General features: G+C 36.0%; 1 protein-coding gene across 1 annotated transcript; it reads right to left on the minus strand.

Moving 5' to 3' along the window:
- Positions 1-27,404: 27,404 nt before the first annotated feature.
- On the minus strand, positions 27,405-57,626 carry NUP35 (nucleoporin 35). The gene is made up of 9 exons (XM_045559000.1): positions 57,535-57,626; positions 54,391-54,561; positions 51,897-52,024; positions 49,244-49,304; positions 33,376-33,517; positions 31,350-31,419; positions 30,147-30,275; positions 28,900-29,064; positions 27,405-28,054 (listed from the first exon to the last, which is right to left on the minus strand). Exons 1-9 carry the CDS (start codon positions 57,572-57,574, stop codon positions 27,977-27,979), a joined length of 984 nt encoding a protein of 327 aa, XP_045414956.1. The 5' UTR covers positions 57,575-57,626; the 3' UTR covers positions 27,405-27,976.
- Between the last annotated feature and the right edge of the window lie 14,310 nt (positions 57,627-71,936).

Consider the following 71,936-nt stretch of genomic DNA (forward strand, 5'->3'; position numbering starts at 1 on the left):
TATTAATGGATTCAATTTTTAAATCAAAATTCTTTAAAGTCAATTTTTTACTTAACTTTTTGAAGATTAATATTATTAAATACTTTAGAAAAATAAAACCATTCATAATTCTAACATTCAATGCCCATCTAGTTGTTAATGTGCTGTCATGCTTAAAACATATTATATCTAAACATCAATTTTAAGAATGCATACATACAAATACATATAATACATACATACATATTTAAGAATAAAGTGAATTGTTTACCATTGCAAAATATTGCTCATCAACCATGTGCAACCATTGAGAATACCTTACTAATGCATGAGTACCTCCAAAACCAGACACTGGACACAAAGTGAAACAAGAAAATGACACTAGCAACGGTGGGGATATACTGTGTTCAAGCCATCTGAAAGGAAGGATTTAGTAAGTTAATTTGTTTTTTTCTCTCACTTAAGTGTTTCCTCTACTCACATTCTCCCCATGCTTTGAAGCAGTGACCTTCTCCGACACAAACAACACCAGAACACACAATTTTCACAGCATAAGGATGCAGCTGCATTTTGTTTCAAGGATGTAGGGCAAGAGAGATAGGGAAGTTTTCCCTGGGGCCTGAAAAATGAGTCATGAGAGTACTGTAACAGAATTTCACTGTAGGCACTTTATCTTTCCCCTCCGCCATCAAAGGAGAGTAAGAAAAAGAATCAGAAATGCCCTACTTTGTTGCAACAGTAAACCTGTACCAACTGCAGGCTATTGGATGAAAACTAGATACTCTCATCTGTGCCCAATAACCAATGAGTAACAAGAGCTGTAGGAGCCAGGACCTTCTGGACAGTTGAAGACGGTCACCTTCAGGTAGAGGGCTAAAAGCAGTGTGATTAATATCTGAGTATTATTGGGAGCATTGTATTTGAAAGAGAACAAAGGACATGCAAAATCCTTTAAATGACCTGTTTCCCTTAGTGTCCTAAAATTTCCATCTCGTCGCAATTGTAAAAATCAAAGGAAGGTCTAGCATAAGAAGGAAAATCACCTCTAGTTTTGGCAGACTATTTTCTATTTAAAAATCTTTTTGTTTTATTTTTAAGACCTCTGTCCTATTTGCTTTCATCTTAATTTCTTTTAGTCTCTAGAGATGAGTTAATTTATGTAATTGCAGCATATCTTCCATTGGTTGGCATTCATAAGGGAAAATTCTATAGTTTTGTATGTATTCTGATTTGTGGATATAATCGTGCAGAATTTTTCTAACAGTTAAGACCTACAATTTATCATTTGGGGAAAAAGATATCTTCCAAGAATGTAGTGCACTTCTTTTTTTCTTTTTCTTTTTAATATTCACAGTATTCCATACTTACTTCTATGAAAGACTTAGTTCTCCATTGAACTCATGATAAAACTGATCCCGGAACCTGAAAATGAACATGCTCTTTCATTTGGGAACAAAATTCAATTATAAAGAAACAGAAAATGCAATCTGAGATCAATAGCCTATTACAGTGCCAGCATGAGGGATAATTTCAGCTCAGTTTAATCTACTGAAATATGTGGCTATATACTGTTTATTTGCTTGTGCATTCCTACATGAGAAGTGACATACATTTAGTTTAGTTTTATTGGAATACAAAGAGTATATGTAAAACTGAGTAGTATTCAAAAGTATAATATAAAATTCAAAATCACCAAGCTAACAACCTTAGGCAAAAAAAAAAGTATCTCATTATGATATATAGATTCTCCTTAAAAATACAATTGGAATTTTAATATTCAATAGTCTTATTTTAACAAACATTTTCTTTTTAAGAAATTGGCAAGAATATAGAAATGTACCAGGTCTCTGAGATAAAAATTAAATTTAAAGATGCATATTCCAATTCATAGATTTCTTTATAAGATAGGAAATTTGTATAGATTATGTAATTCACTTCTATAATTTCGTGTATGAGCAAACAGAGGTCCAGCAAGATTGAGTGACTTGCTTAAGGTCAATCAGCTAGTTTGTTGGGATAAGAAGTGTGCTCTCATAACTGGTTGGGTGGGATAGGAAGCCTGCAGATTTGAAATGCCTCCAAGAGAATAGGTTCTGCAACTAGACTCTCCATTTCTCCACTTACTAGCTATGTGATCTTACAAGATTATTTAATCTCTTTGTCTTCAATGCCCACATTTGTAAAATAGGGGTAATTTTATTGCCTGCTCCCTAGGGCTGTTGTGACGATTAAACAAGTTAATAGATGTGAAGCATGATGAACAGTGCCTGGCAGGGCCATGTAAATGGCACCCCCAGAGTGGTGCAGTGTACAGTCTACGTAGCCACTTTGTGTATACATAAAGCCAATGGACTAAATAATATATAATATTCTAGATTGAATCCTGGAGGACAAAAAGGATATTAATGGGAAAATAAGTGATACCCAAATAAATAGTTAATAATAGTGCATCCAAATAAATAGTTAATAATAAGTGACACCCAAATAAATAGTTAACAATAGTGCATCAATGTTGTTTTCTTAGTTTTAAAAAATGTACTGTGGTAATATAAAATCCTAACCTTAGGGGGAACTGGGTAAGAGATATAGGAGGAATCATTCCACAGTGTATATATACAACAAAACATCACATTGTACCCCATAAATATATTCAATTATTATTTGTCATTCAAATAAAAGAAAAACAAGAGAAAAAAGAGAACTCTATCTTTGCAACATTTTTGTAAATCTAAAATTCTTCCAAAATAAAAAGTTTATTTTTAAAAAGCTAAGATATATGTTTATGAAAGTGTTACTTTGACATTTATTTTTAAACATGTGGACTTAATCTGAATTCAGTTCAGTAGAAAATATTAAGGATCACATGTTATTTATCCAGTGAGTTAGGGCTGGACTCATAAAGCAATGTAACAGTCAAGTAGATAATATGGCTTTCAGTAAAACAGTCGATAAAAGATTTATCAATGTTTTAAATATTAATATCAAAATATTTGATTTACACAATAAGATACATTGGTTAAGCACTAAATCCAATTGTATTCTTCTTTAAATGGCTACAAGATGCACAAAGAAGCTTGTGCGCGTTTTCTTAGTTATCTATGGATTTGTTTAAATATTTTACCTATGAAAGTATTGTATATTTGTTGTAAATAATTCAAGTGAAAGAAAGGTCTAATATTTTGTTATTTAACAAATATCTTTCGTTATGCGGCTTCATTTTCTCTTGAACTACATAATGCCAGTTTTACAGTCTTCCCAGGAAATTTCTCTCTCCATTTCAATATTCACTTTGATCAGATGCTAGTTTCCAATCAAATACATTGCATTCAATCTGTAGATTACTTTGGGTAGTATGGACATTTTAATAATATTAATTCTTCCAATCCATGAACATGAGATATATTTCCATTTATTTATGTATTTTTCAATGTCTTTTATCAAAGTTTAATAGTTTTCTGTGTACAGATCTTTTACCTGTTTGGTTAAATTTATTTCTAAGTATTGTTTTGATGCTATTGTAAATGAGATGGTTTTCTTGATTAATTTTTCAGATAGTTTGTTATCAGTATTTAGAAATACCTCCTAAGCCCTGGTCTAGACAGAGTATGGTATCACTAATAAAATGAAGCATAGGACTTCTTTGGAACTATTCACTCTGTCCTATAACAGGACAAGGGACTTAAATTTGCAGTAAATATAAATTAACATAGGAAGAATGAAGACAGCATAGGTTTTTACATGAGGTCTCTCACTTTTTGTTTCATATCCATATAAACCAATAGAATTCTTAAATCTCCTGGAAACTTCTCTCTATAAATTTCTCAGAAAACAATGTTTCTTCACACTGTCCCAAATTAGAGTTCCTTTTAACTCTTAGCCCTGCCCTTGTGTAGCTGTGAACTGAATGCTCTGTCTTCAACAAATTATAGTCAACCTCTACACCTTAATAATTCACACATTAAAGTAGAATCCTATTATAAACAAAATAAATAACTTATATAGAATATTATAAATTCGTAAAAGTTATAGAGAAAAACAAGGCAGGAAAAAAGGATAAGAAATGCCAAATTAAGGATAGAGATTGCAATTTTAAATAGGGTAGTCAGAGAAGGCTTCACTGAGACTGTAATATTTGAGAAATAAACACAAATAAGTTGAGAGTTTGAGTCATACAGGTATTAGGGGAAGAGCTTTCCAGACAGAAGGAAGAACAAATGCAAAAGCCCTGAAATCAGAATGTGCCCAGTGTATTTGAAAAACAGACCAGTGCAGCTAAGCAGAATGAGCATGGAGGAAAGTAGTAGAAGATGAGGTAAAGAGATGGTGTAAGGGGCCATGAAAACTGCAGGAGCTTATGGACCAGGGTAAGGACTTTAGCTTTTACTCCATGAGAGACATGGGATGTCATTGAGGGCTTTTAAGCAGAGGAGCGACGTGACCTCATTTACATTCAAAGTGTCATTCTGGTTGTGTTAAGAATAGATTCTAGGGAGACAACGGTGGAAATAGGGAGTGAAAATGATGGCAGTAGTGGATGTAGTGAGAAAGAGCTGGATTCTAGGATTTGCTGATGGGTTTGATATTGATTGTAAGAGAAAAGGAAGAGTCAAGGGTGACTCCAATGCTCTTTGGCCTGAGCAACCATAGGATGGAGTTACCATCAACTGAGAAAGAGAAGGTTCTGTTTGGACATGTTAAGTTTGAGATATGTATTAGATACCAAAGTTGGGTTGTTGAGTAGGCAATTCACTGTATGGGTTAAAAGTTCAGAAGACAGTTTCAGGCTAGATATAAAAATTGGGGACATGCCAGCACAGGAATAATATTAAAACCATGAGACTGAATGAGGCCACAAAGAGAACAAGTATAGATAGAAAACAGAAGACATTCAAGGGCTGAACTCTTAGGACCTCCAACATTGCAAAGTTGGAAAGATGAAGAAGTGCCAACAAAAGAGACTGACAAGGGGCAGCCAGTGAGGTAAGAGAAAGAAGAACAGTGATCAACTGTACCAAGTGCTGATGCTGGGTCAAGTCAGAAGAGAACAGAGAATTAACCGTTTCATTTAGCAACATGAAAGTCATCAGTTACCTTCACAAAAGCAGTCTCTGTGGAATGGTTCAGAGAAAGCATATTGTAATGAGTTTAAAAAGAACCAGAAGAGAGGTACTAGAGGTATTTGAGAAGTTTTGCCATAAAGAAAGCAGAGACAAGGGACTAAAGAAGGATGAAATCGCATTAAGATTTGTTGTTTTGTTGCTTTCAATGGTCAGAAATAAAACCATGTTTGTTTTATGATGGAATAATCAGAAACAGGGAAAAAAGTGATGACTCAAAAGAGAGGTGAGAATTGTCATAATAGGCAAAAGGAAATAGAATCTGGGCCCCAGTAGAAGAGTTGCCCTTGGATGGAGGATCAGACAACTCCTCTATAGTTACAGAAGTGAAGACAGAGTATATGGTCACAGAAGTTTGTAGGTAAATAGATGGAGTGATAGAAACTTGTGGAAGTTCTCTTCAGATTACTTCAGTGTTTTTAGTGCAAAAGGAAGCCAGCTCAGTTGAGAGTAAGGACTAGGGGAGCAGGAAGAAGTACAGAAGATTCACTAATAGATTCTCAAATTTACACTATTTCTGGAATGTGCAAAGTCTAACTACTTTATTTTCCATAACTCATTTAGTATTCTTCTTACTATTCCACCCCATTTGGAGGGTAGTGAGAGGACAAGGAATTACCTCAAAACTGCCAACTAATAGTGCCAGTTTAGAAAAACCTCAGTAATGTAAAATATTCAATCAAATCAAAGTTTAGCTTCCTATCAGAACTGTTCTTCTCACCCTTCTCTTCCCAAATTGGCATTAGGGATAGTGAAAAGCTTACAGAATTCAAGGAATTACCCCTCCCATGTAGCCTGCCGTTCTTGTGCTGATTGCCACTGTGCAATGGCTGGTGTGACTCTTGGATGTGCCAAACTGTTTGACTGAGAAATACAAGGTCTGTTATCTTTGCTTAGTACTGGCCTGCTCAGAGTCCACCTCCATCCCATACAACCCTCACTGACTCAACCCACAATCAAGCCTTGCTTACTGTGCAGATGCCCTCATGAAGTCTGGAGGTGACTCTCATTGAGTATCTGGCCTCAACCACTACTGCAGCAAACCTCTTTGGGCAAGTTCCCAGCAAGATCTTTTCCAGACTCAGCTGGACTCTGGGAGCCAGGCACGTTGCCTCGGACTTACATTTCCAAACACTTTCATCTACCATTGCTGCACTATTGCCTCCCATGTTGACACAGAGGCACCCAAAGTGGCAGCCTAATATCAATATTCCAAAAGGAAAGTAAAGCAAAACCTACTCTATTTTTGGATTTTTTGCAAATTTATCAGCCCAGAGAAGGGAAGTCAGAAACCTATGTCTGACTACCTATTCCCCACATATTCTGGGACCAAAAAGAACAGGCTTTTTCACTTTGCTTCTGGCAGAGTTCTCCAGAGTAACAAATCCTTCTTTTCTTTTGGGTACTACATGCTCAACTTATTGAGGAAAATATGTGATCTGAGTCCCCTTGGCATGATGCTAAATCACAGAAGCCTTGGGTCAATTTGGAACTAGGGATTACTAAAGATGAAAATATATTAGTTTAATAGTCCTAAGGTATTATCGCTTCCACACCAACAGCTATAAACATAATCAGTGCTTTCAACTTGCTCCGTGTACTTTGGAGTGAAGTTGAAAATACCTAACTTTCCACAATAGTATGGCATTAAAAGGGTGACTTTTTCAAAGCATTATTTCATTCTATGATTGTTTTAGTCATTCATGTTTTGTTGTTATCATTGTCTTTTTACTTTAATTCTGTACTGAGGTAATTTCCCAAAGGGCACAATTTTTAAAAATAAAATCAATCAATAAACATGCTTTACTGCTATCTAAACTATAAACCCAAAATATTATACCAAGTGATTATGTTGAAGTTATTTATGCATTCCCTTTTAAAGGTCACTCCTCTAAATTGAAAGCTTTCTATCAAACTGGCATTGCCTGTGTTTTGCTCATCATTGTTTAACCTATAACAACCTGTTTTCCTCTTGGGAGAACAAAACCTCATTAATTTACATTAATACACACAGGTTTGACAGCTAATGCTGTTAGGCCTTCAATGCTTATTAATACTTATATACCACAACCTTAGTGAGAACTTTTCTTCTTGTCAAATAATGCATTGAAAGCATTATATGAAAATTTAGCTTCACCAAAGAGGCCTGAAAGTTAGCATTATATCTACTGGATGCAAAATGTTTACTTTATTGATTGTTCCTCTTCAAGGTTTAGTAGATTAATTCCTTAATCATATAGACTTGTTTATGATGAAGGAAGTCAATTTATTTGAGCTAAACATTTTTTGTGATTTGAGAACATAGACTTTTTGGGCTAAACTATAAATACATTGTAGATTACATAAAATTGTAAGGTAGTAATAGTCATGTTTTATAATGGACAAACAAGTATTAAATTCTGTAACAGGAGAAACTTAATGATATGGAGTCTATAGCATCCTCAAATTTTATATTTCATTGTAGTTTTATATTAGTAAAACTTTACTATTAATATTCTGTCTTATTTTATTTCATGTTGAATATAGAATGATTTTGGAAGACATTTTCCAATTTAGCCCATTGATGATAAACATATGACAATTAAAATTGTTTATATTTATTAAATTCTCATCTTCTTCCAAGTGCCCTCAGAAACATTAAAAATAACTGGTGGTCCTTGCCTTCAGATACTCACAATTTCTAGTTTTCTGGAACCAGTGATTCCTACCCAGTGAAGCACATCTTTCACTGTCCTGGATTCTATGTAATTTGAGCAGATAGTGAACACCTACTAAATGCAAATACGACTTACTACATGGGGTGATAAAAGGGATAGGTTTTTGGTTTTTTAATTTCCCTTCTGTTCTCTAAGAAACTTATGGTCCAGCTGCAGAGAAGCCAACACATGTTTAACAGTTAAATAATAACTTAATGAATTTCCATTTGAGTGCCTGCACACTCTCTCTCTCTCTCTCTCCCTCTCTCTCTCTCTCTCTCTGTCCTTGAGCTGGGACATCTATCTTCTCCTGCCTTTGACATCATTGCTCCTAGTTCTCAGCCCTTTGGACACCCAGTTATATTTAACAACAACAAATTTTTTTTAAATATTTAAGCTATATTTAAAAGTCACATTGTGGGAAAGCCCCAGTGTATAAACACATAAAAACAGATAAGCCTCAGGGTGTGGTGGCTTAGGCCTGTAAGCCCAGCATTTTGGGAGGCCCAGGTGGGAGGATCACTTGAGCCTGGGAGTTCAAGACCAGGCTGGGAAACATAGCAAGATACTGTCTCAACCAAAAAAAATTTAAAAATTAGCCAGCCATGGTGGCATGCATCTGTAGTCCCAGCTACTCAGGAGGCTGAGGTAGAAGAATTGCTTGAACCCAGGAGTTGGTGGTTTCAGTGAGTGGTGATTGTACCACTGCACTCCAGGCCTGGGTGACACAGCAAGACCCTGTCTCAAAAAGAAAAACAGATATGCTTTGTTGAAGCAGCTGCCTCAGAGGGTCCTGTAAAGCCAACTTGAAAGCTACCACTGAGAGGAACAGAGGCTTTAGAGTTAGACAGATCTAGATTTGTATGAAAGTGTGTTTCTTACTACTTCTGTGACCTAGGGCAAGCCGTTTAATTACCCTAAGTCTCAATGTCCTCTCCTGGCAAATGGGAACAATTATACCTAGGTTGCTTTGTAGAAACTGGAAGTTTTTTAAAAAGAGTCTGACACATAGCTTAAAAGAGTACATAAAGAAGGAGAGCTTGAAGGATGGATGAGAAAAAATAAATAAAACAACATAAGGCAATCTGAATGAGGGAGTGGAGACCAAATTCTGAGAGACCAGAGTGACGGCTTATGAACAGAGAGTGTATATTAGGACCAGTGGGAAATAAATTGAAATACACAAAGTGGACCCATATTATAAACGGTTTTGAATTTTAGGTTGAACTTTATCTTTTCTAGTAGTTCTCAAATGTTAGCATGAATCAGAATCACCTTTGCTGCTTTCTAAAAATGCTGATTCCTGGAACCTATGCGCAGAGATTTGATTCAGTAGATGTGGGATGCCCACAGGAATCTGTGCCGTGAGCAAACATCACAAGTGATTTTCATACTGCAATTCACGCATCATGCATCACATTTTAAAAAGTGAAGAACTATGCTAGGTTTGTTGTGTTTTTTTAGTTATTGAAAAAGTAACATATGGAAAAAAGGAGCCATGAGTTAAGATCAGTCTTCCAGCTATGTCTAGAATGATATGAGCAAATAAAAAAAAATTACAGAGTATTATATTAACCTATTCATAAAATTATCAAGAACTGGAAAAAGGGCTGGGCGCGGTGGCTCACGCCTATAATCCTAGAACTCTGGGAGGCCGAGGCGGGAGAATCGCTCCAGGTCAGGAGTTCAAGACCAACCTGAGCAAGAGCTAGACCCCGTCTCTACTAAAAATAGAAAGAAATTATCTTGACAAATAAAAATATATATAGAAAAAAAATTAGCTGGGCATGGTGGCACATGCCTGTAGTCCCAGCTACTTGGGAAGCTGAGGCAGGAGGATCGCTTAAGCCCAGGAGTTTGAGGTTGCTGTGAGCTAGGCTGATGCCACAGCACTCTAGCCCAGGCAACAGAGCAAGACTCTGTCTCAAAAAAAATAAATAAATAAAATAACTGGAAAAGGGCAGCTGAAGTAGTAATGAAACACCAAAGGTGGATATGAAGCATATTTCTAGACAAGAATGAGAAGGATTCTGATTAATTGAATTTAGAAAATAAAGGCAATAAAAAAATCCTGAAAATAATCCAAAGTTGTCAAACCTAGAAGACTAGGAGAATAGAATGAAAGAAATTGGTGAGAGACACTGATTTGCAAAGGAAAAATGATAGAATCCCATTCCCGACATGTGTTGGGAACGACACATGAGCAACAGTGAGCCCCCTTGGGAGACACAAATGGCCATCATGCGTACTAGAAGTCAGAGCCTTGAGGGGGAAGACAAGGCTAAAAATAAAAGATTTAGACATCAACCACAAAAAGAAAACGTTTAAAGCCCTAAAAATGGATCTTTTCTTCAAGGAGAAACAAAACAGTGAGAAAAGCAGAGGGTCAAATAGAAGGAAAAAATTAGTTAAGGAGACCAAAAGCAATTTAAAGACTGAATGAAACATGTTGTTCAGATTGATTAGTTTTATATGTATTCTCTCTACAACCCAGAGGAAAACATTAAATAAACTCATAAAAAATATTGTGATGGGCTGGTATTTCTCTGACGCACTGTCAGAAACTAGAAGTTACACTTTTATTCATTCATTCAGCACCTACTCTCTACTATACACTCTGTGAGGCACAGTTAAATAAAATAGTACCTGACCTAAAGAAGCTAATTTGAGTCTGCCTATAAAGAAAACTGTGCCACTTTGTTCAATTATGCTTAAATATTTGCTAAGAGCTATTACGAGAAACAAGAGACAAGGCAAGTTCATACTTCTGGCTCCTAGATGTACCTCCTTTGGAAAAGAAAAGCACAACTACCACTCTATTTGGATTATCTGTTCAGTTTGGAACTGGTTCTGAATCATAACAAACAGGGTGAGTTTAATTAAACTATGCCCAGCCATTGAAGACAACTGTGGGTATGGATGCAGTTGTGTGCCTCCAAGGAAAATGCAGAATTAATGGGTATATAACTTAAAGCAACACAAAATCATGATTACAAAGATAAATCCAAAATGGGTCTTATTGGGCTAAAATCAAGGTGTCAGCCGGACTGCATTTATTTGAAATGTATAGGGGAGAATTAGTTTCTTTGCCCTTCCAACTCCTGGAGGCCACCTGCATTCCTTGGTCCATGGCCCTCTCTGTCTTCAAAGCTAGCAATGTAGCATCATTAAATCTCTCTCTGAATCTCACCCCTGACTCTCCTGCTTTCCTCTTTCACTTATTAGGACACTGTGATCACGCTGAGACCACAGTCTCTCCATCTCAAGATCCTTAATTTGATCACATCGGCAAAGTACCTTTTGCTAAGTAAGGTAAGATATACTTATCCACAGGACCCAGGGATTGGGGCATGGATATCTTTGGGGGCCATTTTCTGCCTACCACACTGAGGTTGTATAACTAGCTGCCTATAAACCCTTTTTACAAACATTTTCAGGAAATAGGGTTTTTTCCCAAACGTTTTTAGAGGCTGGCTGCAGATGGAGGGTTCAGTATGTGGAGAGCTAAAGATAGCTAGTTCCTAACACATGATAAAAGTCAAAAAGAGAAAAGTAGCCCTGTTAAAACAGCCAAGAGGAGCCTGTTTGTTGTGGGTTTCATATGTTCGGGTAATTGATGTGTTTATATTCTTCCTACCAACACTGTAACAGTTAAACATCAAGGAAAAGTGCTAGACACACTTTCAACAGCGATGAAATGAGTGGGAATGTTTTTCAGTTGTCAAAATAATTGGGAGGGACACTAGTGGTATTTAATGGGTAGGGGCCAGAGATGCCACATATGCTACAATAAGAGGGCTAGGACTACACAATTAAGTATGAAATGGCAACTGCATGATTTGTGTAGGTGAAAACCTGTTTATAATTACTTAGGCCTTGAACCTAATTCCATTTGACATGTAAATACAAAGTATTTTTTACATTCTTTAATGCAGTGACCATGTATTATATATGGTACCACGTATTCAAGGGAAACATATATACCTTTTATCCAAAACCAAGAGTTGTTCATCATTTGGAAAATGCCGTCATCAATCATGCTTCGTTAACATCTCTGACACATCAATACAATACAATCTGCATTATTATCTATTGTATTCAATGTGCTTCAATGTATAGATGCACAACATCGTTGTCTTCTAGTGTAATTATGCTCATGGATTTACATACTGGAATATGTTTATTTTATTGTTATTCTTTTTTATATTACAACTAACGCATTATATTTATTTTCCTAAATTTGTGCATGTAGGTAGGTTAAATTATCTGTGAATTCCATGTTAAAATAATAAAGGAGGGATAATAAAATATTTGTTATGTAAAGGGAAACTGGGGACCGTCCTCGATTCTCAGGGCTATGACTAGCATTGATCCTCACTTTGGTATTGATTTTATGTGGTCTTTGAAAATTAGAGATGCTACTTACTGCAATCACAAAATAACTATGAAGATTTTGTTTGCGAATTTTATACTTCAAACAATTTAGATGGCTGCCTAGAGCTTTGTTATATACCATGTCTAATGGTCCACAACTTGCCCCTCTACTAGACCTCGGCAACTTTTCTCCAGCACTACTTAGTCTATAGTTGGAGGATAGGAGAACATTAAATGAAAGTACTTTATTACACTAGTATTATAATATAGGATAATAAAATAGATCCCAATTTTCAAAAATAGAGAAAGAAGTATTATGATTCTAGTAATCTAGAAAACTACAACAAGAATTTGGCTTATGTAAAAAGTGCACTTTATCTCCAAAAGATAAACGTTGTGCCCATAAAAAGGTGTTAGATGTGAATGTTAAGCAGTAACATCTAGCTGTAAAAGAAATGATTTACTCTTTTTTTAAAAGTGAATTAATATTTTATATTTCTATCTCCAAATCTGGGGAAATAATCTTGGACCTCCCAAAGAATTCTTGATGTATATATGCAGTGTTTAGAGGGAAGAATATTTCTTTTAAAAGGCAAAATACTGGATAACCCTAGGTAAGAGGAGATGGACACCTCATCTGAATATAAGTAGGCTTCCATGAAGCCTTTTTCTCCTTATCGATCAAAAAATAATAATGCAGAGAGCTTGGAAAATGATATAGATACTTACTGTACTTTTCCTGATAGGTTCAATACAGGGTAAGTTTTACATAGCACATCATATAGAAAGTTGCCTGCAATGACTCTTGACATTTCTCCCTCCTCTCAAAGTGTCACACTTACGACCATTGTTAAACTTTCTTCACCAGTCCCTGGATGTTTTCAGATTATGATCCTTCTTACCAGCCTCTTGAGATAGGAGTTTTGTGCCCTAGAATGATTGCTTTTCTTAAGGGACCCATCCACCAAGAATTTGGCCAAATAAAATTCATCTCAAATTCCCAAATTAAGGTTTATTAATCACACATCCCAGCTGGTTTATACATCTTCTGTTCCCCCTCCTTGGCTCTGTCTCACAAACCATCTTACCCAGATGCCCTGGGTCCTTCTGTACCACATCAGTCTAATAATACCACTTGCACCCTCTCAAATCAGTAGGCAGGCCAGAAGTTTCTAAATCTGAGATGCTCTGTGATATCTGAATCATGATATCAATAGTTATTGCTAGAGTCTATTTGCATGTATCCTTCTGTGCGTGTTTTCTTCAAGTGCTTTCTTTCTATGAACCTAAATCCAATTTCACCACTTCTAAAATCCTTCCAAGATAGACTTTGAGTTCTTCAGGAGCTAGGCACATTGAAACAGGTTAGGAAGCAATCATTTCAACACTCCCTTTTCCAAAATTGTCTTTTGATTCCTTAACTGTGAGACTTTTAATATTCATTTTTAAATTTTCTAAAATATTATTTACTGTGAAACCATTTATACAGTCTTTATTGAAAGAAAAAAATTAAAACCAGTTTGTGACTGAACTCTAATTAAATAGCTTTTTTACCTCTGTTACTCAACAATATGGGATTAATTATAGCATCTGTCCAGCACTGCCCAAAGGCGACTTTGTATTTGGAAGACATGACTGAACCTTGTAACTAGGAATATACACCTTATGGAGGAGTTCTATACAGTCTACATTAAAGAGAACACAGTATTCCCCAATCTTTTGCTCTGATTCAATTTGATCCCAAAGAGTAATCAGATATATATAGATATATAGATGTGGTGACTTGCGTGTGTGTGTGTGTGTGTGTGTGCGTGCGTGCGTGCGTGCGTGCGTGTGTGTGTGTGTGTGTGTGACAGTCTCGCTCTGTTCCCCATGCTAGAGTGCTGTGGTATAAGCCTAGCTCATAGCAAGCTCAAACTCCTGGGCTCAAGCAATCCTCCTGCCTCAGCCTCCCGAGTAGCTGGGACTACAGGCATGTGCCACCATGCCTGGCTAATTTTTTCTATATAGATTTATTTTAGTTGTCTGGCTAATTTCTTTCTATTTTTAGTACAGACGGGGTCTCGCTCTTGCTCAGGCTGGTCTGGAACTCTTGACCTCGAGTGATCCTCATGCCTCAGCCTCCCAGAGTGCTAGGATTATAGGCGTGAGCCACCGCATCCGGCCTGTGGTGACTTTTTTTAAAAGATGGTGTCTTTCTGTATTGTCCAAGCTGGTCTCGAACTCCAGACCTCAAGTGATCCTCTTGCCTCAGCCTCCCAATTAGCTGGGAGCCCCCCATCGCATCCAGCTGTGGTGACCTTTTTCCTTAAAAATTCTGCTTTGCTATGGCAGTTCAATTCCCAAATAGGCCAGCCGATTCTCAGAACTAGTATATGGTCTCATTATTACTAATTTGGTGATATTAGCTTTCCCATAAGACCTAATTTTCTATTCTATACAAAAATTCTCAAAGAGAAAAAAAGGAGATAGACAAAAGGAGTAAACAATCTCACATTTTTATTCTTCAACTGATGTTCCCTTTAAATAATTTTCATCCTGTTGTAGTGTGAATGTTTTTCTGAAGTATTTCAAATGTTTTTTGGAAAGGACCAGAGTACAAATATAGACATACATACTTATACAGCTATTTTACATTCCTTCTGACCCTTTACATTCTAATCCCTATAAAAATATTTTTCTTGTCTTGAAAAAACCGTCTCTTTCACGCAGACTGTGGTTCTCAAAAAAGGGCAAAGAAGTAGGTATTGAGCTTAATAAAACCATAAATAACTATTTTAGGAGCCTCAAATATCATTATCTTCAGCAAGATGCAAAAAGCCTCATAGCTCAATGGTAACATAATTATCATCGTGCCTAGCAAAGAACTGAAGTTAAAACTTCAAGAATGTTTTTAAAGCTATAAGGGCTCACAATCTTTGTACAGTCACAAAAATGCTAACCTAAAACTTCTATAGCTCTAGGCCGGGCGTGGTGGCTCACGCCTGTAATCCTAGCACTCTGGGAGGCCGAGGTGGGTGGATTGCTTGAGGTCAGGAGTTCGAGACCAGCCTGAGCAAGAGTGAAACCCCGTCTCTGCTAAAAATAGAAAGAAATTATCTGGCCAATTAAAATATATAGAGAGAAAAAATTAGCCGGGCATGGTGGCGCATGCCTGTAGTCCCAGCTACTCGGGAGGCTGAGGCAGTAGGATCCCTTAAGCCCAGGAGTTTGAGGTTGCTGTGAGCTAGGCTGACGCCACGGCACTCACTCTAGCCTGGGCAACACAGCAAGACTCTGTCTCAAAAAAAAAAAAAAAAAAAAAAAAAACTTCTATAGCTCTAAAAGCACTGAGGGGAGGTTGCTCTATAACACTTAACAGAATGTACACTTGCTACTTGAACCGATCTGTAAGTACCATCACTTCTCTACTGCTTGCTTGCCACTCTCCACCAGCAAGTAAGTCAAAGTAGCACTTTCGAGTACAGTGATTGGAAATAGAATAAAATATTTAAACATATTAAGATTTATCCAACTCACTTATAAAATTAGTTTTGAAGACTGACCCTCTTTATGAATTAATTTTTTAAAAGTACATAAGCTCTGTAATTTCTCACTAATAAGAGGAAGTCTAATTTAACAATATTAATGGCTTACTTAACATTTATTTCCATAATATTTACTACATGCGATGGACTGTTCTAAGCTTCTTATATACATTAACTTATTTAGGCCTTTCAGCAGTCCTGCATGGTAGACATTAATACCAACATCATATAGCTAATGGGTGGAAGGAAAAGTCAGCCGTCAGAGTCCACACACTTAATCATTAGATTAAACTGTCTTTCATTTGTCTCTATTTGCGAAACACATATTATTTTTGGAAGCACTACTGAATAGGATGCCTAGTTGATAAAAGGTAGGATGAGGGAGAGATGTGCCTTTGGGAGGAAACATGAATTTCAGTCATTACATAATGTGTGATCATTAGAATTTAATTACCTGAAAGTCTTTGTAACTCTTTTTTAGCGTCTATATATGTTTCAATGTAAACATTCTTTGGGTAACTATAATAAATTTAGGCTTGAACCATGTATCAATTATCAATTGCCATATGAATGCTGCATCATAAACTCTCCTAAAACTTAAATTCTTAAAATAACAACCATTTATTATTTCTCATGAATCTGTCAGTCAGCTGGGCAGTGCTTCTGGTCTCAGCTAGCCTAGCTCATGCTTCTGTAGTCAGCTGTGGGCAAGCAGGCAGCTCTGCTGATCTGGGCAAGGCTTGGGTTGATTGAAAATACCTGGAATGACTCAGCTTTGTTCTATCTACTCTCTCAGCCTCCGTTAGACTCCTTCCTAGAGTCTTATGGTGATGGTAAGCTGTCATGAGAGAAAAGAAATGTGCAAGTCTTCATGAGGCCTAGACTTGGGACTTTTACACTGCAATTTTCATCAATTCTATTGGCCAAAGCAATTCATAATGTTTCCCTACCCCAGATACAAGGGGTAGGGAAATGGACTCCATTTTGTGATGCAAGAAGCTGCAAAGTCACATTGCAATAGATGTGGATGTAAGATGAATAATTAAGGCCTTTTTGTGATCTCTTTACCATTCACACAGCATTTCATTTTGTATCAGTCTATTAATAAAACATTCTAATAGATGGTCAGTTCCCAATTATTTCCAAATGTACATGGAATATGCAACAAAATAGACCATATTCAAACAAGACCAAATTCAAGGCCATAAAACAAACTTTAACAATTTTAAAACAATAGAAGTCATAAAATGACATTTACAGACCATAACAAGCTAAATAGAAATCTATAATATAAAGGTATATGGAAAGTAAACAATATGTTTCTTAATAATGTGTAGGGCAAAGAGGAAGTCTTGAGGGAAATTTTAAATATTTTAAACTAAATATTAAAAATTAAAAACATTTCAAAATTGTAGAATATAACGAAAGCAGTGCTTAAGGAAAAATTTATAGCATTAAATGCATATATTAGAAAAAAAGATCTAAAACCAATAATTTAAGCTTCTACCTTAAGAAACTAGACAGACTAACATAAGCAAGATGGCAGAGTAGGAAGTCTTGAACCATCCTTCTCCCTACAAACTCACTAATTCAACAATTTTCAGACAAATTCCCTTTGTTAGAAATCTAGAAACTAAATGAAATTAATGCTTCTGCACTCTGGGCTACTGCAAAATCAAACTTATTAAAGCTAGTAGGGGATTTGGGACACCCTCTCACCAGAGACCCTGCCCCTGGCACAATGCCATATAATCAGAAAGAGATGTTCTAAGTCCTGGTTTCTCTTAGTGGAGGGAAAGGGTTCATTGGTGCATCCAGTGCCTCAAGTTTCCCAAGGGGGGTCTCCAGAGGACTGATCTCTGTCCTGCCAATCTTGGAGCCCAGATAGGTTTCCCTTAGCCTTTGCAGCCTAGGAGCAAAGAGATAGCAACTTGGGCTGGCAGACACTGCACCTCCCCCTCCTAGCTCATGCAGAGTGAGCTAACAAAAAAAAAAACACAGCTGTCTGCTTCTTCTTGAAGAGGAAAAGAGTTGGTAGAGGCCCTCAGTAAAATATAACAATTATAAATATAAAGTAGTCTCCACCCCCCCATCTTATTTGCAGGGGATATATTCCAGGATCCCCAGTGGATGCCTGAAATTGCAAATAGTACCAAACCCTATATATACTGTTTTTTCCTATACATACATACTTATGATAAAGTTTAATTTATAAATTAGGAACAATAAGAGATCAACGAGAATAACTAATGATAAAATAGAACAATTATAAAAATATACTATTAATATAATAGAACTTATGTGAATGTGGTCTTTCTCTCAAAATATCTTATTGTACTGTACTACAGGTAACCGAAACCATGGAAAGCAAAACCATTGATAAGAAGGGACCACTGTATATGCACCCAACATTAGAGCCCCTAAATATACATGCAAACATTGACAGAATGAAGGGAGAAATAGATAGCAATACAATAATAGTAGGACACTGCAATATTCCACTTTCAGTGCTGGATAGAAAATCTGGACAGCAGATCAATAAGTAAAGAGAGGACTTGAAAAAATACTACAGACAAAATGGACCTAACAAATATATGCAGAACATTCCACCAAACAACAGAATACACATTCTTCTCAAGTACACATGGATCTTTCTCCAGGATAGATCATATGTTAAGTCACAACACAAGTTTCAACAAAGTTAAGACAATTATACCAACTATTTGTTTCTGACTAAATTGTACAAAACTAGAAATCAATAGCAGAAGGAAAACTGGTAACATCAGGAAATGTGGAAATTAACATATTCTTATACAACCATCACGTCAAAGAAGAAATAAAAAAGGAAATTAGAAGGAAACATCAGGAACATGGTGGAATAGGAGGCTCCTGATTATCCATCTTCCCACAGACACACTGAGTAAACACCTACACACAGATCAATTCTCCCTAAGAGAAAGCCAGAATCCAGTGAAAAGACTCCTACACACCAGATGACTGAGAAAATATTCACATTGAAATGAGTAGGAAAAGCAAAGAGACACTTGAACACTGCAAACTTTCCCTGGAATTGGTTTCTGCACGCATCAAGTACCCCAACTTTCACAGCCTTTACCCAAGGGACAGGCTCCTAAATCACCTTATTCTGTGAGTTAATGGAGCTCTGAACTCCTGACTCTCCTAGACCGCAGAGAACAAAAAGGTGACTTTTCAATTTACACATGTTCAGCAACTATCTCCCCAGGTTCAAAGTGAGCAGTCTGAAAAAGAGTAGAGGCATCAGCCTCAGGCATTGTCCTTAGGCCAGGGCAGAAAGAGTGAGAGAAAAAGTCTGGCTGTCAGCTTCCTCTGTAAGCAAAGAAGAAACCATAGCACACATCTAACACCCCAACCTCTCCAGCTACATCACAAGGGACTGGCTTCTATCCCACCTCTCTCAAGGCAATTGCACAGCTTGACACTCTCTGTTTTCTTGGAGCCACTAAGAACAAAGACAATAAGGTAGGCAAGCACAGTGTTTAGAGGCACCTAGAATCTCTGGCAAGGTTAAGTGGGCAGGAACATCTCCTATATGAGACCAATCTAACAAAATAGGCAGAGGTGGCTCTTTTATCTAATAGGCAAAAACCAACATAGGTAATATGTTCCAAATAAAAGAAAAACATAAATCTTCAGAAGGCAACCCTAATGAAATAGAGATATATGACTTACCTGACAGGGAATTTAAAAGGACAATCATAAAAATGCTCAATGAGGTAAGGTGAGCAATGTAGGAACAAACTGAGAACTTCAACAAAGAGATAGAAAATATTTTAAAAGTAACAAATCATCAAGCTGAAGAATACAATAACTGAACTCAAAAATTCAGTAGAGAGGTTCAACAGCAAGTAGATCAAGAAAAAGAAAGGATTAGTAAATTTGAAGACAGATTATTGAAAATCATTGACTCCAAAGAGCAAAAACAAAAAGGAATGAAAAAGAGCAAAGACAGCCTAGTCAACTTATGGGATGCTATCAAGCAGAGTAATATATGAATTATCAGTGTATTAGAAGGACAAGAGAGAGAAAATGGGACAAAAAAACCTATTCAAAAAAATAGTGGCAGAAAAATTCTCAAGTCTCTGGAAGGAAATAGAAATTCAGATTCATGAAGCTCAATAAATATGTAATAGGATAAATCCAAAGAAATCCACACCAAGACACATTATAATCAAATCATCAACAGAAGTTAAAGAGAGAATATTGAAGGCTATGTGGGAAAAGCAATTTCTCACATACAAGGAGAACCTCACAACTACCAGCGGATTTTTCAACAGAAACCCTGCACCCAGAGGGAATGGAACGATATATTTGAAAAGCTGAAAAAAAAAAAAAAAAACCTGCCATTACTATATCCAGCAATACTGACCTTCAAAAATGAAAGGGAGATAATTTTCTCAGACAAATAAAAGCTGAGGGAATTTATCCCCACTAAATGTCCTTTATAAGAAATGCTAAAATTAGTCCTTTTTAATCTGAAGGGAAAGATAGCTAAGTAGCATCATGAAAATATAAAAGTCAGCTGGGTGTGGCAGCTCACACCTATAATCCTAGCACTTTGGGAGCCTAAGGTGGGGGGATTGCTTGAGCTCAGGAGTTCAAGACCAGCCTGAACAAGAGCGAGACCCTGTCTCTACTAAAAATAGAAAAAATTATCCAGACAACTAGAAATGGAAACAACAAAAAAAATTAGCTGGGTGTTGTGGTGTGCACCTGTAATCCCAGCTACTCAGGAGACTGAGGCAGGAGGATTGCTTGAGCCCAAGACTTTGAGGCTGCTATGAGCAAGGCTGACAGCACAGCACTCAACTCTAGCCCAGGAAACAGAGTGAGATTCTGTCTCAAAAAAAAAAAAAAATACTTTATACATCTAGGCAAAAACAACATATGATTTATAAGGAAAATTAGATTATCATCACATGTTTTAACAGTAACACTATATACCAGAATAAAATGGAGTTATGTACTTAATATACTCAAGGAAAGATAATATTAACCAAGGATTTTACAGCCAGCAACAATTGTACTCAAGCATAAAGAGCAAAAACTTAACCACATGTAATTTAAAAAATAATTCAGTGTTCATGTTTTCATTAACACATCCTGAAGAATGTACTAGATGAGTTTCAACAACCAAAATGAATAGGAAGGTATCCACATAAACATGAGCATTAAATATATAGTAACTGTACAACTAAGAACAGATAAAAGGGAGAGTATAGTTTGTAATGGCCAAATACTCAATGTAGATATAGCACAATTAAAAACGAAGAGAAGGAATGACAACGGGAAGAGCAGAGGCAAAAAAAAAAAAAAATAGTTTTCAACCATTCTCAACAATTATCTCAATGGAAACAGTATTAGAATTGTTATTCTGAGTCTGATGTGTATGTAATGACATAAAATAAACAATAATGGGACATTCCGATTCTGTCATAACCTGTTACTTTAAAAAGCAAAATTCTAGAAGATACAGGTGTAATACAGAATAAATTTAAGTTTGTAAAAGACAACTGGAGTTCTGAATTTGAATTCTATTAGTATAATCTCATGAAGTAATTTATTACATATAGTAACCGATTTAGTAGCAACATGTAATTCCAAGCAGCCAGATTATGGTATTGAAAAGGCATTTTCCTGCCCATCAATTCATGAGTGGATTAGTAAATTGTGGTATATGTATACCATGGAATATTACTCAGCTATAAGAAATAACGGTGATATGGAATCCCTTTTGTTCTCTTGGATAGAGTTGGAACCCATTCTATTAAGTGAAGTATCCCAAGAATGGAAAAACAAGCACCACATGTACTTACCAGTAAATTGGTTTCCCTGATCATCACCTAAGTGCACATTTGGGAATAACACCAATTGGGTATCGGACTGAGGTGGGGGGTGGGGAGAGGGGATGGGTGTATAACTACATGATGAGTGCGCTGCACACCGTGTGGGGAATGGTCACACTTGAAGTTCTGACTCGGGGTGATGGGCGGGACATGGGCAGTGTATGTGACCTGAAATTTTGTAACCCCATGATGATAAGCTGAAATTAAAAAAAAAGAAAAGAAAAGAAAAGGCATTTTCCCTAAAAGGAGAGGTAGAGCTTAGTGGAGAAATGCTGATTCTAGGCATGGGGCAGGAAATGTAACAAGACATAAAAGAACATTTTGTTATCGATAATGAAGAAGCTATCAAAAACTACTAGAGTCAAGTTAAAAGGACTCAGGAGTCAACTAGAGCCAACAAAGAGGCTCCTAGAGATGGGATAATTTGAGCTTCAATATGTTTATTTATTATAATGGACTGAAATCACCAAATATACTTAATTAGAAAAGTTCATAAGGAAATCAAGTTATTAGTTTCCTCCAGAGGATAGAGAACCAATTCATTAACTTAAAAACTGGTAAATAAATATTCTTCTTTTTCTCTATGAATTATATCATTTGGCAACAAAATACTAGAGAAGGAAAAATGTCAATTTATTAAAATATTCTATTAAATAAAAATAATAAAATCAGAATATCACCCTTTTGTAAGCCACCATGAATTAATGGATCTTTTATGAATGAACAAAATACTAGCTATAGTCTTGCCAAGAGATCAAACCTAAATCTGATCAAGTCTCTGGATGCAGCTGCCAGTTTGCAAAATACAGAGGATGAAAGAAAAGAACTGTGCCAAGAATACACAATCAGCAAATCCTGAATGTGGGAAACTCTATACCTCAAAAGACACTGATTCTTCAACAATAAATTATAAAGAAAAGAAAAGGATACAGGGAGAACCTGTAAATTAAAAAAGACTTAAAAGATACTCATTTTTTTTTAAGAGGCAAACTAAGCTAGTGTCTAGGAATGCATGTTTGGATGATAAAACTTAAAATATGAGGACTTTGACAATGAAAGAACGAGGAAAAAAAGCTAATAAAATAAAATTTAAAATAGTGTTTAATTTTGTGTGGAATGGAGCACATGGAGACAACTTGTAAAATCCTAATTCTTGACTGGGTAGTATAATGGTTACAAGGTTGTTTACCTTATAACTTATTAAGCTATGCTTTCATTTTGTGTTTTTGTTTTTTCTTTAGAGACAGGGTCTTGCTGTTGCCCAGGCTAGAGTGCAGTGGCATCATCATACCTCACTGCAAGCTCAAACTACTGGGCTCAAGCAATTCTCCTGCCTCAGCCTTCCTGGTAGCTGAGACTACAGACGTGTGCCACCATATCCAATTAATTTTTTGTATTTTATGCAGAAATGGAGGCCTAACCATGTTGCTCAGGCTAGTCTAGAACTCCTGGCCTCAAGCAATCCTCCTGCCTCGGCCTCCCAAAGTGCTAGGACTACAGGTGTGACTTACAGTGCTCAGGCCCTTCCTACTTTTTAAAAAGCACTTTCATTATAAAATAAAGCAAAAACAGGGCCAGGCATGGTGGCTCAAATTTTTTTAAAGAAATAACTAGCAAGTCCTCTGGACACCATGGTAAGTCACATAGTTGGAGATAAACCACAAAAATTCAGAGTATTACCACACTGGTGAAGTTATAGGGGTCCATTGGTCTGGGACATACTGGGACAGTCCCTCTCTAAAGAATAAATCATTTTAGCTTGATTCTCCTACCACTAAAAAAGATACAGCATTTGGTAGGCTTCTGGATTTTAGAAACAACACAAAATATAGATGGGAAAACTCCTTCAACCCAATTTGCAGGTGATTTAGATTTTAGTGGGGCCGAGTGAGAGGGCTGTGAAGGAAGTTCAGGGTGGACTACAAATAACCCTGCCACTTGGGCCACATGACCTGGCAAATCCCATGATGGTAGAGATATCCTTTAGTAAACAAGGGTGCTACAAGTAGTCTCTGGTAAGCCATGATTGCAGAAGTCATAACACAAACACTTAAGTTTCTGGAGCTCAGTCAGTCTTCCCACAGCAGATATTCAGTTTAAGGAGTAGCTCCTGGTATATCACAGCTCATTAACCATATGACCAGAGCTGCCGATAAACTGAGTATTATCACATCCACCAAGCCATAAGACTAGACCAGCATGGTAGTAACTCGTGGTACATTCATTAGGGGGCCCAAGCAGTCCCCGAGGCTCCAAACTTCATGAAAAGGTGGCCCATGTCACTTACATCCAAGACATCAGCACCTCTCCCTCAGCTTACAATGGCTTCATTGGGTGGTTCACTACCATCAGCTGACAGAGAAAACACCCATGCTTGGTTTCCAGATTAATCATCTTGATATTTGACTATAAACCAAAGAATTGACTGCTGCCGCTCTAGACGCAGACTAGATCTGAAAGGGAAAATCTACCCAGCTCAGGCTTCAAGCAGTAAATCTGGTCAGCACTTTGGTCTAGTGATGTGATGTGCTGTCAAATTAAATGCTCACCATAGACTTTAGGTCAACATCTCTCTAGGTACTTAGGTTGTTTGAGGTGCATTCTCTAGTTCATTCCTCAGGAAGTGCTTAAGGGAAACATGTTCCCTGAATTCTTGCACACTCATATCTGAGGAGTGATTTTTATAAAATAAAAATCAGTTTTGCTAGATATAAAATCTCTTCACATTTTCTTTCCACAAATATTTTAAAGGTTTTTTTTTCTCCTAATACAGTGGTGTTAAGCCTTGCTCCTATAAGTCACTTGCTATTTTTGTCTAGATAGCCAATCCCAAAGTCGGTACCTTGCTATCTTGCTGTTGGTTGTTCCAGGACTATATTTTCAAGTAGGCAGGGTGCTCCTCCAATATGTAGTTCCAACTCTTTTTAATCCAGCAAAGTATTCCATTTCATATTGTTCTGTGAATACATCTTTTCCTTTCTATCTCTAAAATTTGTCATATCTCTACTACCCTTTTTTATCTTTTCTGATTTCTAATGCCCATTTTCCTTAGGGCATTGTTGTTCATCTGCTTTTGCTTATTCTAGTTCAGTCTTCATTTGTGTGATTTTTCATTAATTTCTAATACTTTCTAAGTTTTTCAACTTGACTTCTGTTATTCTTTCACATCTTATATCATTTTCTAAACATCTCACAACTCAGCTTTAAGTAATAGGTCATAAATATTATCCATTTTAATAAGCATGCCTTTCTGGTGTGTTTCAATGTCTATAGGGATGTTATTTCTGTTTCTTATCCTTTTTTGTAACAACTTTGCATGACTATAATTTTATATTACTTACTTTTGTGGGAACTTATAAAAGAAACTTATGTTTTCTGAACTTAGAAAGCTTGGTTGAGGGTAACTTTTATTAACTTCACAGACCATCCCTCTTGCTGTTTTTGTGTAGTATTCAAAAGTAAGTCAGCTTGATTCCTAAGAGTTTCCTGAATCTTTTAAAATAAATGATATAATAAAGATGAGTAAGATATGATGTTGGGGGAAAAAACAAACCAATTATAGCAAGCAAGCATTTTTACCCAGAAAGAAAACTTCATACTCCATAGAGGCCCATGGAAATAAAATGTCCCCTCCGATAAACCAAAAGAAAAAAAAAAAAAGAAACCATTTACAAAAATGAGTATAACTCAAATACAAATGTAAGTTTTTTGTTGTTTTTTTTTTTTTGAGACAGAGTCTCGCTTTGTTGCCCAGGCTAGAATGAGTGCCATGGCGTCAGCCTAGCTCACAGCAACCTCAGACTCCTCGGCTTAAGCAATTCTACTGCCTCAGCCTCCCGAGTAGCTGGGACTATAGGCATGTGCCACTATGCCCGGCTAATTTTTTCTATATAGATTTTTAGTTGGCCATATAATTTCTTTCTATTTTTAGTAGAGACGGGGTCTCGCTGTTGCTCAGGCTGGTCTCGAACTCCTGACCTCAAGCAATCCACCCACCTTGGCCTCCCAGAGTGCTAGGATTACAGGCGTGAGCCACCGTGCCCGGCCCAAATGTAAGTTTTTTTTAATGGAATTTAGTAGCCAGTTCTACCTTGCATAATTGAGTTCTGCATATAATGAAATAGGTATTATATAATCCTATTTTAAGTTGGAGGAGAAAGACTTCAATGTGAGTGTTTTCAGATTAAAAGTACTCTATAAAGATAATGACAAATGAATTTTTACCCATGCCAGTATATTCCTTAGTACTGTTTCATCTCAGACAGCTAAACAAGTCTTCAACAGTAGTTTGCTGTGATTTAAAATGCATATCAAAACCTTTCATATAATGTTATTTATAAAAATGTATTAATATTAAAGATAAGGACAGGCCGGGCGCGGTGGCTCACGCCTGTAATCCTAGCACTCTGGGAGGCCGAGGCGGGTCGATCGCTCAAGGTCAGGAGTTCGAGACCAGCCTGAGCGAGACCCCGTCTCTACTAAAAATAGAAAGAAATTAGCCAGACAACTAAAATATATATAGAAAAAAAAGTAGCTGGGCATGGTGGCACATGCCTGTAGTCCCAGCTACTGGGGAGGCTGAGGCAGTGGAATCGCTTGAGCCCAGGAGTTTGAGGTTGCTGTGAGCTAGGCTGACGTCACGGCACTCACTCTAGCCCAGGCAACAAAGTGAGACTCTGTCTCCAAAAAAAAAAAAAAAAATAAGGACAAAAGCAGATTACCTAGATACATGTATTAAAGTCATGTTTTTTCAATTCAGGTCATTTCAATTAAAATCTTCCTTTTCAGGTTGGGCACAGGGGCTCATGCCTGTAATTCCAGCGCTTCAGGAAGCTGACGTGGGAGGATTGCTTGAGGCCAGGAGTTAAGACCAGCCTGTACAACACGGCAAGACCCTGTCTCTACAAAAAAATTAAACTAGCCAGCCACGGTGGTACCCACCTGTAGTCCTAGCTACTCGAAGGGCTGAGGCAGGAGTCTGAGGGTACAGAGTGCTCTAACTGCACCAATGTACTCCAACCTGGGTGACAGAGACCCTGTCTCTCAAGAAAATTAAAAAAAAAAAAAAATCAAGTCACAAGATTATAAGGAACTTTCCAATGAAGGTGTCAGGCTTCTGCCCATGTGTCCAATGATCAATCTGAGCATAATTTTTAAAATGAGGCAAACAATTAAATGCCTCTTGATTTCATGTAAACTGTACCATATGAAGTATTCTTGCCCCCCCTCAAAAAAAAAAAATCAGAATCTAATCTTCTCTAGATCTAACTTCTAGGATATGAAATAAATGAACAAGTTGAACAAGAAAGCAACTGACTAAATTCAAACTGTGGGAAACTCTACAGGCAATGCACACAGTTCCTTCAAGTCACGGTATGTTGGATGGTAGGAAGAAGAGAGAAAGCTAAATTATATTTTAAGACATTTAACAGACAAAACAAAATTTACTGTGTAGACCTAAGTTTAGATCATGATTTGAACAAGCCAACCATAAATATTATAGTTTGGAGACAATTAAGAAATTTTAAATGGACTAAATTTTAGATATTAAGATACTATTATTAATTCTGTCAGGTGGCATACTAACATTGTAATTACACATGGAAACGTTCTTTCATGATATATCTGCAAGTATTTAGATAAAAATGACATTACATCTAGGATGTGCTTTAAATAAAAGGGGAAGAAAAGAAACAAGTAGGGCAAAATTTAATGGTAATTAAAGCTAGATTACAGGCATATGAAGGTTCATGACATATTTGCTCTATTTCAGTGAACACTTTAAACTTTTTATAATACAAAAATCACCCTTTCAAAAAATGTTCAATTGACAAAATTTATTATTAAGAAACTTTAGAAGGTTTTTAAAAAGAATGTTTTTGTTTTAGAATACTGAAAGATAACAATCCATGACAGTACATATACAAACAAAGATAATTAAAATATTAAATACTATCTAAATTAAAAGACCATAATTCAAATTGCTAATTATAATCTTTATGTCTTGGTAGAAGCAGCTATAGTTCCCCTTCATGAAATTCACCCCACCTTCTCATGAAGACTACAAAGCCTCACCACAAATTCAGTTATTTAATTTACAGTAATCAACGCCAAGTTTTTTGTGCTTAAGCATGCACTAAAACAGAAAGCACAAAATCCTGGTTACAGGGATTTTTAGTTTTCTTTAAAATGTATCTCAAGCATCTTTTAAAGTGCGAGCTACAAGTAGGCTGTATCCTTAAAGAAAAAGGCTTCTTTTTAAAAGAAGTGTGAGATAGCTGTCCAATACTGCCAGGAGTGGTTATATAACTAACCAAAGGAAACCAGCAGTACTCTGCTAACTCTGTTTTAGTGTAGCAAACTTCTCCTTGGTAGTTGAGTTCTTAGCTGTTACTATACTACCAGCCGAACATGTATTCCATTGCTTTCGATACAAGACTTTCATCTTTTTTTGGAGTTTGTCTGTCAGAAATAACCTATTAAAAAAACACACAAAAAATTGTTAGGTCATTGTTTCTTTAGTCAATTCTACAATTAATAGCTAATTTAAAAGAGAAATATTATAATGCATTTAATAATACTAAATTATATAGTTTAAAAGTTAAAATATGGCCTTAGAATATTCTTATGCTTATAAGAATGACAAAATTGGCAAAGCTAATAATATCTGTTTCTTAAATTAGAAAACTGAACAAATAACAAAAGCTGCAAGAAATGGGGAATTTAAAATATCGGTATTATAAACTAAAGTGACTATTTCAGGACCTGTATCTGCAGCTGGTTAAGTTCAGAACACCTGGCTAATTAGCAAGAGAATAACATACTGAGTGAAAGTCACAATACTTCTAGCATGCTTCAAAGAATATAATGAACTTCTTTAAACTTTTTTGAAATGAGGAATTTTTTCCTCTCTGAATAGGAGCTGGTTAATGTCTTCTTTTGACAACCAAAACTACTTCAACCTAAGGCTCTTCACTTGTGATACCATCAGATTTAGTCACCAGTTTTATAGGGCTTTAATGTTCCTTCATGCCAAAGATGTATACAATAGATATTTTGTATGTACGCAAATATAACTTAGAAAAAACTAAAATAACAAACTCTCAAAATGTTTTAAGGAATGACAAAGAAATTTTTTAAAACTTCAAGATAACTTTACAATTCACCAAGATGCAAACTAATTTTAAAAGTTTAAAGATTTCACCAATCACCCCAGCATGAAATATTAATGGCACTGGATTGGATTAAATCAATCCAATGAAAAAGCTAAACATGTATTCAGCCTTCGAAGTACATTTTTTTAATCCAAGCCTTAACATACCTGATAGTCACTAGTAGAAGCTTTGTATGCTGTAGCAAGAGGTCTCATGGTAGAAATCCTAGGAGTACTTCCAGGTTGTGTTGGTGTGCCTAAAGTTTTGATTGGTGGTGTAAAGGCTAGAGATGGAGATGATAAAGCATATCTGTCACTGTTTTCCATAACACTCTGCAGAAACAAAGAAACAATTCCTCTATTTATAGACGTAATACATATTATCCAATATTACATCCTACTTACAATAAAAATTGCATCAAAAAAAGAGCATACTTTAATCTAATTAACCTTTCAAATAACTTTAGGCTTGAGAAAATATGTTTCTTAGCTACCATTTGAGATCTAACACTCAACCAGAAAGCTCACTTCAGTGACCTAAAACAACCTCAATACAATTACAGACCGCAAGAATAAGAATCTCCTAACAAACACTATGAAAAAAATCAGCAAGGACAAAAAAGAGAATTCTTAAGGAAACCTGGATTAGAGGGGAAAATCAAAGTCCAAAGCTATTTGAGACTCAGTAACCCCAAATATTCCTCTAGCTTCTGCAAACATCTGTTACAGCACAGAATAATAATTATACAACTATATACTTATAATAGATTATAAGACCAGGAGCCACATCTGCTTTGTTTATTAATGTGTATACACACCAGCCAACACCAGGCAGTTCCTGGCACATAGTACAAGTATGTAAGTACACATATAGTTACCTAAAGAATGTTCACAATGATTTTACAAGCCACAAAGTTTAAATTGTACTCTGTATTATTTAATAAGTATATAAATATGGAATAACTTTTTAATGTCTTCAAATAGAAATGACTAACAAAAAGCTTCAGCCATTCAAAAGTTAACTATCAGTTACCATTCACGTGAAATAATTCATTCTGAAATAGCACCATTCAAGTACTTAAAAGAATCTGATACTGCTTTGAGGAAGAAAGAGAATGGGCTCCTAGTCAAAAGAGACCTAAAATCTAGGCCTCACCTTTAACAACTCTGGACAAGTTACCAAAGCCTTCTTAGCCTCTTTCCTTTATCTGAAAAATGAGGGGGTTGGGATAGATTATCTCTAAAGTCTTATGATTAAATACCTTTGGGCATACCATGAAGAATCCAGTAAATAACCATATTTTACAAACTAAGAAAGAGAGGCCAAGTGAAGCCAAGTGACACAACCACCAATTTCAATACTTAGTCTCATGCTCTTTATATAGATTCTTTTCGTTACATCACCAACAACTTACCTTATCAATACAGGGTTTTACACCAATCATGATGGATTCTCCAAAAATCCTCCCATCTTTGCTTAAGGCTTTCCGGGCCTGCAGTTTAGATTGATAACGAATATGCATCCAATTTCCTGTGTTAGACATCTGCAAAGGATGAAGTTGTTTCTTAAAAACTAAAATATATAAAATTTACACCTAACGAATTCTATTAGAAAATAGAAACAGGGCCAGGCATGGTGGCTCATGCCTATAATCCCAGCACTTTGGGAGGTCAAGGCAGGAGGATCGCATGAGGCCAGGAGTTCGAAACCAACCTGGACAACATAGGAGAGCCCATCTCTACAAAAAAAATTTTTAAAAATTAGCCAGGCATGATGATGTGCGCCTGTAGTGCCAGCTACTCAGGAGGCTGAGATAGGAGGACCACTTGAGCCCAGGAGTCTGAGGTGAGCTATGATGAGGCCACAGCACTCTAGCTTGGGCAACAGAGCAAGACCTGGTCTTGGAGCAAAAAAAGAAAGAAAATAGAAAGAAACAATGTGAAGATAACTTTACTTCCATTTCTTGATGCTCTATAAAAAGCTGTATACTAGGGTTCAACAAAAATCCTATGGAAACAGTATCAATAATCTCTATATAGTTCTCAATTCTCTAAAGAATATGTGGCAAATATTCTCTGAAAGTAAAGAAATTATCAAAAGAATTGTTTATTATAAAAAAGTCTTACCAATGCTTGTTGCTATACAATTTTTTAAAACTGTATTGAATTTGATTTTGTGTAGGACTTAAGTCAATCTCTAATAATAGAAAAAAGATTTTTTATTTATAACTTGCGCAAGACAACTTTTTAAAGCTCTAAGCTGAGAAGCTCTAAAAATTCTATAAACTGAGAAACTTTTTTTCCTTCTTTTATTCCCCAGTAAAACAAGCTCAACTTGGAAGCCAGTACTATAATATTTAGCATAATCTTTAAGAGACTATAAACTATTTAAGAAAGGGAGAATGGATCCTGAAATTCTCACTTTTCCTTATCTCCTCTTTTTATCAAACACTATGCAACTTCCCACCTTCAAGATTCCAAAGGACATATTCTATCAAAACTTAAAAGAAATTATAAAGTTTAGGAAAAACAGACAAAATTCAGAATTAAAGTTTCTTTCAATTCATAGTTTATCTTTCCTTAGCCAAAATCCTGAATAGAAAAAAATTAAGCCTTACCACATGTTTTAAGATATTCCCATATTGTGCAAATTGTAATAATATATAGGAAGCAGATGCTTGAGGAAACCTGAAAAAGAGTTGTCCAAATGAAACAGTCAACTTCCATTAGCAATACAAATGCAAATTACCATACTTACAAGTGTTTCAAGATAAATTCCCTCCAACTGTCTAGAACATTAATAGATTCTTGAACATCCTGTTTTCCCCTATGTGGGCCCCTATCAATGTAAAATCCCTCAAAAGCAAATACCTTAATGTTAGTTTTGACTCAGCCATTCTTCTCCATCCTCAGATTATACCTCTGAAATCTCTAAAAATTCTACTCTGTCACTATCACATCTCACAGAAAAGATCTATTAAGTTGCAGATCGGATATATTTTATAGTGTGGTTTATATGCAATATTTAAGTATATTATGGTTATTGAAAGGGAAACAATTATACATTACAGAGACATATCATTATGCATCAAGCATTACCTAAAAATTCTGAAATTTAAATAAAACAAAAATAAAACTTAGCACTAATAGCAATGGTACAGAATCATTTAAAAGGATGGTTACCAAAATTTTATTACCCATATCTCTGTATGGGAAAATTCTAAGTGACTTTTACTTTCTTCTTTATAAAGTTCTTGTATGGTTTGAATTCCTTACAATGAGACATTATTACTTTGATAGTCCTAACAATAAAGGTATTTTCAATCTGAAAACAATAACCACTATCAGTAGTGTAGAAACATCTATCTGGAGGTTCTTTAACCACTAACTTCAGTTATCTGTAGCTTGGATTAGAACCCTAAAGAAAAATATCTGAGTCACAAAAATAAATAAGACAGTAAATACATTAAAATCTGAGTAAAATATGGGCCGGGCGTGGTGCCTCAAGCCTGTAATCCTAGCACTCTGGGAGGCCGAGGCAGGTGGATTGCTTGAGGTCAGGAGTTTGAGCCCAGCCTGAGCAAGAGCGAGACCTTGTCTCTACTACAAATGGAAAGAAATTATATGGCCAACTAAAATTATACATAGAAAAAAATTAGCCGGGCATGGTGGCGCATGCCTGTAGTCCCAGCTACTCGGGAGGCTGAGGCAGTAGGATTGCTTGAGCCCAGGAGTTTGAGGTTGCTGTGAGCTAGGCTGACGCCACGGCTCTCATTCTAGCCTGGGTAACAAAGCGACACTCTGTCTCAAAAAAAAAAAAAATCTGAGTAAAATATGTACTGCATTCAGAACTGGAATTTTATTTATATAACTCTGGATATGAGATTTCTAATCCCAAAGAAAAACAACAAAGGAAATGGGGTGCCTACAGAGCAGAGATAAAGAAAACAAAAATGGAAAGGAGAAATAATGGCTATAAGTGAGGGAGGTATTAACCAAAAAACCCCATAATTCTAGGAATCTTGGGCCACTTTACTCCAATACTCTATATAAAAGAATCACTCACAACAGATAAATATTTCATGACGACATTAAGTCAGCCAGGAAAAGGTCATAAAACAAACATTTATAATGCATTTTTTTAGAAGTATTTCCCATGAATGATCAAAATAAAATGTTTTAACCCTTAAAGGAAAATGCTTCAGGTCTTGCAATTAATTTCATAAAGTGGGTTAGGTTACTAAAAGTAACAAAATAAATAGCTGGGAAAGTTATGCCTTAAAATATGAAAAAAAGGACTAGCAGTACTTCAAGTAGTTTATCTAAAAGTTAAAAGTGACACTGCTACTATCGAGCCTGAAAAACAGACTTAAGAGTGGACACATATGTTCAAAAACATGCAGACATTTTATGAGAGAATATAAAAATCTAAACATAAAAGAAGGAAAAAAAAAAAGAATCAAGAAGCCAGCCCAACTGCTATGGATACAGGGCTGAGTATGGGTCCTGAGATCTAGAGAACAAGGGAATGCAATGGCCCTGATTTTTATCTAAACAGAGTCAATTTTTCTGTATGTTTGATAATATTCATTATAAAATTGGGGTGGGGGTATTTTTAGGAAGGTAAATGATCCAAAATCTTACCCAAACACAGTCACCCAAGTGTCATCGAGGTGATCTTCTGAAGTCAGAGAATCTCCTTGAGTATAAAAAGGATCCAGCTGGGCAGGAGATAACGTTGTCTTTCGTGGCTGACCAATATTTGCTGGACTAAACATACTTTGCCCTATAGCAGTATATTTAGTTAGTTACCAATATAAACACCTTGGTTTACTTTAAATCAAAGATCTTAGTTTTAAATGATAAAGTATATTAAAACTTGGCAATTACACAGTTGAAAACACACAAGTGATCAAATGGCAATTTCATACTATCATACAATGAGAGGAATTAATAATTGGGCATCATTCATGATTTTGCAAATGTTTTATTATAAATTTGCTAAATGCTTTATTAATTTCTGGTTAAACCTACACCAGAAGGATCTCCCAGTCAACCATGAAGACTTTTGTTGGATTCTTATTCCAAACCTACCACTTTTATCACAACACCTCTGCCTTAAAAATAATCAAAAACTTGTTACCCACTGAACAAAATACAAATGCTTTGGCCCCCACAATATGGTTCCAACCTTATTTTTCCAGTATGTCCCTAAATAGTATCCACCCTACCCCATAAAATGTGAATGCAGTTCTCTTTTATTCACATCACTGTTATCTAAAATGTCTTATCCTGTTGTTTCTTATCCTTCAGTAACAGCTACCAATTAATGAGTACTTCTATGTGTCCAACATGCCATGCTACACTTTACATGTTCATTTTATCTCAGAGGCACCGTCCAATTAAGATTATACATTTTGGAGAAGCAGAGACTATTTTCATCTTTGCAGTAGCAATAATGATACACTCATTCAAGAAATATTTCTTCAGCATTTAAATATGCACCAAGCATCATTCTAGGTATTAAGGATACCGCAGTAAACAAGTTAGACAAAAAAAAAACAAAAACAAAAAAACACCTATGCCTAATGGAGCCTAATTCTGAGGAAGACAGACAAATAAGCAAATATTTATATTAGTATGTTAGAAAACAGAAAATCCTGTAGAGAAAAAACTAATGCAGAGAAGGGAGATAATTATTATTTGTGTCGAAGGGTTAAATAAAAAAAGATTTTACTGAGGTGCTATTAAAGCAAAAAAATGAAGAAGGAGAACAGAAAAAAAAATGAAGAAGGAGAACAGAACATGTCAATATCTGAAGAAGTAAATATTAGGTGAAGAAAATAACAAGAGTAAAGGCCCTGAGAAAAAATATGACTTGTGTTAGATGAACAGCAAGGAGGCCACTATTTTTGCACAGTAAGGGAGAGTGATATAAGGTTAAAGCAAGGAGATAAAAACATAGAGGTAACAACATTCCAGACCATGAAGAAAAATCTTGTAAACCGCTCTAAAGGCTTTGGCTTTGACCTCAACGTGAGGTGGGGAACCAACAGAAAATTCTGAGCAAGGGTGACATAAGAGGACTAAAATTTCAAAATGACAATAAGAGGTAGCATTTTATTAAGTGCTTAATTATTACATCATTCCTTACATGTGTAATTTCACTTAATTCTAACAACCCTGTAAGATAGGTACTATTAAGCAACTCTACTTAACAAATTAGGAAACGAGGTAATATTAAATAACATCCAGAAGCGATGTTGAAATTCCAATTCAGGCAATCAGAATCCAAAGCACAAACTCTTAGCCAGTAATCTAGTTAACACCTGTGTTTACTACAGCAGTTCTACAAGTGTGGTCGAGAGACCCTTCACTTCCCAAGACCCTCTGATGAGATCAGCCAAGTCAAAATTATTTTCATAAAAATACAATGTTTCATTTGCTTTCTTCACTCTCACTCTCTCGTAAGTGTTACAATGGACTTTTCCAGAGGCTACTTGATGTGATTCAATAGATTCAGGTTAAATGCAGAAGCAGATTCCTGAGACTTCAGCTATATTTTATCATGTCTGAAAGACATAAAACAATGTCATTGTTCTCATAACTTTTTCTTTTAGAAAATAGTAACTTTTCACTTCAGAAAAGTTATTTATGTTTATATGAAACAGCTGAACTATTTTTAAATGAATACGTAATTTTTTAAATTTTGTTTTAATATCTAATGCACTAAATATCAATAGCTATAATCCATATAAACAAAAGCTCTTTGGTCTTGAAGGTGAAAAGAGGGTCCTGAAACTAAGTAGTTTCAAAACCACCGTTTTACGGGGCCAAGTATATGAGTCACACTCTATTTTTACTGATTCTCTAGAGGGTCCTTGGCCTAACACATTCTCACTACTATCACCCTAAGTAATTCCAAAATATTTACAGTCAAATGGATTTCTCAAAGAATATTCTTAAAAAATAAAGATCGTCTATAGGAGAAAAATAAAAGCTACTGTAATAGGTTTATAAAAAGCTATATACTATTTTATCATGATAGGATATTTAGAATGCACATTAGCATGTTAAAAACTTAGAGGTTATTCAATAAGGAAATTTTTATACCTTCAACTCAAAATTTTCTATACTAATAGACCACATTTTACCCTCAAAAAAATATATATTGTGGTAATACTGTATAAACTAAAAGAAAATCTTAGCCTCCCAGCCAACAGAATTGACTCCCTCTTGGCCAAGGGGACTCTTAAAAATAAAAAAACCTTAAAGCTGAGTTGCTGGCCATGAAAAGGGAGGTCAGACACACCTAATTATGCCCTGTCGTTTTTGGAGTTATTTCTTGTAACAATAAGATATAAAATCATTAACAAGCCTAAGGTCACATAAGACAAAGGTTAAACCACACCTACAGGTCATCGATGTCCAGTGGCAGTGGCTTGTCTCTGATTAACAGACTTCCTTAACTTAAAATAGTCCAAGCCTTTTTTTGTTTTTTTTTGAGACAGAGTCTCGGTCTGTGGCCTGGGCTAGAGTGCCATGGTGTCAGCCTAGCTCACAGCAACCTCAAACTCCTGGGCTTAAGCAATCCTTCTGCCTCAGCCTCTCGAGTAGCTAGGACTACAGGCATGTGCCACTATGCCTGGCTAATTTTTTCTATATATATTTTTAGTTGTCCAGCTACTTTCTTTCTATTTTTAGTAGAGATGGGGTCTCACTCTTGCTCAGGCTGGTCTCGAACTCCTGACCTCGAACGATCCTCCTGCCTTGGCCGCCCAGGGTGCTAGGATTACAGGCGTGAGCCACCATACCCGGCCTATTCCAAGCCTTTAGACAAAGCTTCATATCCTTAACCAATTACAAATCAAAGAATCTTTAAATCCACCTATAACCTGTAATGTCCCACTTCAAGATGTCCTGCCTTTTCTGGCCAAACCAATGTATGCTTTCCATGTATTGATTTATGACTTTATGTGTGATTCCTGTCTCCCTAAAATGTATTAATATAAAACCAAACTGTAACCCAAACACACAGCAGGACCACTTGCCCAAGGCTTCTTGGGGGTGGCTCTCCAGGACATGGTCACACATATCTGGCTCAGAATAAACTTCTTTAAATTATTTTACAGAGCTTGGGTTCTTTTCCATGGACGGCTGATCTTGTGTCAGGTACCTCCTATATGCCTTATAAATGCCTAACAAAAAAATTTACAGGGATGAGACCAATTAGGAAATGAATAATAAAGCCACTATTCAAATCCAAACTGAGACGCAAAAAGGGTTACCGAGTTTTAATTTCCTGTTCATAAATATAGACTGATTTCCTCAGAGCCATACAAAAAGACATTCTCGTAACAGACAAGCTATATTCAATGGCCAGACACAGTAACATACTATTAACCAATCACAAAGATGGACTGAAGAATCAAGCTAGTCTTAAGATTTTATACTCAAAAGGTCAAATTAAAAAATAAAAGCTTGAACTTTTTTTCAAATATACTGAGCTTCATTTCTCAAATATTACAACAGAACAATTAAAATAAAACAATATTAATGATGATGATCACCAGCATGTACTGAGTACTTATGCTATACACAAGGAGCTATTTCAGATGCTTTACATGTATTCATATTTACCCTAATAGCAAATTCTATAAAATAAAAACATCATCTCCATTTTACCTATGAAGAACACAAGGTACACGTGTATGTAAAATACTTATCTAGGCAGTTGAAGATCAAGAGAGCATGTTTAAAAGGTTCAGTATATGTTACTTTCCCTTAATTATATCTGTAATGAACCTATAATGCAAGACTTATCTGTTATTCCACAAATCAAATGAGATAGCAGACAAGAACTCACAAAAGTTAACTGTTTTAATAAAACTTCAACATAAATTATGCATTTTGGTACAATTATTCTTTTGCATCAACAGCACAAATACATTCATAGAGTCAACTCTAAAAGACTTCCAGGAATGATGTCCATCTCTTGCCTCCAAACAATATTAAAACAAAACTATACCCTGAACAGGATCAAAAGTTAAAGTTATCAAGTAAAAACTACAATGCTTCAATATGATTCTAACTGAAGAGAAAAATATGATCACCTAAGAATTTCAAAAATCTCAACTCTTTGAGTATGCTAGATAATTTAAGTCTCTAGACTTCTTTGAACTCAAACATACAAACCAGAACTAGTCTAATTTAACCAATTAATATAAACTTTCCTTCAGGTAAAATGTTTCAGATCACATCAGATCTATTAGGCTTATTAAAGAAGGTATTTAATTCAGAACACTATCCTAGACCCTACTAGAAAAAAACGAAAGATGCTCAAGACTACCTATATGTTTATGTTCAAACAGTAGTCAAGTACCAGGCTAAAAAACAATTTAACAGCCAGAAAGTCTGAGAAGCCAATATCCAAATATTTTTATAAAAGCAGTCAAGGAAGTGAAGGTATGCAACAATTATTAACTTGTGAGAAAAAGTATATAAAAGAGAATGGAATCCCAGTTTATTACATGGCTCAAGTCTTGTGGAATTATCTGACTTTTAAAACTTAGTTTAAGCTAATAAAAAAAAGAAAATACAAAGTAAATAATTTAAAGGAATGTTAAACCACACATATCCTATAATACATTTTAACAATTCTTGTTTTTCTTCATCACCATAGATGCATTTAATAGGTACAGGCTAAGCATTTCAAATCTGAAAATTCAAAATCCAAAACACTCCAAAATGTGTAACTTTTTAAGCACCAAGATAACACTCAAAGAAATCCTATTGGAGCATCTCAGATTTGAGATTTTTTCAATGTCCAACAAGTACAATGAGAATATTCCAAAATCCAACAAGTCCAAAGTCCCAAACTCTTCTGGTCCCAAACATTTCTGATAAGGGATATTCAACCTATTCAACATATTCCTAAAATAAGTCTGATTTAAAGTGACTATCCCACTTTGACAACTGCTATGTTTTTAAAAATCTGCTTATCAACTAACTAATCAACTATCCCTTTAGGAAGTAAGCAGAAGCACACATTTATACAAGATTCCCTTAAATGAATTTAGTTCTTACTACAAAGACGTCATTAACAAACCAAAGACAGTAAAAGGCATTTTAGTATAAAATCTGAAGCCAATTCAAATTTTCTATGTTGTATGTTACCATTAAGAAGATACAATTTAGTTATGGTACATCATGTAATAACTTTCAAGCAAGAAATTAAATGAAGGCTCAAATTGAGACAACCATTATGACCTTTAAAAATAAAACAAGTCAAAATTAAGTCTCAAACGAATAAGCAATCTAATTTTTGCCCTGTCAACGACTGTGAAAAATATAATTACTTATACATAATCTAAAACTATTTACATAACTTTAGCATAATTGCCCCCCACCTAGTTAATGTTTAATTGCTCCACTGATTTTACTTCCTTTCAATCAGCCTTCTGGTACCTACATGCTATGCTTTATAAGATGAAAATAAAGTGTGCCTATCAAACCACAACAAATTGGACTGTAATGTGTCTCCCTTGGTAAATCAGTATTCAAACATTCTTCATGAGATGAAATTAAAACAGAGGTCAAAAGACCTTATTACCCTTTATGAAAGTATCTTCAATTAAAGAACAGATTCAATTATTTCAAAATAGACCACTAACCTAAATGAAAACGAGATAAAAGAGAGTAGTAAATTTTAAACAAATATATGGCAAAAGAAACTTGGACAAAAGAGGTTCCTGGCAGTATTATGTTACCTGCTTACCACGAAACAAAGTAGCACAATATGTGATAAAGAACTTGGTCTCTGCTCAACGAGAGGTCTGGCTTTCATCCAGTTCCCATGAGCTAACCTCTTAACTCTGGGAATTTCCCCAGCAATATGAGTGTCTTTGTTATTCATGGTGGGCCCCTAAAGACTGCACCTGATAAGTTTATGCTAACAAGGTGACTCATGTTGGAGGCTGGTCACTCCAGAAAGACCAATCATGTAATAAAAGGGTTGGAGGTTTCAATCACATAATACCATTCCACCTCTGAGAAAAGGAAGAGGACTGGAGATTGAGTTCAACCACTTAATCAAAGACTTCAATCGTGCCTACATCATCAAACTCCAATAAAAACTCTCACATGGAAGATCTAGTGAGCTTCCCTAGTTGGTAATACTCCGTATGTATTGCCATGCATCCACATTGGGGGAGGATAACACATGCCCCAAAGGACAATGGAAGGAAAGCTTCACATTTGGAACCCTGCAAGACTTTCATCCTATGTGTCTCTTCCTTTGGCTGGTTCTAATTTGTATCTTTTTGCTGTAATAAAATTGTTACCATAAATATACTTAAAAAGTACTTTTTTAAGTAAATATACTTAAAAAGTACTTTTATAGCAGGTTCTCTGAGCCTTCTAGTTAATTGCCAAACATTACAGTAGTCTTGGGACCTCCCAAATTTGCAGCTGGGGTCTGAAGTAATGCCAATCATACAGAGACTGTTTACTCAGACTTTGAGGTTTGGCACACTCCTTGTACCCAAACAGCATATTGAACAACGGATACAACATCCAATCAAGCATGGTGAACAGAATCTCTCTCAGACACCTAATGACAATCATTCTAGAAAAGCTGAGGTTTTGGAGACCACTGTTACTGTGAAAGGTTCCTAGTTGAAGCAAGGAGAATTAAAGTATGTGGGACTTAGATGCCAGGTCCCTCCTCATCCTAGGCAGCCAGATTAATTGTCACTCTCCCCCTCCAACCCCAGGACCAAGGATTTTGTCTCTTAAGAAAGAAACCTGAACAGCTCAAGACTCAAGGAGTCCAGTCCCAGTAGAGAACAACTGCAAAGATATTAAGTGAAAAGTGGCATATTGAAAAGGAGACTGCTCCCGCCCCCGCCCGTCTATATTCAGAACAGCAGCTTAGGCATTAAGGCTGAGAACTAAAGGATTCTTCACTGGGAAAATCAGAAACAAAACAAAACAAAAAAAACCCTACACATGCTCAAAGTAGATTCTCCCAACAAAAAGACACCTTACTGTCCAATACCCTTACAATGAAGCCCAGTAAGAGACAAAACAGTTTCTTGCCACCAATTCCACCCTCCCGTCAATGTTACACCTCTACATACACACTGATTCCAAATAGCTCCTTAATGCTTCATTCAATAAATATGCCTCCACCATGATAAAACGGATGGGAAAAAAAAACAAAATAAGAACTAGAAGGGACCAGACAGTAAGAACAGGAAGACGACCACTATTAACCTCACTGCTAAGACTTTTTACCCAAGAAAGAACAGAATGCTACATTTCTAAGTACATTCAAAGAACTACTACTCATAAAAAAAGTTCTTAGAAATTAAAATGACAGAAAAAATTTAAAAATTGATTGAGGAAGTCTCTCGAAAAGTAGAACAGAGATATGAATGATAACGTAAGGGAGAAAAAGTAGAAATCTCTACAGTGATGTAACATACAAACAGAAGGAATTCCAGAAAGAGGAAACAGAAATAGCAGAAGGAAAGCAATTATCAAACATAATACAGGGAAGTTTCCCAGAACTGAAGGATATAAGCATCTTGATTGAAAGAATTCATCAATTCCCCAGGAAAACAAATCAAAAAGTCCCACACCACAGCACATTTAAGAAATTGAGAATACCAACCATAGAGAGATCATAAATTTTTCCAAAACAGGGCACATACAAATACTCAGGAATCACCACCACAAATAACTTCCACAGAACACTGAAACAATGGAATGATGCCTTTAAGATTCCAACCTCAAATACTATACCCAGCCAAACTATAAATTAAGTGTGAAGATAGAAATACGAATTTCTGACATGAGGTCTTAATTTCACTTCCCATGCAAGCTTTCTTAGAAACCTACTGAAATATATTCTTCAGCAAAATTAGGACATAAAGAAAGAGGAAGACATGCTATCTAGGAAAAAGAACTCAACACTAGAAACTTGCTAAGGCAAATCCTAGGATGGTAGTTGTACACCACGCTAAAACAGAAAACAGTCAAGAAAGAGGCTAAGAGAAAGAAGTTCTCAATTTAAAACAAAGAAAAATGTGGGTTTTTTTGTTTTGGGGTTTTTTTTGTTTTTTTTTGTTTGTTTGTTTGTTTTTTGAGACAGTCTTAGTCTGTGGCCTGGGCTAGAGTGCCATTATGTCAGCCTAGCTCACAGCAACCTCAAACTCCTGGGCTTAAGCAATCCTTCTGCCTCAGCCTCCCAAGTAGCTGGGACTACAGGCATGCACCACCATGCCCAACTAATTTTTTCTATATGTTTTTAGAAATATATACAAATGTTTGAAACTGAGCATTCTCATAAAGATATCTATCATAGCAACAGAATATTTGGTTAAAATAAAGGGAACTAATGGCACATAGAAAATTAGATTTAGACTAAGGGAAAAAAATAAGAATTGTCAACTATTGGAAAAGCAAGAGTTTTACCTAAAGGATAAAGTATACTAATTGGTTCAGCACTGAACAGTTTCTACATAGTCATAATAATATAAACAATGACAAAAGAATAAAGTTAGATATAATTATATTCAGATAATATTAAGGGGAAAATAAAATAGAATCTTTAATTACCTTAAGAAAAACATAGCAAAATTGAAAACTGAAAATCAAGAATTAGCAATATAATCATATGTGGTTGGCTAAAGAACAGCCCTCCAAGATGACCATGTACTAATCCCTAAAACCTGTGAATGCTACCTTATGTAGTAAAAGGGATGTCACAGATGTGATTATGGATCTTGAGATAGGGAGATTATCTAGAATTATTCAGGTGGGCCCTAAATGTAACCACAAGTATCCTTACAAGAGGGAGGCAAAGGGAGATTTTACCTCAGAGAAAAGGTGATAATGATGATGGAAACAGAGATTGGAATGATGTGCTTTAAAGACGGAGGAAGGAGGCATGAACAAGAATATAGCTAGAAGCTGAAAAAAATAAGGGAACATTTTCTCTAGAGCCTCCGGAAGGAACCAATCCTACCAACACCATGACTTTAGCCCAGTGGACTCCTGGGAGAGCTGTAAGAGAATAAATTTTAAGGTTGTTTGAAGCCACTAAATTTGTACTAATTTGTTACAGTGGCAACAGAAAACTATTACAGCATCTCATTTAGATATATGGAAGTAAATTTCAAAAAGAATGGCTCTAGGATCTGGACTGGTTAGTTCATAATAAAGCTAAGCTGCTGCATTTCATCATAAGTATTTAAGTGCTATTTGATTTTTTTAAAACTGTTTATATTAATTAGTTTGATTAAAACATAAAATATTACCATATTACCCCCACCATAACTGGAGACCACTCAGTGATACCATGGCTAGTTTGGTTTTTTTTTTGAGACAGAGTCTCGCTCTGTTGCCCGGTTACAGTGAGTGCAGTGGCGTCAGCCCAGCTCACAGCAACCTCAAACTCCTGGGCTTAAGCGATCCTACTGCCTCAGCCTCCCAGGTAGCTGGGACTACAGGCATGCGCCACCATGCCCGGCTAATTTTTTCTATATATATTTTTAGTTGGCCAGATAATTTCTTTCTATTTTTAGTAGAGACGGGGTCTCGCTCTTGCTGAGGCTGGTCTCAAACTCCTGACCTCGAACGATCCACCTGCCTCGGCCTCCCAGAGTGCTAGGATTACAGGCATGAGCCACCGCGCCCGGCCACCATGGCTAGTTTCACATGAAATTAAATAAACATTTGGTGACTAATTAAAAATAGGATTATACCAGATTATCCACATGGATGCAATGAGGGTCCTTAAATAGGAAGGAAGAGGAAAAAGAGCGATGTAAGAATCACCTGCCATTGCTGGCTCTGAAGACTGTAGGAAGCCATAAGCCCAGCCAAATATGAGCAGCCACTAGAAGCTGGAAAAGGGACCCCGGGCAGTGTGGGGTGGGGGGGGATTCCCCTGAGTCTCCAGAAGGAATGCAGCTCTGCCAAAGCCTATATTTTAGCACACTGAGACCTATTTCAGAATTCTGACCTCCAGAACTGTAACATAATAAATCTGAGCTGTTTTAAGTCACTAATTTGTGATAATATGGTTCAGCAGCAATAAGTAACTAATACATCTAGAGTAAGATTAGTGTTTATTCAGTGTTATTAAAGAAAAACTATGCCCTGCCAAATTGAATACAAACATTCCAATCCTCTTATACTTGGTAGTAGATATTGACGTTGGGGTGTCATTGCCTCAAAATACTATATACATATATTCATTTCCTGTGGCTGCTGTAACAAATTACCACAAACTGGATGGCTTAAAACAGAAATTTATTCTCTCTCAGTTCTGGAGGCCAGAAGCCCAAGATCAAATTGTTGGCAGAGGCCACAAGCATGCTGAAGACTCTAAGAAGAACCTACTGCTTGCCTCCTCCACCTTCTGGTGACTGCCTGCATGCTTCCACAACAACAGAACCTGTGGCCTTGGGGCCACATGTGGCCTTCTGGATCCTTAAGTGTAGCCTTTGACTGAATCCAAAGTTTACAGAACATATCCTTTTAATAAAGGGATTTGTTCTGTGAAGTTTGCATTCAGTCAAGGGACCACACTTGGGGATCCGGAAGGTTACATGTGGCCGTGAGGGCCCAGTTTCCCCACCCTTGCTTCTCTGCCTCTAACCACATCACTTCTATTCTGTATGTTTCTCCTCCTCTTCTGTGTCAAATTCTTTCTTCCTGTCTTTTATAAAGGCACTTGGAATTGGATTTAGGGACCATCCAGGTAATGCAGGATCACACCCCCTTCCCTCACCTCAACTCTCTACCGTTTTGAGAACCTCCTCTGAAGATCCTTAACTTAATCATATTTTAGAGGCGATATAAGGCCAGTCACAGGTTCCAGGGATTTGAATGTGTACATGTTGTTTTGGGGGCTACCATTCAACTCACTACAACTTACATAAATCAACATATTCAGTCAACAATTATTTACTGAGGCCCTTTGGACCCAGCTCTATATCGGGTAAACACTGAATATATAGAAAAAAATCTCTGTCCTGAAGGAGTTCATAATCTAGTGATGTAAAAAAGAGGCAAGCACAGAGAGCTTTAATAGGAGCTCATATAAGGAGATGCTAACCCAGATCAGAAAAAGAAGAGTCCTTTTTCTCCCCTTCTGGGAATACTATCAGAACTGAGGTCCTCACATCAACAAAAGCAGCCCAAATGTGCTACAGCACCAGTCCCTAACTTTTTGGCACCAGGGACCAGTTTCATGGAAGACAATTTTTCCATGGAATGGGGTGGGGGGCACGTGGCAGTGTGCAGGGGGAGAATGGTTTCAGGATGATTCAAGCACATTACATTTATTGTGTACTTTATTTCTATTATTGTTACATTGTTAACCTCTCTGTTAATGATAATTTGTATCTGCAGCCACTCTCTAGCATCACTGCCTTAGCACCACCTAAGATAATCAGGCATTAGATTCTCATAAGGAGCGTGCAACCTAGATTCCTTGTATGCAGTTTACAGTAGAGTTCGAGTTCCTATGAGAATCTAACGCCTCTGCTGATCTAATAGGAGGCGGAGCTCAGGCGGTGATGCAAGCAATGGTGAGTGGCTGTAAATACAGATGACACTTCCACTGGTTGCCCGCCATTCACCTCCTGCCGTGCAGCCCGGTTCCTAATAGGCCACAGACCAGTACCAGTCTGAGGCCCAGGGGTTGGAGACCATGGTGCTATAGCATATCACTTAATATCACACTTAACCCGTTAACAATATGCTAACACAAATAAGGACTCTAGTTCATTAATAAGTGGCTTACCTTTTGGTAAGGGAGCTGATACAAGTGAAAGAACTTCAAGAAAAAATTAAAAAATAAAAAGGTGGATAAAAATCAGAGGAAATTTTAAACAGCAGCAGCAGAAAACTGAAGGATGAGAATGAAGAAAGAGCAAACACATTCAGAGTTCTTTAGCAATAATATACCATGGTTGAAAGAGTTTCTGATATTCTTCTATCCAGATTTCCTGTCTTATGACCAAGATTTCCCTGCACCAAAAATTAGATTCTACAAGATACCTTAACATTAGTTGCAGAATTAAAAACAAAACAAAACCCTCCTTATTGGACCCAAAAAACCTAAGCATATCTTTAAATTCTCTCCAAAGAGAAAAAAAAAAGAACCTAGGCATAAAATAGCACTCATGCCATTATATCCCATGACATCTCTTTATAAATGTTGCCAATCTCAGCTAAAATTTACAAATTATACAAAAAAATCCTTCACTTAACACTAAATATAGAAGCTAAAAAAAAATTGCTCTGAGTGAAAAGTCTAGGTTTTCCCCTCAATTTTCTTGTCAGCTCCATTTTTCTATTTCTTATTACTAACCATGCATAATAGTTCTCCACGTCCGTCACATCTTCTCAAAAATATTTGCACTTATGCCCCATTAAGATTTTCTATATGTAAATTCTTTAAACTCAAAGTAGAAGCAGCAGTGTCTCCCAGTGGCCAATTCATGATAGGTATATTTTTCCTATCAGTTTCTGTATTTTAATACATGATCTCTACAATTATAAAACCTCACAGAAGTTACTATATTAGAAAAAAAATAAGTTAACAAAAGGATATATCATCAACTTTAATCTTGTGCTTTTCCACTTGACCATAATAAGAAAATATATGCTTTTCAGTCAACTAAGAGCCTCTAAAACATACAATATATTACTTAACAATTACGTGTTTTTGCATTTTCAATATCCCTGGGATCATTTACTGACTCAAACTAAATAGTCACTACCTGTGTAACTAAGCATTGTCATCTACCTATTTCTTACACGAGTTTGATCAGGTTATAGTTGTGAAAACCATAGGACATTCCACCTCACTTATGTAGCTGAAATGAATGGGGTGACATACTAGATTTTTTGACCATGACACACATGTTAGACAGACTTCTAAACATGTCTGTTCCCTGATTTAACTGGTAATTCACTCAAACACTAATCTGGGTATTGCCGTGAAAGAACTTTGCAGATGAAATTAAGGTTTGTAATCAGCTGACCTTAAAATAAGGAATTACCCTAGAGTATCCCTGTGGGGCCAACATAATCAAATGAGCCTTTAGCAGCAACAGAATGCAGACAAGTCAAGTCAGAGAGATACGAAGCATAAAAAAGGTCTTGATCTGTCATTGCTATATTTGAAGATGGAAGAAGGGGAGCAAAGAGCCAAGGATTGAGGGCAACCTCTAGAAGCTGAGAATAACCTGCAAGGAAACAGGGACCTCATTCCTTCTCACATCCACATGAAACTGAATTCTGCCAACAACCCAAATGAGCACAGAAGCACAGTCATCCCCAGAGACTCCCGAAAGAAACACAGCCCTGCTGACACCTGAGTTCTAAGCAAAAAACTAATCTGTACCCAGACATTTGACCTATAAAAACTGTGAAATAAATGCATTGTCTTAAGCCACAAAGTTTGTAGTAATTTGTTATTGGCAGCAATAGAAAATACAGATTTTGGTGCCACAAGTCAAGTGCTGCTGTTAAACACCTAAAAATAGGGAAGTGACTTTAGAATCAGACAGTGGACAGAAGCTGGAAGAATTCTGAGGAGCATGATAAAAAGGCCTAAACTGCCTCGAACAAATTGTTAGAGGAAATCTAGACTTTAAGGACACTGCCAATGAGGGCTCACAGACTGCTTGGAGAAATCTAGACTTGGTGGATCAAAAGATCCAATTTGTAGTTGGATATTGCTTTTGTTATCCATTCTGACAATCTCTACTTTCTAAATGGAGTGTTCAGCACATTTCATGTAATTGTTGATTTGGTTAAGTTTAAATCTACTGTCTTGCTATTGTTTCTTATGCTCCATCTTTTTTGATATTGCACTCTTCATTTCCTCCTTTCCTGCCTTCTTCTTATGTCACCACCATCTCTCACCTGGATTACTGGTAGCCTTCTAACTGGTCTCCTTGTTTCTACCCAAACCCTTTGCCCCCAAACTATTCTCATCACAAGAGGAGTTATTCTAATTGTTTTCTACCTTTTCTGGGTAAAGACCAATTGTTACAGTGACCTACAAGGCCCTGTCATACATTGTCCCCGATCACTTCTGACCACATTTTCTACTATTCTCCCCTTCACTTACTCCATTTCAGTCACACTGGCCTCTTATTCTTCCTCAAACACACCAGACATACTCCCACCTCAAGGTCTTTGTACTTGCTGTTCCTTCTGTCTAGAACACTTTTCCCTACCTCCCTCAGTTCAGGTTTTTAAGCAAATGTTACTTTTTCCCCAAGTACCTGTGGTAGGTGAAATGATCCCCAAAAGATATCCATGACCTAATCCTTGGAACCTGTGAATATGTTCCTTCACATGGCAAAGGGGAAATAAGGTTGTAGGTGGAATTAAGGCTGCTCATCAGCTGACCTAAAATAGGGAGATTATGCTGGATTATCCAAGAAGCACCCAACATATTTAACAAGGGTCCTTAAAAGAGAGAAGGGGAAATGTGACCACAGAAGAATGGTCAGAGAGATGGAAAATTGCTGGCTTTGAAAACAGAGGAAGGGCACCACGAGCCAAGAAATGTGAGCAGCCTCTAGAAATAGAAAAGCAAGAAAACAGAGTATACCCCAGAAACTCCATAAATGAACACAGCCCTACCAATGTTTTCATTTTAGCTCATGGAGACCCATTTCAAACTTCTGACCTCCAGAGCTGTAAGATAATACATTTGTACTGTTTAAGCCACTTTTAAAGTTTGTGGTAACTTGTTATGGCAGCAATAGAGAATTAATACATTATCCTATTTAAAACTATAAGCCTCCACCCCCTAACTCTCCTTTGCCACTTAATTTTTTTCCTCCACAAAATGCATTACCTTCTAACAAACTTTATAATTTACCTATTTTGTTTATATATGTAAATTCTGCAAATAAATGTAAGCTCTATAAAGGCAGAGATTATCTATTTTGTTCACTATTTCCCAGAACCTGGTACTTGGTTAGGTGGCTCAAATATTTGTTGAATAAACATTTGATGGGATTATAAATTTATGAATACGTATGCTGATGGTGATAAAAATGTCATTACTCTTGAAGAAATAGACATAATCAGCAGTTGCTTGTATTTAACCACATTTAGATTTATAGCTATGCATTAGTATCTCTCAAAACACCTTTATTATTCAATCTCTTCAGTATTCCTTTTCTCTCCAACTGCAACAGTTTTAATTACACAATTTTAATAACTCAGAAGATACTTCAAATATCTAAGTATATAATTTTTTTAAAAATTCTTAGTATTCTGAGAATATCCTATCATGCCTATACATTCATAAGAAAATCAAGGTACAAAGTATTTCCTTCCTGAAGTTATGGACACCTGAGAAAATTTCTAAGTTTGAAATATAAAAGAAAAAATTGTGGCAATTATCAACAAAGGTCATACATTACCTTCATTCAAAGAATAAAGACAAGTCTTTGGTGTTGCTTACCTGTTCCAGGAGTAGTTGTCGTAATTCCAACAAGAGGACTCTGCATTACTGAAATGTTTGGCTACACAAAAACAGAAGAAAGTGTTAAGGTAAAAATGCATAACCATAACATAAACATGGTAAGTATTGAAAGGCTTTGCTCGATAGATAATTGAATTTCTATCAGGTGCTAGAGATGCCTCTAGCTCATAATCCAAAGGTACTCCAAGTTGAGCAGTATTAACCTCAAACATGCCAGACTCTTTAGCATATTTGTTTAAAATAAAAGCTACATAGTTTTAAAAATACTTTTTTATAGAAAATAACATGATGGCTATTTGTTTCTAGTTCCTAATGTCTGATATTTGTAATAACAGACAAAATGGCATTTACCAAGTTCACACAGAATAACAGAAAAGCGATAGAATTTTATTTCTAAATAGACACAAATCATGAAATACTATAGATTCAAATCAGTCTACACAATAAAAGGCAGCATACTCCTACCACTACCAGTAGAAAATACAAAAGCTGGAAAATAATCAATACTAGTCCCTTTAAATATGAGAAAATTAAAGATTAAAGTAGTTAAAAACCCTTCTATAAACAAGGACAATATCCAATCAAGAAATGGGAACCAAAAGTGAATTAAAAAGTTAGAATAGACTCTTTCTAGAATATATAGATTTTTTAAAACAGATCCTGATTAAACTAAGGAAATCTAAAATCTAGCAACTAGAACTAAATGTTGAGAGAATGTTAGGAGAGATACAAATTCATTGTTCAATTCTTAATGCCAACTTCTTTCACAATTAGAGGTTGAGCAAAGTCTCAAGGAGCATAACTAATTTGGGCTCCAATCTAGCAATAATATTTTTACCAACTTTCAAGTCAAAAACATTTTCTATAAATTATGACCCATGAAGCTTTTAAACATTTTGAATATAGCAATAACTGTCATCTACCTTTCTGTTTTGTATCATCATAGGAATAATGAAAAATAGCATAAATTTAGAAGCAGGTAGTTCTCATATCAAACTAAACATCAGACTTATTCATCAACCTTTACAAAACCAACCTAGACCAGGACATTTATCCATTAGGAATATAACACATGCCATACATATAATTTTAAACTTTCTACTAGGCACATTTAAAAAGTACAAACAGGTGAAATTTAGTTTACTTAGCCTAATACATCCAAAATATTATAATTTCAATATGTGATCAATATGGAAAAATTAATGAGATACTTCATATTCTTTCTAAATCTTCAAAATCCAGTGCATATTAGGACTAGCCACATTTCAAGTATCAAGTAGCCACACTTGGCTAGTGGCTACTGTTGGACAGGAGAGCAGGTCTGTAAGTGTTGGAAAGAAAAGGTAATCTGTTTAACACATGCATGAATTTTGCTTCGCTTGACAAGGCGGCATGATATGCCAGACATGTCAAGCCTACAAAGAGTCAAAATTCACTGAAAGATACTTTCTAATATTCAACTCTCAAACAACGCTGCTAAATTTGATTTAGGGAAAGGCATAAAACATATCCAAATCAGACAGTAGAATTATCTTTATACGAAGAATTTATCAATTTAACTGATAGGCTTTGTTTATATGTCCTGCTGAGCACAATAGTGATAGGAAAGAACACTTGTGACTAAAAAGCTACTAAACTTCCTACTTAAAAGTCCGTACTACCTTTCAACTGACAATCAAGAGTTATCATAGTATTAACACAGTGCAGCTATTACAAATACTGACTCTAGATTCAAGACTGCCTGGGTTTGAAGCCTGGCTCTGCTACAGACTAGCTTCCTTACACTTGACAAATTACTTAACCTTTCTGTGTCCTAGTTTCATCAATAATAAAATGAAGCTCGTAATAACTACCTCAGATTCATTGTAAGGATTAAATAATACATTAGAAATTGTAAGACCAGGGTGGTCTGCATACAGTGAAGTATTTAATAAGTATCAGACACTTTTTTCTGCCTGTCAGTCCCATGAAAACAGAAACTGTCTACCTTAAATATAACCTATGACTGAAAACAACACCATCAGACCACCAAAACCAACCAACCCACCACCATCAGAACACCTACACCAGAAGCATACTAAAAAATGAGCTCACAAATATTCAGGAGACAGCTTTTTTTTTTTTTAGCAAAATAAGTAAACAGTAAATATGCCTCTAAAAAGATACTGGTCTTATATTAATAAAGCCATTCATTAAACAAAGATCCCAAATCATTACCAAGTGCCCTACATCTGGATAAAACCCTACATTTGGATAAAACCTGAATCTTCATTTGTTCTTTCACAAAATTATTTATAAATATTAAACATCTTAAACAATTGCAGTGACTTAAATCATAATCATATTCTACATGTATATTAAGTGGGGTGAGGGCAGGGGCAGGTGGATAAGGCATACCTATAAAAACCACAGAATTACCTATATGAGAAAACAATCTGGGGTTCTACATTTTTAAGTAAATTTCATGATAAACACAAATTAAGTAGATTCTATGATAAATGTGTTTAATCCTTATTCTGTGCAACACAGTTACACTAAAAGAGACCTCAGGGAAACATTTCTAATTATTGACCCATTTATAGCCACATAAAAACATGAAGTTATACACTGCAGATGAGGGTATATATACCACCTGTCTTCTTGAAGATAAAGGTGTTGATCCAAGTCCTGGGCTAGAAATGTCATCGTATATACTTCTAACTGGTGGAGCTCCACTTTTATCTTTATGAGCTGGCACAACTGGCTGCGGTGGTGACCCACCTACAATGTACAAAAAAAAAAAATATATAGTCAGATGAGAAAACAAAGGCATCTTCCATCTTTCTGGTAAGATTTATTTAATTAACATTTTTGAAATATTGATTTAAACTCCTGTCTCTTAGTTCTTTTCACAAACTTTAATATGCTGAACAGTCACCTAGGGATCTTGTTAAAATTCAGACTCTGATTCAGAAGGTGTGGGGTGAAGCATGAGATTATGCAGTTCTAACAAGCTCCCAGGTGATGCCAATGCTGATCTACAGACTGCACTTTGAATAAAAGTTTTCAGAATAAGTAGTTAATAGAAATTTTAGTTTTTAGGAAACACATGTAACTTTTGCTTTCTCTACAAAATGCTTAATACAAAACTTGATCCCATGTCTCACTGGAAAGTAGGTATTAGATAGCTCCAGTCTGTGGATACCTGAATAAATATAATTCCCCATTGTGGAATCTGACTGTTAAGATTAAACAGATGGGGCCGGGCACGGTGGCTCATGCCTGTAATCCTAGCACTCTGGGAGGCCGAGCTGGGAGGATCGCTCGAGGTCAGGAGTTCAAGACCAGCCTGAGCAAGAGCGAGATCCCGTCTCTACTAAAAATAGAAACCAATTAGCTGGACAACTAAAAATATATACAGAAAAAAATTAGCTGGGCATGGTGGCACATGCCTGTAGTCCCAGCTACTCAGGAGGCTGAGGCAGGAGGATTGCTTAAGCCCAGGAGTCTGAGGTTGCTGTGAGCTAGGCTGACGCCATGGCACTCTAGCCTGGGCAACACAGCGAGACTCTGTCTCAAAAAAAAAAAAAAAATATTAAATAGATGGCATTCGTGTTTCCCACATTAGAAATATATTTATGTACATAATAAAGACATAGAACAAGGACCAACCTCTGTGACATAAAGATGTCTTTATAACTTGGAGAACCCACAATGCCAAATAGTGATGCAGCCCAGGCCCTCCATGGGACTAATGTCTGACCCTGGACAGGATAGTACAGCATAAGCTATTGAGAGCACAGGCTATAGAATGAGTCTGACCTGCGCTTTAAAGTGCTCTGTCACTTACTAATAAGAGAGCTTCAGCAAATTACTTATTGCATTTAGCCTGTTTCCTCTTTTGCAAAATGAGGATACTACTACCTACCCTTTAAGCTTGATAAGAGAATGAAATAACATATACAAAATATGAGTAACATACTGCCTGGCTCATAAATGCTCAATATATGGTAGCTACAACAAAATAATACACTTGAAATAAAAAAGTCTGTCCAGAAAATAATGTTAAGTGAATTACTTCAAATATAATATAATTTGAAGTAGTTAAAAGTTCAGTTATCTTTTAAAAATATGTCTCTTCTTTTACCTAAAGGAGTCCCGTAATAAATACAGGTTGCTTTTAAGTTAAATATTTTGTGTTGACAAGTTCTGTGTCAAAAGAAAAAAAAAAACCCTCGCCCTAGTTTGCAAAGTTCTTTCACTAATCACACTATATGTGAGAATCTTAATTTGCTATGTCTAGAAATAGCATTCTTATCTACAGATTTTCAAATTACACTTCTTTTGACTGGATATTTGCTATTCTTGTATTTTAAGATGAATTTTTTAAAATGAATTCAGTTGAAGCTAAACCATATTTCATCAATTCTAAGAGGCACTCTCCCCTCACTCATACACATACTTTAACATCTCCAAAACAGGGATATATATTTTACAAAAAATGGCATCTTAGCATTGTGTCATATTTAGTGTTTTTCTTTCCTAGTGGTACTAAATGGTGAATTTTAAAATCAAAGGCATCTTAGAATAAATGAACTATAGGATGAATTTTTTAATGAATGGTTCTTGAAATTATTATAGTTTACACACCTATTCCAAGAGCCTCAAAAGCTTTGCTTTACAATAGAAGCATTAATTTTTTTTAATAAATGTGTTGATGAGGGTGAATCCTGCACCACTGCTTAGAATTATAATATGTGTGTTGGTGTTACTATAAACTATTTTTTTTTTTTTTTTTGAGACAGAGTCTCACTTTGTTGCCCGGGCTAGAGTGAGTGCCGTGGCATCAGCCTAGCTCACAGCAACCTCAAACTCCCGGGCTTAAGCGATCCTACTGCCTCAGCCTCCCGAGTAGCTGGGACTACAGGCATGCGCCACTATGCCCGGCTAATTTTTTCTATATATATTTTAGTTGTCCAGCTAATTTGTTTCTATTTTTAGTAGAGACGGGGTCTTGCTCTTGCTCAGGCTGGTCTCGAACTCCTGACCTCGAGCGATCCACCCACCTCGGCCTCCCAGAGTGCTAGGAATACAGGCGTGAGCCACCGCGCCGGCCTACTATAAACTATTTTAAGCAATTCACCTACCTGCAAGTAAAGGTGATCTCATTTCCATTATTCCTACAGAAGAACCACTAATTGATCGAGGTTGTGGAGTCACTGGAGCTGGTAAATCCCCCATTAAAAATCCAGGTAAGAACTGGGCATTAACTCCTGGCTTTGGAGATGTTGGTGAACCCAGCATCATTGGTTCAGATCCTAAATGAATTAATAAAAAAAAAAATTAAGAACTGTTCTGTTATAGTATCTAGCAAAAAGATGTAAGAATCCAGCACAATTGAGAATTTAATAAAAACTCAAATATTATAGAACTATAGTTGAACTTATTACTTTAAAAGCCAATAAAAACTATTTCTAGAAAAATGTAAACTACCTTGTATTCACAATGTTAATCTTTAACAGCTGTTTTTGTTTACAATAAGTTTAAAAAATCGACACTTATTTTTGTTTCCTTTTTTAAATACAGCTATGGTTGGAATACACTTATTTTTAAATTAAAAATTTTTATTTAATAGATTATCTTTAAAAATCCCTAACAGAACTTCTTTCCATTTCTGGGTCAGTTTCTACTATTAATATGTAACTGCCAAAAACAAGGACAGAATGCACTCGTTAATTACACAAAATCTTAGCAAATCAGACACAATGGGTTTAGATTGCTAAATGTCTCATTTTTCCTTCCCCATTCCTAAATACAGTGAACCATTTTTGTGATAAACGTATAATCATGCACACAATAGAGCACCTGTGAAATAACAGTGATAACTAGCATCCTAACTCAGAAACACATTAAAGAGAGTTGGGAAATTTATTTGAAGATCATTTTTTAAATCATTAGTTTTAAAGTTAAGAATAATCAATAAAATTCTCCCTAATATAAAATCAATTTAAAGAGAGAACTAATACCTCACAGCTGTCAATTCAAAATCCATCTTCACAATTTACAGGGAAGATATTATTATTCCCTTTATGAAGATGAGCAAGCCATATCATTCTAATTTCAGAACAAAACAGCACAGTAAGGAAAATAGGAGCAATGGAGTCTGAGATGTGGGTTCAAGTTCTCCCAGCAAAATGAGCATAAGTACAACATCCACTCACAGAGCTTTTATTATAATTATAGCAAATACAGCACTTGATCTAGTACCTGATATCCAGTAAGTGCTCAATAAATAGTATTTTACCAATATCTTATAATAGCAAATACTGAATGATTAATGTGTAAATGTAGAATCTGCAATCTCTGCTTATAAAAATAATTTTTCAACTAGGTGACAAGCCTGAGTATGATTCATGGCAAAGATCAAATGTTTAATATGTTACACGTATGGTTTTTATTATTACTGAACTTCTAAATAGCCTCAAAAATTTGTTTCTTGCTATCCAAAAACTGTCAATTATTTATTTTTCCTCTTATTTCCTATAATAGACCTACATATTAACACAAGTGTATAAAAAAGGAAAAAAGCAAAGTAATTCTGAAATGTGCGAAAGACTGTAATTACATTGTAATTATTTCGTAAAGTGCTAGTTACTATGTTACATGACACTAAATATTTCCGAAGAGCAAAAACTAAAATCAAACCAAAAGCCTAAACAAAAGCATATTCTTAACAGATATTTAGAAAACCACAGCAATAAATGCAAAGTTTTTGGTAACACCACCAACTACCTTCACTCTTCCATCCCCCAGAAGAAAAAAAACACATGGCAAGAAAAACAAGAATTAGGTTAACTAAAGTTCTGATATATCTGGATATACACTGACACAGTAGAAAGCACCAGAGAGTTAGGAGGGCACGAGGTGCTCTTAATCTGGACTGTCACTAACCACCCCTCCGTGCAAAATTTCACTTAAACAGAGAAATTAACCAATGGATGCTGCAGGTCCTAAATTCTATTTCACAGTCTGTACTCTTAATACTCAACTAGCACAGTTTGTTGAAGTTTTAATATACCAGTAACTATCTGGAATATCTACAATACGTGGAGTAGTACAATTAAGATCAGCTAATGTCAGATTTCCGGCCAGACACTATAAAGGGATAGGTTTATCCGCATTTGTAACCACAACAAACATGCACTCTAAAATGAGTTTGCTGAATAGAAAACTTTGGAACTGAAAATGAGCTTTCTGATCTCTAAAGTATACGAAAAATAAATACCTAGACTGACATCTGTATGTAAGTTTTAATGTAGCACAGTATCTGGAGCATTGACGTTATGTATTTAGTTTTTTATGACACACTAAAGCAATTCAAGTTACTCTCTTCTCAAAAGGAACTTAAATTTTACACAAATATGGCAAGCACTGCATGCCCTTAAAATCTAATAGACGGTTTATTTTCTGTTCTAAAATTTTCGACAGTTCGCACAAGTCACAAAACCCAGCAGAGGAAAATAATAATTAAAAAAAAAAAAGGAAATCAACATGGCAGATTTTTTTCAAAGACGACATATCTCAACAAGGCTCACCAATAAACAATGAGAGTGAATCTTTAAAAATTAGATTTTGACTGGTTAAAAGAAAAGATCTCCTACAATAGAGTCACTGTCCCCAGATAAAGGCGGGAAAAACTGTGCAAACGCCTAGCTTGCTATTAAGGCCAATATCTCAATGATTACCATCACCTGGTTGATCAAATTTCACGATTCAAGCTTTCATTAATAACAGATTCCTTTTGCAAAGTCCAGGAGAGTAAAGGAGTCAAAACAGGAACTGGAAGTATTGACAACCAAGGAGCAGCGGACTGTAACCACACACTCCAGGGCACCGCCCACCCACGTGCACACCGCTCAGTTCCCTAGGACGCTTCCGAGGATCCTGGAACCCAGCAACCAAGCATCGCGTCTCGGGCGTCGGGGGGCGTCTCAGGTATGGGCCAGTCTGGTGCAGCTGGCGTGCAGGGACACAAACACAGCTCAGTCACCGCCCGACGGCCGTTTCTTATCCCTCCCAGGGCGCACAGCTTCACGGAGCCACCTCGGTAGCGGCAGGGTGGTGACGCGTTGCGGAGCGCGGGGGCGACTAGGAACTTAAGGAGACCCAGGACTCCCCCTCCCAGATTGAAGCCAGCATGCAAGAGCCTGACTACTGCCTTTCAGTCTTACCCGCTTCTGGGCCTACAGCGTGAATGGCAGGGCCAGCAAAGAGAACAATTTTTCACTCACCCATCGTGGGCGCCTGGGGTTCCACGGCAAAGGCTGCCATCGCGGCGGCAACTACACTTATCTAAGGCACCTTCCCGATTTTCAAAAATGGCGGAAACTCCCCCACGGGCAAGGGCGCACTACTTTATGGGGGTTGCGTAACTTCCGGACATGCGCTGTACTTGTTGTGGACGTCGGAGCCATTTTGGAATAGGGTAAGTGTCTTTGCTCAGACTAGGAATCTTCAAGGAAAGGAATTTTCACTGGAAAGGTGGCTAGCCAGTGTGAAAGCTGTGGTTCCGGGAATGAGCCTCCTAATTTGTTGATACTTGAGTCTCATACAAACACAGATTATTTTACTGTTTCATAATTAGCTTGGGTTCACCTGGTGCTTTGTCAGCTGTCAGCTTTTCCGATTAACACCTGGAAAAGTTAGCTTGATGAAACGGTATTTCTTTCCAGTGTCAATTTTTGAGCTCCGTACGTGCGCTCTTTTCTCAAAGCATATATTCGACCATCTGTATACCATTTCTTTTAAAGTTTGTGTTACGTAGGGACAATTTTACATTAAAGCATGACTAGTATGCTGTTTTATTACATATTGCATACAAAAGAGCACGGCTCATGAACGTATATGTAAGTAATGGAAGTCAATTATAAACACTTATGAACCCACCCACCGTGTGCTCCTGACTATGCCATTCCTCTCCCCACACTTTGAGGCTTTTAAGATGCATTCATAAATAGATCACATATATTCTATATATGTGTGTAAAAATGTTGCTTAGTTTTGCTAAGCAACATTTTTGCTAATAAAGTTTACTAACTTTATTAAAAAATGTGCTACATGTGTATAATCTGGGATGTGCACACCAAGCTCATTATCCCCAAAATATCCATCTATGCACAGCTATTTTTTATGGGGCTTCCTAAAATCTCAAATCCAGCAAGAACTTTGTCATTGGGATGAGGCAATAACAAGGCCAGAATTAAATGGTAGGTGCTCAGAAATCGAATGTTAAAACCACTCACAGATGGAATTGACTTTTTTAAAATGAATATGAGTTGAATTGTGTCCCCCAAAAAGTTATGTTCAGATCATAACCCTCATATTTATAAATGTGACCTTATTTGGAAATAGGGTCTTTGCAGATATAATAAAGTTCAGATAAGGACATACTGGATTACCACAAACTTGGTAACATAAAACAAGGCAAATTTATGTCTTACACTTATGGATGCCAGAAATCCAAAATGAGTTTTATGCAGCTAAAACTAGCATGTCATCAGGACTGATTTCTTCTGCCATCTCCAGGGGAGAATCTGTTTCCTTGCTTTTTTCTAGCTTCTTTCTATCGCTCAGCTTGTGCCACCTTCCTGCCACTTCAAAGCCAGCCGTGTACCATTTTCTGCCTGTCTGGCACTGCTTCCCTCAGCTTTTGTCATCACATGACTCTGTGATTACATTTAGGGCTCACTCAAGTAATCCAGGATAATATTCCTATTTCAATATCTAGTTGAGGTGATTAATAATCACACCTGCAAAATACTTTTTTACCATATAAAGTAAAATTCACAGGTTCCAGAGCTTAGTGTGTGGATATCTTTGGGGACTATTATTCAGCCCACAACACACTTCAGTCTGCTTTTTAAAATTAACCTACCAAGAAAGGCTTACCAATGAAGAAATTTCTATACAAATTATAATCTAGCCAAACAAAAGAACACCATGCACCTATTAAAGTGAATAAGATGGATTTGGTATGTGTGTATATTGACCTAGGAAGAACTCTATGATAGATATAATGAAAAAAGTAATTTGAAAACATAAATATATAATGCATATATATAGCATCATTTCATTTTTATTTAAGAAAAATGTATATTTGGGTACAGAAGCAGAGAGAAAGAGAAGAAAGAAAGAGATGCTTGTTTAAATAAAGGAAAAAATTGGAAAAGATTTGCACCAAACTATTAACAGGAAAGATGGAGTAGGAAAGAGGTTTGCAAATTGGAGGATTTAAGAAGAGTCTTTAACTTATTTTATTTAATTTTCTGTGGTTGATTACAGGTGTTATTACTAATTTCAGTATTTTTGAAATTAAAAACTTTTTTTCCTTTAAGAAAGAAAATTATTTCCCTTTCTTCACCTGCATTCAATATTTTACCCTTTCAACTGGCTCTTTCCTTACCAAGCTATAAAGATGACCAGTCTTGAAACCTTCCCTAGACCTCTCTCCTCCTTCTAACTACCATATGCTAATTTCTCACACATTTTTTTTCAAGATATCAAAAGAAGGGTCTACAGACGTTAATAGGTGATGTTTCCCTATCTTCACCATCTCAATTTTTAATTCATTACACACTAACTCCTGTGTAAATGCTCTTCTGAAATGAAACTACTGACCCCAACTATTTTTTTTCTAATTTTCAAATTAGACCTGTCTCCTAGACATTTGCAGTATTCAGCAGCTTTGACAATCTTTTCATAAGTACAAGTGTTTTCCTTGTTTTTGGTGCTACTACACTTCCTATTTCTCCTCATAACTTTCTACTCCTTCTTTGGCTTTTCAATAATTGATTCCATTTTTTCTAACCTGAAAATGTTACTGTTGCTCAAGCCTTTGTTCTCTCTCTTTTTCAACTCTTAATTGTCTCCCTTGGAGTCCTTATCAGTTATCACATCTATGCAAATAATTTTCAGTACTGTATGCCCAACCTCTCTCTAAAGCCAAATGCCACTTTGGCAGATGCTTGCTAGACAACCTACCAGTACATCAAACCTCAAAAACAAGCTCCTCTTGCCCCTAAAGCTAGCCCCATTCCAGTTGTTCCTTTTTCTGTTGGTCTCTTAGAAACACAAAATTAAAATCATGGTGTGTCAGCAGAATTTGGAGTCAGACCTGAATTCAGAGTCAACTCTCCCACTAAAACCTGTATAGCTTGGATTTAATTTCTAGATTTTATTTTTTGTAAAATAAAAATGATAACTTCTTTGAAAGGTGGTTATGCTTAGTACAGTGTCTGGTCCATTTTGCTTTTTTGGCATACATCTTCTCTGCCATTAAATATTCAGATATTCTTTCTGCCGCCTCAATTTCTAGACAATTGCAATCAACTCTTCACATCTCTCTCTCTGCCTTCAGTTTCTCCTACTGAGCCTAACACACCAGGAGCCAAAACTTTCTTCTTGGTAGACATCACCCAGCTGTCCAAACACCTTCACTGACTTTGTATTTTCTAAGCAGCCCCCTTTTCTTCAGCCTCCTTTTCTTCAGTTTTTCATGAGGTTCACATGTGCACCACATGCCAACTAGAAACACTCTTCATTACACTATATAAATTTTCACCTGGGCAGCAAGGGAAGGGAAAAATCAGAATCTCTCAGGGTGGGAGGGTACAAGCATCTCTTAGAGATTGCAGCAGGCACTCCTAAAAGCAATCTACATTGTCACATGGCTTTCATAATAGGGTAGTTGAGAACTCTGGCTTCAAAAATAAAGTCACTTCCTCTTCTCACCATAACCTTATGCTGCAATCAATTCTCCCATTATTCCGCTTTGCAAACCATCATTCTCTCGTGAACAGCTCTTCACATTGTATTCCTTGCTCACAGCAATCCCCCTACATAGCATCCCTTCCCTTTCCACCTCACTTTACAAAGTCTTGTTCTTCAAGTAAAAGCCCCTGTCTGCCACGAAACCTGCCTCAGTCATACCAGCCCTAAATCATCATTCCCTTTTAGAATACCCAATGCATTATCTCTGCAACTCATTTGCAATAATATACTTGTTTTGTAAGTTTTCTTTTCAGCCCTACTAAATGGATTTTCTTAAGGGCAGGGACCATAAACTTTTTCTTTCTTACACTTCCATCACTTTCAATTAACGTATGTTGAAAAAAAAAATGAATGAACAAACTAATGACAAGCTTTTAAAAAATAAACATTAAACAAAGAATAATTATCTGACATAACTTATTTGATGCAATTTCGTACGTTTGCAGATTTTTAAAATCATAACTTTGCACATAAATTCTGGTAGAAGTGCTTATTACCATAAAATGAAGATCTGTTTATAATTCTAATTATCCCTTTTTTTGGAAAACAAGATTTCAAAAGTTGGATTATCTTGAATGAGAAACACATGTACAATTCTACTTTTTTATATTCCCTGTTATACTACAATCTTTGGAAATATTGCATGTTGACCATATTCCTCTGTACATGAATGAATTATCTTAATACTATAAGATATTAAGATATTATTATGAATAATTATCTAATTACAATACTTGCTTTCCTGCTTTCTATTCTGAATATATTGAACAAAATATCACATAAAGTGGAACCTGTTCCCTATTTCTATTCTGAATTTATGGTTCCCTGAAGGTCCCCTTCCCAGGACGTAGGTTTTATCAAAGTGCTGTTTTTATAGACCATTGATTTTCAAACTTAGGTGGGGAACCCTTTCTTTAAACAAAGTATACTGAAGATGCTTAAGAAATACAACAGAATGACTCTGGTTGGGAAAACAAAAAGCAGAAAGAGTTGCATACCCCACCAACTCAGGGTTCTTGCCTCCTAACCTGTCTTCTGACTATCACAGTTCCAGGTGAACCTTGAAACACTTGGGTGGAGTATCTAGGGCTACAGAGAGCTCAACCTGAAAATTAGCTCTGGGCAATATATATTTCAACTTTCATCTAAATCAAAATGAATTTTGAAAAAGTCAGAAATATATAAAATCTCAAAATTTCTTTATTTTCAATAAGTTTGATATATTCACAGCCAAACTGCTTGTGTATCTATCATTGATACTGAATATTCGTCAACCTATTTATAAATGTTTATTAATATGCAGTATTTATATAAAAATATAAAATCAACTGTTGCTCTTAAAAGCCCACTCTCAGTCTATTCTATAAAATAAAAACAAAGAATTTTAAAAAATTGAAGTGAAGAAAAAAGATATCCACCTTTAGTAAGACTTTAGAAGAAAGATGGAGTTTGTAGTCTTCAGAAAGAGAGCAAGGGGAGAGAGCATCTTATCACTCATGTTCTCATCATCTCAGCCTTCTGCAGCTGGTGTTGCCTGCACTGTCATTTACTTAGACTGTGATGTCACATAAAGCACATAGAGGAACCATGACTCTGTAGGGCCAAAGACAAATGATCTCCAAAAGATGTAGGAATCATCTTCAGAAAAATACAAACCCATTATCTGTTATTTGCATTATCTGACCTCTGTAAATAATAATGACCAAAGCCATGTCTTTATAAATTTAAAAATAAACTATTACATGTAGAAATTTGTGAGGTTTTTCTAATCATTTTATTGCAGTAAACAAATAGGAGAAAGAAAGCAGCCAAACATCAAAAGAAACACCAGTTTATCTGATTCACCTGTTGTCCTTAATTCAATTAAACGGTTCCTTTCACCTGTTAGAAGTGAAAAAGTAACTTTAAAACTTACATGACTTTCAGGTGTAATTTTATTGCTTTTTCTTCTGTTTGAACTATCAGATACATAGGTTTGAGAAGATATTTGAAAGTGGAAGTTTTATAGCAGGCAAAATGAACAACTTTGAAATTGATTTTAGAAAGAGCTATGTCTGAGATTTGCCTTGGAATAATCTTCTGATGTAGGGAGGGCACAGGATGGGAGGAGGGTTGATGGCTGGGGGTATACATTAAACAAAAAAGCCATGAGTCAATAAATATTGATAATAACTAATTATGCTATTCTCTATAATTTTGTATATATTTGACATATTTCCTAATGAAATGTTTTTTAAATATCAATAAGCCTAAATTCTAGGGTGTTCAAAAGTCATACATTCTATCTCAGCTTTTGTGAAAAATGAGAGTGAAAAATCAATGACAAAAATGAATCTTTCCTTGCTTGATCACATCTTTGTTTAGAGAAGTAGCATTTTGTTGAAGACCGGTGCAAATCTTGACCTTAAATACTTAATAGCTATGTGATATTAACATCTCTAGGGCTTAGCTGTTTTCATTTGAATAATGGGGATAATTGTACCTATCTCATATGTAATACATTGACTTATTCACCCAGTGATACATATATATTTTAAATAATATGTACTCAGTAACTAAATGTTAGCCTAATGGTCTTATCCATCATCCAGCATATTACATAGACTTCAATGAACTAATTTGACTCCTTCCCTCATTAACTCACCAAACAGGTCTTTCCAAGGTCACCAGTGACCTCCATGAGGCTAAACACAAGACGTTTTCAGTCTTTGTCTTATATAACTTCTCAGCATAAGGTCTGTTGAACACTCTATTTGAGCTGTATTTAGTTTCTTTGACACTATACTCTCTTGGTTTCCCTCCTACCTCTCTGATCATATGACTAAATCTCTTTTCTTGACTCATCCTCCTCTACTTAGCCAATAAACGTTATTGTTCCCTAACCTTTTATCTTATAGTCTGTTATTAGTCTAAGCTCTTTCTTATATGATGTCATCCATTCCATTGCCTAAAATGACTCTCAGTTCATAACACCAGCCCAGTTCATTCTCTGTGGTCCAAATTTAAATATCCAATTACCTATTTGACATTCCCACTTGACTTGGATATCTCAAAGGCACTATGAAATCAAATAAAAAAGCCAAACTTTTGGTCTCATCTATAATACATGAATATTTATCTCAGAGAATGGTGCCACAATCTATCTAGTTACTAAAGCATGAAACCTTAGAATGGTCTTAAAAACCTCTTTTTTCCAACATAAATTCAGTGCCAAGTCCTGTGAATTCTGCCTCCTAAATACCATTTAAATGCATTCACTTCTTTCCATTTTTACTGCTTTAACCAAATCCCAGCTTCATCACCTAATACCTGGACCTAGCTTCCTTATTGGTCTTACTTTCCCTCCCTAATCCATTCTCCATAGTGCAGCTTGAGTGAGCTTTTAAAAATAACATCCTGAGCAAGTTTTTCTCCTGCTTAAAACTTTGCAATTTCTTCCATTGCTCCAAAAGTCCAAAACTCTAAAGCTACCTACATGCCCGTGCTTGATCTGGCCTAACGGTCCAGCCTTATCATCTGACACCATCTCATCCCCCCTGGTTCACTGCTGCAGCTAATCCAGCCCTTCTTTCCATCACTTTCGTGTGTCGTGTTCCTTCCCAGCCTTGGGTCTTTACATGTGTTCTTCCCTCAGTTCTGGAAGATCTGCAACGACCCACTCCCTGTCACTTAGTCAACTCCTACTTATCTTTCAGAACTGATTGCAAATGTCACTCAAAAGTCAGGAAAGCTTTCCCTCATAACTGGACAAAGTTACAGTTTGAGCTACATACTTCTGAACTTTTAAAAATAATACATGTCTCCCCTCCCAACTAGATTGTAAGCTCCCAGAAGTCAGGTACTTGGTTTTCTATTGAGGCTTTTAAAAACATTTTTGTTTTGAGATATTTATAGATTCACAAGCAGTTGTAAAAAAGTAATAATAATACAGAGAGAGCTCATGTGCCCTTTACCTAGTTTCCCCCAATGGTAATATCTTGCAAAACTTTAGTACAATGTCACAACCAGGATATTGAATGTTAACATACATCAAGATAAAGGACGTTTTCATTTCCACAAGGATCTCTCATGTTGCCTTTTTATCACCACATCCACTTCCTTCTGCTGCCACTACCTCCTTAATCCCTGGCCTCCATCTCCACAATTTTGTCTTTTCAAAAATGTTGTATTAGTGAAATCACACAGTATGTGTCAGTTTAGCATTGGCTTTTTTACTCAGCATAATTCTCTGTAGATTCATCTAACTTAATGTATATAGCCAGTAGTTTGTTCTTTTTATTGCTGAGTCATATTCCATGGTATGGATGTATCACAATTTGGTTAACCATTCACCCACTGAAGAACATCTGGGTTGTTTTCAGTTTTGGCTGTGTCTATAAACATTCATGTACACATTTTTGTATTAAGAAACATCATCAGTTCTCTGGGAAAAATGCCCAGGTGCATACCTGGTGGGTCATATGATAACTACATGTTTAGTGTTAGTTTTTAAAGAATTTGCCAACAGAGTAGCTATAACATTTTACATTCCCACCAGCAACATGTAAGTGACCCACTTCCTCTATATCCTTGTCAACATTTGGTGTTGTCACTGTCTTTCTTTTAGCCATTCTAGTAGGTATGATATTTCATTGTGGTTTTAATTTGCACTTCCCCAATAGGTATAATGTTGAACATCTTAGCATGTGCTATTTGTCATCCGTATATCCTCTTTAGTAAAATGCCTCTTCATGTCTTTTGCCCATTTCCTAATTAGATTCATTTTTTTTACTATTGAGTTTTGAGGGGGTTTTTTTTTTTTTTTTTTTTTTTTTTGCAGAGTCCCACTCTGTCCCCCTGGCTAGAGTGCCGTGGCGTCAGCCTAGCTCACAGCAACCTCAAACTCCTGGGCTCAAGCAATCCTTCTGCCTCAGCCTCCCAAGTAGCTGGGACTACAGGCATGCGCCACCATGCCCAGCCAATTTTTTTTTTCTATATATTTTTAGTTGTCCAGCTAATTTCTTTCTATTTTTTAGTAGAGGCGGGGGGGGGGGGGGGAATCTTGCTTTTGCTCAGGCTGGTCTCGAACTCCTGAGCTCAAACAATCTGCCCACCTCGGCCTCCCAGAGTGCTAGGATTATAGGCGTGAGCCACCCTGCCCAGCCTTGATGGTTTTTTATATATTCTAAAATGCTAATCTTTTGTCAGATATATGGTTTGCAAATATTTTCTTCCACTCTGTGGCTTGTCTTTTTGTCCTCTTTTTTTTTTTGTTTTTTGTTTTCTTTGAGACAGAGTCTCACTCTGTTGCCCGGGCTAGAGTGAGTGCTGTGGCATCAGCCTAGCTCACAGCAACCTCAAACTCCTGGGCTTAAGCGATCCTCCTGCCTCAGCCTCCTGAGTAGCTGGGACTACAGGCATGTGCCACCATGCCTGGCTAATTTTTTCTATATATATTTTAGTTGGCCAGATAATTTACTTCTATTTTTTAGTAGAGACGAGGTCTCACTCTTGCTCAGGCTGGTCTCGAACTCCTGACCTTGAGTGATCCACCCGCCTCAGCATCCCAGAGTGCTAGGATTACAGGCGTGAGCCACCGGGCCCGGCCCTTTTCATTCTCTTAACAAGGTCTTTCCTAGAACAAAATTTTTCATTTTAATGAAGTCCAATTTGTAAACTTTTGCTATTATAGATCATGAGTTTGGTGTCGTCTAAGAATTTTTTCCTGGCCCTAGATCCCAAGATTTTCTTCTGTTTCTTTTTTCCTAAAAGTTTTATAGTTTTACATTTAATTTGCACTCCAATTTTGAGTTAATTTTTGTTGAAGATAGGATACTACATAGAAATTCTTTTGTCATTGTTGCCTGTGCAAGTCCAGATGTCCAATTGCTCCAGCCTCATTTGTAAAAACGGCCATCTTTCCTCCCCTAAATTGCTATTGCACCTTTGTCAAAAATCAATTGAGCATAATTGTGTGGGTCTATTTCTGGATTCTCTGTTCTGTGTCATTAATCTATGTGTCTGTCTCTCTGCCAATACTGCACAGTCTTGATTACTATAACTATATAGTAACTCTTGAAATCAGATACACTTTATTCTCCTTTTTCAGAATTGTAGCTATTCTTGTTCCTTGCCTTTCCATATACATTTTAGGATAACCTTGTCTATATCTATAAAAAATCTTGCTGAGATTTTGATAGGCACTAGATTAAATATGTATATCAATTTGGGGAGAACTGACATCTTTACTATATTTCGTCTTTTAATCTATGAGCACAATTCTCTCCATTTGTTTAGATCTCCTTTGATTTATTTCATTAGCATTCCACAATTTTGGGCATACAAGTCCTGTACATGTTTTGTTAAATTTACACCTAAATATTTCTTCCCTTTTTTTTTTTGAGTGATTGTAAATTGTATAATAGTCTTGTATTTTCAATTTTAGTAACTATATGTTTGTTGCTAGCATGTAGAAATACAACTTGATTTAGTTTTTTATAGATTCCTTGGGATCTTCTATGTAAACAATCATGCAGTTTGCAAAAGTAACTCTTTTCTTTCTTCCTATATGATCTGTATGTCTTTTTATTTCTTCCTTGATTTATTTCACTGGCTACAAATTGCAACAATATATTGAAGAAGAATGGTAAGAACACACATCTTACTCTATTCCTGATCTTAGGAGGAAAGCATTCAATGTTTCAGCATTAAGTATAATGTTAGCTATAAGATCCTTTGTAAATGCTTTTTACCAAGTTGAGAAAGTTTCTCTTCTTATTTTTCTTAGAGAGTGCTAAATGGATATAGAAGCTTGTCAAATGGTTTTGATGGTATTGATTGACATAATGTGATTTTTCTTCTTCTGCCTAATAACATGGTTGATTATACTGATTGATTTTCAAATGTTGGATCAGCTTTGCACCCCTGAAATAAAACCCACTTGGTTATGGTATGTAATCCTTTTTACATATAGCTGAATTCTTTTTCCCAATATTTTGTTAAAGACTTTTGCATCTATATTCAGGAATAATATTAGCTGTATTCTTTTTTGCACTATCTTTGTCTGGTTTGGGTATCAGGCTAATAGTAGCTTCATAAAATGAAGTAAGAAGTGTTCCCTCTTCTGTTCTCTGGAAGAGATTGTGTAGAATTGGTGTTAATACCTTTTAAACATTAGGTAGAATTCTCCAGTGAAGTTTTAAGAAAATATGAGCATGGATGTTTCTTTTTAAGGAATTTAAAATTACTAATTCAATTTACTTAACAGTTCCAGAGCTATTCAAATTATCTATTCATATTAGGTGAGTTGTGGTAGTTTGTGTTTTCAAGGAAGCGGTCCATTTTGTCTAAATTGTCAACTTTATTTGTGTAGAGTTGTTTGTAGTATCTCCTTATTATCCTTTTGATGTCTGCAGTCTAATATCCCCTGTTTTATTCTTGTTATTGGTAATCTGTGTCTTCTCTTTTTTTCTTTGTTAATCTAACAAGAGGTTGGTTAATTTTATTGGTCTTTTCAAAAATCAGCTTTTTGATTTTTGGATTCTTCTCTATTGTTTTTCTATTTTCAATTTCATTGATTTCTGCTCTTCCTTCTGTTTCTTGTGGGTTTATTTTGCTTTTCTTGTTCTAGATTCTTGAAGTGGGGCTTAGATTATTGATTTGAGCCTTTTTCTCTTTTCCAATACATACATTTAATATTATTTATAAATTTCTCTTTCAACACTGCTTTAGCTATGTCCTAGAAATTTTTATGTGTTCTATTTTTATTTTCATTCAGTTAAATGTATTTTTATTTCCCTTTAAACATTTATAGTACTTGTCTATGGGTTATTTTGAAGTATGTGGCTTAATTTCCAAATGTTTGGAGATTTTCCTGGTATCGTTCTGTTACAGATTTGTAATATTATTCCAATGTAGTCAGAAAATATACTTTGCATGATTTCAAATCTTTTGAATTTGTTGAGGTTAATGACACAGAATATAGTTATCTTGGTGTAGGCTTCATGGGCACTTGAAAAGAATGAGTATTCTGCTACCATTGGGTGGAGTGTTCTATAAGTGTAAATTAGATCCTGTTGGTTGATGATGTTAACTTCTTCTATATCCTTGATGTTTCACAGTATCATTTGGTGAAAGAGGAGTGGTGATGTTTCCAACTATGATTGCAGAGTCACCTATCTATTCTTTCAATTCTATCAGTTTTTGCTTCACATATTTTGCATCTCTAATTTTTTGTTGCATACACATTTAACATTACTATTATGTCTTCTTGGTATTTTACCACTTCAAATGAAGTATAAAAGCTTTTATGCTTCTTTACCCTCCCCAATTTATAAATATTTTAAATGTTTCCTCTACATACATTAAGAAGCATATCACGCTGTGTTATAATAATGGCTTAAGCCATCAAATATAATATAGAAACTCAAAAGGAAATGGAAAGCTTATTGAATTTAGTCATATTTTTATTTACAATTTTCTTTCTTCCTGATACTCCAGTATTTTTTATCATTTTATTTCTGTTTAGAGAATTATTTTAAGCCATTCTTCTGGGTTGGGCTGTTGGCCACAACTTCTCTTAGTTTTCCTTCATATGAGAATATCGTGATTTCCTCTTAATTCCTAAAGGATATTTTCACTGGTTGAATCATAATCATATGATTATGGGTCTACATTTCTTTTCTTTAAGCACTTGAAAATATGATGCCACTTCCTTCTGGCCTCCATGGCTTCTAATGAGAAATCCACTGTCATTCAAATTATTTTATAGAGATATACAGATATAGATATATATAGAATAGGTGTCATCTTTCTACTGCTTTCAAGAATTGTTCTTTGTCTTTAGCTTTCAGATGTTTAATTATGATGTGTCTTGATATGAATTTTGCAGGGTTGAGGGGTTATCCATTTGGGGTCTGCTCTGCTTCTTTAATCTACCAGTTTATTGCTTTGTCCAACTTTATGGAGTTTTCAGTCACTATTTTTTCAAGTACTTTTTTAGTCTTGATCTTTCACCTCTCTTTCCAGGACTCCACTGACAAGAGTGTGAGATTGTTTGTTATATTTATATAAATGTCTGAGCCTCTGTTCATTTTTTTTCAGTCTATTTTCACTCTATTCAGATTGGACAATTTTTTCTTTTATTTGAGACAGGGTCTCACTCTGTCACCCAGGCTGGAGTACAATGGCATGATCACAACTCACTGCAACTTCCAACTCCTGGGGTCAAGCAATCCTCCTACCTTAGTCTTCCAAGTAGCTGGGACTACAGGTGTGCACCACCAGCTCAGCTAGTTTTTTTTCTTATTATTTTTAGAGACAGGGTCTTGCTATGTTACTCAAGCTGGTCTCAAATTCCTGGCATGAAATGATCTTCCCACCTCGGCCTCCTAAAGTACTGGAATTATAAACATGTGCCACCATGCCCTGCCGATTGGATGATTTCTATTGTTCTATCTTCCAGTTCATTGAGTGTTTTCTTTGTCCCCTCCAGTCTGTTGTTGAACTCATCTTCTGAGATTTTTATTTTGGTCATTGTATTTTTCAGTTTTAAAGTTTTCATTGGATTCTCTCTTATATTTTCTATTTCTTTGATGAGGCTTTCTATATTTTTCATTTGTCTCACACATGTTCATAATTGCTCATTGAAACATTTCTGTAACACTTTTTAAATCTTTATCACATGCTCAATAAATGGCAGCTGAATGTGATCAAGATTATCGGTTATTGATAACCTTCAGAACAAAATCTCAGATTTTCCCCATTACATAGATTTTTCTTGTTACACACAGCCATTCAACTTCTTGTACCCTCTGCCTACTAACATCACTGAAACACGCTGTAAACCTACTCTTCATCAGTGGCTTTTACATCTGTCATTCTGGCTTATCTCCTAAACCTATCTCTTACCCAACAACTTCCCTACAGCTTTGTGTCTTCTAATTATTTTTTATATCATCTAAAATTATACTGAACTCTTTCTAAAAAAATGTACTTACAAACATGAAAAGTCTCTTTAGGCCAAAGTTTATCTTTTCTGAGGTTTGAACAGTATAGATATATATAGTACTAACCCAATAATACTTAAAAAACACAATGTTTATCAAGAGCATTTCCTAAGAACATTACCTCTGTGTCTTCATTGTGTTACATCTTACTAGGTTCTATAAATTACAAAAGAAAATAAAACTCTAACACTAATAACTGGGAACTTTTATTTTTGTTTGAAATACCTGGATGTTCATTAACTAATGAAGTATGCAGTACAGTTTAACATGTTATTATTTAAAGATAATTCAAGAGACTCACTGAGGACTAGTACACCTTGGCCTATGTAGTCTGGGGGAGAACTGGTATACCCTGTGCTGTGGACTGGGAGAGGGCTGACACATCCTGTGCTATGAACGTACATTTTACAAAAGCAGAGAATAAGCTGAAGTTTCTGTGAAAACTCTATAATGACTAAAAGGTTTTTTCTGACCAATTCATAGTATGAAGATAATAATAATATCATAGTACAGCACTTTATAGTTTTAAATAGCATATTTTCATACAATCCAACTATAAAGCCATTAATGAGGGAAGTTATTAACTTAACAGATAATAAAAGAAAACAACTTGACTCTTAATTTTTTCCAGGTTCCTCTGCCAAAGAATTGCAATGAGTAGATCAATCAATCATTAGTTGTTATGAATAGAAATGAACCTTAGTTAGATCAAGAGTCCTCACTGCCAAGGAGCCACACACTTGTAGCATTTGGTGAGCTTGTGATGTGATTTGTGAACAAGGTCCACAGTTGTCCATCTTCACTGAAAGGGAAGAATTGAATACCAGTGATTTCCCATTTGCTTAACTCTACTGAAAAGGTGATTTACTTCTTCAGTA

Source organism: Lemur catta, chromosome 8, assembly GCF_020740605.2.
Source record: "Lemur catta isolate mLemCat1 chromosome 8, mLemCat1.pri, whole genome shotgun sequence".
Classification (NCBI taxonomy): domain Eukaryota; kingdom Metazoa; phylum Chordata; class Mammalia; order Primates; family Lemuridae; genus Lemur; species Lemur catta.

Coding starts and splice junctions, on each gene's coding strand:
- NUP35 (XM_045559000.1), bottom strand. CDS start 57,574: ATGGCAGCCTTTGCCGTGGAACCCCAGGCGCCCACGATGG. Junction 29,065..30,146: donor TAAAACCCTGTATTGATAAG/GTAAGTTGTTGG, acceptor TTGTTTCTGCAG/AGTGTTATGGAAAACAGTGA. Junction 28,055..28,899: donor CTTCTACTAGTGACTATCAG/GTATGTTAAGGC, acceptor TTTTTTTAATAG/GTTATTTCTGACAGACAAAC.